The sequence below is a fragment of the Saccostrea echinata genome, unplaced genomic scaffold (assembly GCF_033153115.1).
Source record: "Saccostrea echinata isolate AGI-Se365-2 ecotype Australia unplaced genomic scaffold, CSIRO_AGI_Sech_v1 ptg000002l, whole genome shotgun sequence".
Classification (NCBI taxonomy): Eukaryota; Metazoa; Mollusca; class Bivalvia; order Ostreida; family Ostreidae; genus Saccostrea; species Saccostrea echinata.
Window position 1 is genome coordinate 12,178,072 of NW_026889751.1, and position 66,929 is coordinate 12,245,000.

The 66,929-nt window shown below is 33.3% G+C and overlaps 3 protein-coding genes across 5 annotated transcripts in view; 2 read left to right on the plus strand and 1 right to left on the minus strand.

The window, feature by feature from the left end:
- Positions 1-5,356, plus strand: part of LOC133172906 (aldehyde dehydrogenase 1A1-like) — an 8,704-nt gene extending 3,348 nt beyond the window's left edge. Inside the window, exons 3-14 of the mRNA XM_061307744.1 lie at positions 1-9; positions 105-231; positions 1,892-1,953; positions 2,182-2,310; positions 2,712-2,825; positions 3,263-3,365; positions 3,623-3,807; positions 3,904-4,068; positions 4,237-4,394; positions 4,562-4,636; positions 4,796-4,835; positions 5,017-5,356. The exon at positions 1-9 is cut by the window's left edge and continues 132 nt beyond it. Coding sequence (XP_061163728.1) covers positions 1-9; positions 105-231; positions 1,892-1,953; positions 2,182-2,310; positions 2,712-2,825; positions 3,263-3,365; positions 3,623-3,807; positions 3,904-4,068; positions 4,237-4,394; positions 4,562-4,636; positions 4,796-4,835; positions 5,017-5,049 — 1,200 coding nt within the window. The 3' untranslated portion in view covers positions 5,050-5,356. The remainder of the gene's footprint in view (positions 10-104; positions 232-1,891; positions 1,954-2,181; positions 2,311-2,711; positions 2,826-3,262; positions 3,366-3,622; positions 3,808-3,903; positions 4,069-4,236; positions 4,395-4,561; positions 4,637-4,795; positions 4,836-5,016) is intronic.
- A 4,204-nt stretch (positions 5,357-9,560) lies between these two features.
- On the plus strand, positions 9,561-13,123 carry LOC133200554 (uncharacterized). Its single transcript, XM_061336340.1, has 2 exons — positions 9,561-9,671; positions 10,359-13,123. The coding sequence occupies exon 2, from the start codon at positions 10,393-10,395 to the stop codon at positions 12,793-12,795; it is 2,403 nt and encodes an 800-aa protein (XP_061192324.1). The 5' UTR covers positions 9,561-9,671; positions 10,359-10,392; the 3' UTR covers positions 12,796-13,123.
- A 6,018-nt stretch (positions 13,124-19,141) lies between these two features.
- On the minus strand, positions 19,142-57,974 carry LOC133172915 (alpha-mannosidase 2x-like). Of its 3 annotated transcripts, none has more exons than XM_061307775.1 (4): positions 57,957-57,974; positions 35,727-35,831; positions 24,156-24,766; positions 19,142-22,884 (listed from the first exon to the last, which is right to left on the minus strand). In XM_061307775.1, the coding sequence occupies exons 3-4, from the start codon at positions 24,696-24,698 to the stop codon at positions 20,131-20,133; spliced, it is 3,297 nt and encodes a 1,098-aa protein (XP_061163759.1). In that variant the 5' UTR covers positions 24,699-24,766; positions 35,727-35,831; positions 57,957-57,974; the 3' UTR covers positions 19,142-20,130. The 3 variants fall into 3 exon arrangements, with proteins under 3 accessions (XP_061163759.1, XP_061163751.1, XP_061163741.1); XM_061307767.1 differs by lacking the exon at positions 57,957-57,974 and adding an exon at positions 38,506-38,648; XM_061307757.1 differs by lacking the exons at positions 35,727-35,831; positions 57,957-57,974 and adding an exon at positions 32,614-33,118.
- Positions 57,975-66,929: the final 8,955 nt, after the last annotated feature.

Here is a 66,929-nt window from a genome sequence, read left to right on the forward strand (position 1 = left end):
TATTTGGGGGCACGTTTTTTTTAATACATCCACAAAAGAGGTAACCTTCTTTTCTGTTAAAAAATATCCACGAAATGTACTATGATGTCTGTATTTGCTTACAGAGTCTTGAGACCTATGACAATGGAAAACCCTATATGAACGCCTACGTGGAGATGCTATTCTCAGCAAACATTTTGAAATATTTTGCCGGTTGCGCCGATAAAGTTGGTGGGAAAACAATACCTGTTGGTATGGATGGTCATCAGCTATTTATATTTTTGCTTATACACCCCTACTAATGTTATTGTGATTTAAATTCAAGACACGTGGTGTAGTTGACCCATTCAAAGTTATAGGGTAGGACCGGTTTTATAAATAAAATTGGCAGTAAACAGGAAATTGCTATAGTCTGTTTCTTATGAAAAATGTGTTTCCAGCTGACCTCTCTGAGAGATTTTCATGATTTTAAATAGATAGGGGCGGGGGTGGAGGTGGGGGAGGGGGTATTAAAATCACAATCTACTTAATCTTCGCTTTTGTGATAATTTACGGCGAAAATTGGAGCTCAGTAGTGACTTTTTTTTTTTTCTAAAATCGCCCAATAAGCTGTTAAAAAAATGTGTAATATCTTTTACAATGAACCTTTGTTTACCTTATATGGCTATTGTTATTAATGCGCATAGGGGATCTTACCACGAACAATTGACCAATCGTTGAATGAATAACAACGTTTACTGGACAACTCCATGTTTACATTTTACTTCGAACACGTGGTTCAGGTCAATCTACGATCGATATTAAATGGATTGTAAAAACCAATTAAAAAAAACTGTTTTTATGAGAAAAAAAAATACAATGATTAGAAACTATGAAAGATTTCACGGGCGTTTGCAATTTGTTGTTACGTTGTTAACTAGAAAATGTATATAATAAAATGTAGTCTGTGCCACGTTCAGAACACCTGCACTTCAAGGTTAAGGAAAACGAGCAGCATCTCTTAGGCATCTAAATAGTTAAATGGGCAACAAAGTTTTTTTTTACATTACAATACCCGTGATCACAGGGAACCCACCTGACAATTGCATTCACCGATAGTACAACAAAGGAATACAGACGCTTACAGTTTGGTTTTAAGAAAGCTAGAATTCCACGTTTATTTAACAAATGTTTGTAATTGTGAGCATGGAAATAATAGAATAAAAATGGACAGATTACTTTTCATCTACGAAATGCATGGAAATTTTTTTGTGTCTTTCCGATCGCCTGTAGATTTGGTTTTTTTCCCCAAGCGTAAAATTCCTGTTAGTATCCGTAGTAACCCACAATCCAATTCAACTCATTCAGTTGATTTTTCAGTTAAAGCCATGTTGGTACCTCATTTGTTAATCTGACGCCAAAAATATATAGTCCCAGTTTCCATGCAAGTATTTTTGTCCAAAAAGAAATTTTAATACATAACTGCAGAAAATAATTTCATGAGGAATACTTATTGAAGTGTGAATGCGTTCAAGAGAGACTGAAGTACATTTCTACAGATATTATACAGTGGTGAAAACTGAAACGCAACATAACTTTTCTGTTTACATGTCTCTATGTGGAAGTCACTTCCTAGCCACATTTCCGTGAATAATTTACCTCATCTCGCTGTAGTCTTGCTAAATCTCGCCAGAGCTACTTTCAGAGCTGCTCTGAACTCCTCGAGTTTTATAATTTGGAGAACATCGAAAAATAAAAGGTTCCGAACACATTAGTAGGGGTGTTATATTCTGCTTGGACTTTAAAAAATCGGCCGATGTTTAAAGGGAGCCGGTTTTCAGAGGACCGGTTTGGAGAAGTATCACCGTATCTTGATCTGATTGCGTATAGTCAGGATTTGTTTTTCCAAGTAAGGTTTCCTTTCTCTCTACAGATGGAGATTTCATGTGTTACACAAGACATGAACCTGTAGGCATCTGTGGAGCAGTTATTCCGGTATGAAAAGAACCATGCATAAGTGTAATTGATTACAGCACGACAAGAAGCAACATTACTTCAAGCTCATCTCATACATGGTCCAACTACTTTCATTATTTAAAAAAATGGAGAGAAACTAATTTAACACTGTCGGAAAGTCACAAGAATGTAAATACAAACTTTAAGACACACTGAACGAACGGTCTTTTAAGACATTAAAAAGACTAATACACAGTTTACTTACAGTGGAACTACCCTGTGGCCATGTTTTCTCTAAAACTGGCTCCTGCCTTGGCCTGTGGCAATGTGATCGTGTTCAAACCGGCAGAACAAACGCCACTGACGGCGCTCTACATGGCGTCCCTCTGTAAAGAGGTAGAGTTGAATATTCAAATGTATACAATTAATTCATATTTAACAGAAACAAAGACATAAATTGTTAAGACTGTATGCTTTGATTTCATGAGTGTTTGAAGCTCAAGTTGTACAAGTTGTACATTGTGATTCTAGCTTTGTTGAAAAAGAATATCTTGTTCGAAGTTTAAGGAGGCTGGGGGGTCAACAAATTAACCATCAGATTTAACTTAATTTTTTATATATGATATCTTAAGCTGTCAACTATCATTTGGCCAACAAAAAATTCATACATTTTAATTTTAAAATTTGGTCATTTTTGTATATCTTTTTTGGAGTTCTTCTTCTAAAGGAGATCAATATAGTCTGAAAATGGCCACAACCACCCAGCCCTCTTAATAAAACAAATTACAATGTTGTAGGCTGGAGTTCCTCCTGGCGTTGTTAATGTTGTTAATGGTTATGGTCCTACTGCTGGTGCCGCCATTACTGGTCACCCTGAGGTGGACAAGATCGCATTCACTGGATCAACAGAGGTGGGAACATCTGATACATCTTAAGTAGCTCTCAGTGTTTTGCATGGGGCAAAGGATTTTAACATTGTGATATAGACCTACATTTTTTCTGGCATTAATATTACAAACAAGCAGTACGTATACTTCCAGTATAAAGCATGTACTGAACCTCTTGTTACATCTAAAGAAATAAAAATTGGGTATACAAATAATACCCCTTCTCTCTCTCCCTCTCTCTCCACTGATACAATCTAACTCACCCGTTTACAGTCAAACCTCGTTATCTCGAACTCGATGGGACGAGGAAAAACTGTGATATATCCCAGGATTCGAGATATTAAGGTTAAAATACATAAAGAAAATGTGGCTGGGACTTCCAACCCACATATCTATGGTAATCGAGATATCGATGGCCAATTAAGATACCGAAGTTCAGTTCTTGTTTTTTCATCTTTTAGGTTGGGCAGATTATACTACAGGCGGCTGGCGCCACGAATATTAAACGCACGACTTTAGAGCTTGGAGGGAAAAGTCCAAACGTTATCATGGACGATGCTGATCGTTCGTACAAATTCTTATTACTTATAAAGTAACGATAATGACTCCGTGAAAATTAAGCACAAACACTTATAATGCACTGGTGTTTGTCTTTTGTAATCAATAACTAGTAAAATTTCTTTTCTAAAACCATTTAAAAAAGTTATATCGTATATATTAGTATATATAAAGATATTATTTACACGAAATAGAAGAGCTTATTCTTGGCAGATGTAGATATCTAAGTAACCGGTTATCATTTAATTTTTTTCCTTTCCTAGTTGAGTCGGCCGTAGCATGGTCCCATGAAGCCGTGATGACCAATATGGGACAGTGTTGTGTTGCTGGAAGCAGAACTTTCGTCCATGAGAAGATTTACGATCAGTTTGTGGCAAAAAGCAAAGAAATGGCAGAAAAGAGGACATACGGAGATCCTTTTGAGTTTTCTACAAAAAATGGACCACAGGTACGCTGTGAATCCTGTCTCTGATTATAACTTAAAGTCACGTGATATAAAACAAATACATATATAGCATATTTTATATGCATATCACTCCTGTAGGTTGATAAAGACCAGTACGAAAAGATTTTAGAGTTGATTGAGTCGGGTAAAAAGGAGGGAGCTAAAGTAGAATGCGGAGGAGAGGCTGCAGAGGGTAAAGGATTTTTCATCAAACCGACAGTCTTCTCAGGGGTTACCGACAACATGAGGATTGCCAGGGAAGAGGTATACTCATATTTTTTTTCTATTATAATATTACATTTGTATTGGAATGTTTTTTTTTTAAATAGTCTTGCTCCTTTATTTTTGTTACGGACAAATTTTGCTAATGATATTCAAAAGGACGTTCTTTTAGTAGTGAACACTTCATAGATTATCAATATGAATCTACAGATTTTTGGACCAGTTCAGCAAATCTTTAAGTTCAGTACACTAGATGAGGTGATTGAGCGAGCCAATGACACACAATATGGTCTGGGGGCCGCCATATTTACCAGAAGTATTGATACCGCCATGATGTTTGTACAGGGGGTCAGAGCAGGGACTGTTTGGTATGGACTGTAAATTATACAGATACATATTCCATGTTTATTGTCCAATCAAGTGTAGTTTTTCTAGAGGTGTATATTAACTTGTATATTAACTTGATAAAACATAATTTATTGTTACCAGTTTTATTTCATTTTTTATACATTTTTATTTATTTTTATGCTTACAGGGTAAACTGCTACAATGCACCAAATTACCACGCTCCATTTGGAGGATTCAAAATGTCTGGTATTGGAAGGGAAATGTGAGTTTGTCTCCAGAGTTTTTTATTCCTTAATAAAAACTTAATCCCTTTAATTTCCAAAGGAGACATTACGAATTATTAATAGACAAGTATACAGAGTACACGAATTGAAGGAGTCAGAGTGATGTTGAATCTCAATGCTATCTTCTTTATTTGCAGGGGTGAATACAACCTCAGTCAGTACCAGGAAGTCAAAACGGTAACAATGTCTCGTTTTCTTTTTTAATTAATTATTTCTATTTTTAAATAGTAATTTCATTTTTTATATATATATATATAGGGTCAAATTTCATGATTTTGTTGGTTATGTGTGAGAATTTAAAATAATATTATTCTGTAGTACCCCTTATTTGCTAAAATCGGACTCCTTTTTCTTTCAGGTCATGATAAAGATTCCCCAGAAGAATTCTTAAAAAAAGACAGTTTTCAACCCATAAACTCAAGTGATCAGAATCAATATATATTTATCCACATATAGGAGTAAATTTGTTTCTGTATAATTATGAAATCTGACTAATTAATTACAAGAACATCTTTTTTTCTGATTATTTTACAATAATGATACCATGATGTTATGATATGTATAAATCATTTGCTTTTTACACATTTTTTTTATTGTATAATTTACAAGTACATGCAACCTGCACTTTACAAAAAAAAATCGTGCCGTTTATATGGAGCATGATGTTGCATATTTAAATCAATAAAAGCGAAACATTCTTTTTTTCAGGGTTAGAAAATTATTTTGCCCTCATTTGAAGGGTCATTATGCTGAATTCTCTAAACAAAATATTTTAAACATTTTACTGAACATATTCAAGGTACACTGCAACATTAAAGATAAGATTCTTGTTATTTTTTAAAGAGAGAAAAAATTGCCACACAGTGAAATAATTTAAAAATGAATACACTCCTAATGTTTAAATTTATGTGTTTTAAATAATCCGTCTTTAACCAAAATCAAACCTTTTTTGCTCGCGTGATTGAACTTGAAGGGGGCTGGGGAGAGGGCCCCAACTTTTATTTATGATCTTTTGAAAAATAGCTGATTATATAATTAAAAGGAAAAAATCTTATGAGTTTCATAAAAATATTGGTATCATAAAGATCTACTAGTATTTGTCTTAGAAAATAAACAGAAAGTGTAATCTGTATACAAGTCATACATTTATATTAGAAATAGTTACTGGTGTTTAAACACTTGGTTCTTGGTTTCTTTGTTCAAGAAACATGCATCAAGGAACAAGGTTTGTTGATCATAGGCCTCTTAGTATCCAAGCTCAAAATAACTGACAATGAATAATGATAAAATGAAAAAAGTAAGTCATTGTGACCTATTTTTGAATTGACACATCCCAGGGCCCAATCAATTATTCATATTTGGTGACCCTACATGACATGCTTTGAAGCCCCATGACTCTTTAACTGACAAGATTTGATTATCTAAGATTTTACACTGTGCAAGATATTCAACTGAAAATGAATAGCTGCAAAGTTCAAAAACTAAGTCACAAGAGCTAAATATGAGAGCCCAATTTAAACAAGCAATATATTATCAAATTGACTTATATATTGACTTACATATTGACTTTTAGTGTTTTTTATTTATATCACAACAGCTAAACGAAAAATTTCAACGACATCAGAATTTAAATTTGTTTTAAGGGTTCAGAAAAAATATTTTGAACTTAAATCAAAGAAAACATCTTTATCCATCAAATGACAAAAATGAAGTTCATACACCTTTAGCTGGAAAGAGGACGAAAGTCCAACTTAGAAGTTGTATTTTGAACTTAAATCAAAGAAAACATCTTTATCCATCAAATGACAAAAATGAAGTTCATACACCTTTAGCTGGAAAGAGGACGAAAGTCCAACTTAGAAGTTGTATAATAAAATTCTATTTTATCTTACTCAATTTACTACATTTTTGGCATTTTAAAATTATTTTAATCGCTTTTAAAAAGATGAAGACTCGTATACGAAAAAATACTAAGTCATCCAAGATGGACAAAACAAAAGTACAAATCAAAGTTTAAGTTACTATGGTTACTTAAAGTAACTTCATGCATGGTTACTTTAAGTTACTTTAAGTTCAAAATGTGGTCTAAGAACTAATGACTTCACAAGTCGATCCTATTTTATCCCATCATACTTGATTGATTTTAAATTTTTTGTATAAAAAAAGCGCAGTTATTATGAAACCAGTGTTCAACACGAAGAAACTCACTATCAGAATGGCAGAGTCTATTTCTTTGGAAATAAAGGGATCCCTTGCAGTTTGTTGTTGGGACAACGACGTGCTTGCGTTTTTCGGAGACGAGGGAGATTGCTCCTGGATTTCTATCGAGGAAATATTTGACGTGAACTCTGTTCCTGTAGCGAAGCTTTGGGCCACGGAAAGGTGTATGCCTCCTAAAAGTAATCGAAAGAATATACATGTATACCTAACAAAATAAAGCGTTCTGGGGGAGATAACGTTAGATAAATTATCCTAGAATTGCAAAAATTAAAAAAAAAAAAGTTAAAGAATGTTTACCATAAAAAATATAGATAATAAAATTTTAATATGAGATCAATTTTATTGTCTTTTACTATTTTCCAGTCTAAAGTTGTAAATGATTACATGGCTTTTTGGACTGGAAATTAGTAAAAGACACTATTATTCGCATTACACATAAAAGTTAGTATATGAAATACATACCCAAAAACATAAAATATATTATAATAGAAATGTTTTGTAGTAGGATTCGGATGTTTATCTCCATAGTATTAATCCTTATTAATTTCTAATATCTAAGATGCTTCTTAACATGTTTCCTTCTTCATACAAAGAGAATTTATCGAGATAAGTCCGAAATAAAAGAAAATCTAATGTACTTTTAACGTACAGCAAAGTTCATTACATGGACCGTAGATTCATTGATGTGTGCATTTTTATGTCTGATTTTAAAAAAAAAACTTGAAAGAGATTGTTACAGTCTTATTATAGGTTTTTAAATGTAACAAGTTTATTATAAAATAATAAGTTTCACTTTCTCGCACTAAAAGTGCGACTATAGGCATATACATGTGCAAATTAATGTAACACATAAAGGACTTCGACAAGTTCAACATGACTAAACCATGCAGCGGTCACAATTTCAAAGATTTCAGAGGATTGATTTCAAATCCAATTAAAAACCGTCTCTGGAAAAAATTAATCTAATTTATTTCACAAAGAAGTGTCGCTGTCTAAAGTTTGGTTTAGCGAGGCATATAGCAAATATCAAAGCTGTCGATTTTGGCATTTATTTTTTAAAATCATTTTCTTTACCTTTCTTGCTGACAAAGACTTGAACATTTGCTTTCTTCGTTTTGTGTTGTAAAAGTTGCTACATTTGACAAAATAATATTACGGTAGAGTTCAGGAAGGGGAGACAAATATGAATTTATAGTCCCGAAATACTATGCTCTCACAGTGTCTGACGTCACATTATACATCTACAAATTAAGAAAGTGTAAAATATTGTTTTTCTCATTTTGAAGAGCATGCAAAAGGTTAAATATATTTAATTTCCTAATTAATAAATTTTACCTACTGCATGTTATGCGGGGTAAGAAAACTCAGGTCAACTTTAAAATAATGTTTGTTTGCCCTCTCCCGACTCAGGATGGAAAAATTGGGTCGGTAGGTAGATAAGAATTTTTTTTCACAGAAAATTTCAATTTCAATGCTGATTAAAAAAAAAATCCCAGAATGCATAAAAAATTATTGCTTCCTAGAGGTTAAAAAAAGTTTGAGTCGGTCCATTTTTAGCCAGTCGGTCGGGAGAGGGCAACCAAACAATTTCTTAAGGTAGAACCTATGTCGGAAAAGTCTTTGTCACAGGATTTTCAAACTTTTCAAAATGAGTAATTAGCACTTGCTTATTTATCAGTTAAAAATACATGGCGTGTTTCCTAGTTATTAAATGTAGTGCAGCCGGCGCAATTTAGAATGATTATTATACATTGCAATTATAATTTTTAGCCATTTTAGGGGTACATGGTTATAAGGAGAATATAGAAAATCACAAAAATACTTCTTCAAACACCTTTGTTTATAGACTTCATTAACCGAAGAATAGTTAGAAATATTATTAAAAATTAAATTCGTTTTTCTTCAATTGACATAAAAGATTAAATCCACATTTGAATAAATGTGCGCAAATGCGCAATATTTTTAAGAGGATTTTTTAGTCCATCTACAACCCTAAATTTGTAAATATTTACCAAAAGTCTCTGTGACAGTGTTTTCAATCCTAAATATGACGAAGAACATACCCATATGATTACGAAAAATGATTAAAATATATACCTTTCCCCGCAAACTAATGAGAGAGATGTTTTTTTTTATCAATACTAGTCATGTTGACCTTTTTGCACTTACACAGGATTTCATGATTAAATGAATGTTTTGGTGTTACTTTCAGATTTACAAAATGAATATTTATCAAAAAATGAAATTTCTATTTTAAAAAATTAATATTTAGCGAATTGTTTATATCATATACAAACCACTACAATTCCAAATGAATAATTAAGAAATAATTATAAAAATGATTACAAACATTTAACACAATCTTTAATAGATTTGAGACTCAGACGATATATTGTACTATTTCATAGTCGACTGAAGATTTCTTAGCAACTTTGCATTCCTTCAAAATAGGCCTAGTTGCATGTCATTCATTTATCACAGTTGTGTATTTTCATTAGCTGAGACAGTCATGTGCATTCGTTCACTTATAACTATGACGCCATACGACTGTGACGTCACAAGCTGTGACAGAATGCATTTAAGATTTAGATTACGTCATCGTTTTGTTTATTGTGACGACATAATTAAGATGTGAAACTTCGTGGAAACAATGTAGATTTATTCAGCGACTTTCTATGCAACAATGAAATTAATAATCAATCATTGTGAGTAGATTTGCCAAAGAAATTAGGCTCCAACCCAATTGAAGACTTGATCTTTGATTCTATACTCAAAGAAATTTAAAAAACTCAGGTAAGTACTATAGCTACTTTAAATCATTTTAAATGTTCATTGACCCATTTATAAGAGAGATAACTCTAACTGGGATAAATGACTACTGAGTATTATTGCTTTATAAAAGGTCAGGTAAAAAGGTTATTTTACCTGATTGTAGGTTTAAAAAAAATATTTTCACAATTTTTGCCTCGAAAGGTGTGCTGAAATCGTTTGCATTTTATTGTAAATTAGATTTCCTTAGGAAATAAATAAGTTTTAAAGCAAAATTTTATATGAGTGATTAGAGGGATGATGAACCTTACGTAACATAAATGCGTTTAATTTTTTTTTTTTTTTGGTTATGCATTGTGTTTTATGTAGAATTCAAGATATATACAAAGTAAGATCGAGTAACGAGTACTAGTATAACGTACTACATGGTAGCTAAATCTTTTTAAAAAATTAGTGATTTGATATGATTTCTCAGTGTATGCCATCGCCGAGTCAAAACATATTAATAGAATTTACCTGTGGACTTTAAATTTCAGTCTCTTCGTGTTATTTCATAGGATTTTGGAGAAATTTGCTCGATTGTAAAAAATACATATTGGGTAAAAAAAAATTGTGATGGATTCCATGAAAAACGTGGTATTAAACAGAATTTTGAGATATTTCTTTTGTTAGATTAATGTAAAATTATAATTTTTTTTACAATGTTTTCAGTGTTTTTGTCTATCAAGCTGTGTATTATTAAAGAATGGATTCACCAATGGGGGAGAAAAGTATTCCAAACTTGAGTGAATTTATATTTTCCTCCCTAAAATCAGTGAGTGATAAACCAAAGCAAATATCAAAATCCAAACCTTTCAATGATAGCAATTTACACGATAAAACCACAGCAGAAACCCCAAATCTTAGCGGTGTTCCATTAAGTTGCGAACCAGGGCCAGTCAGGGATGAAAATTGTTCATCTTTAAGAATGCTTTCAGACAAGCCAACGACTGAAATCATCCACTCTCACTGTAAGACCAGATATACTAATAACGATTCGAGATGGGAAATTCTTTTAAATCTTGGCTCGATGAAATATACAACCGGAAATGGGAATTCTCTGAAGTCGAGTTCAGGCTGCTGTTCAGCAGTAGACAAGATCGGAAGACCTGATACACCTCTGCAACCCAGACTGTTGAATGTTGTGTCTGTTAATTCAAAGAAAAGTAGATCTTTTCTGGACAAGAAGGCAGAAAGCAATCTAAGTGAAGGGATTAACGAAAGAGAATGTAATGATTGCCACACGATCCCTCAAAAAAACTATTTCACCTCGAGAAGTATCAAAAGTCAACCGGAAAGCTCCCACGAAATTCTGACGGATGAGATACCATTACATGATTGTTTGTCCGGGGCAGAAAATTTCGGCTTGAAATCCTCAAGTTCCGTGAGTCAAGATACTTTAAGCAGTCAACACAGCACGAGAGAAGAATACGGATGGCAGGGAGATTGTGCTCATTCTAGAAGCAAAGATCCTATATGTGCAATATCCACAGCAGCAACACTATCCTCCACGATTTACAGTAATACACGAGAATGTCTCTCCACTTCTTCAAATGATCACCGGTGTGTTAAAGCTTGTGATGGTCAGTTCAGCAAGAGTGAGGATTCACACGAAACCAGTTTTTGCAATAAGACACAACATGAACATAATGCCACAGGAGGCCCCGCAATAAGTAAAGTTTTGGAAAGTTCTTTCAACTCTGGTGTGTCGGACTATAAAGTTGATTATGAGAGAGATGAGGATGGAACTCCAGTAAACTGTAACAATATTCCCCAACATGAGAACCAAAATCAACACCAGTCTTATAATTACGCAGTCAAGAAAAACGTCACCAAAATATCATCTACTGAAGCGAAACCAGTAGTGACACGTCTTGAAAACATAGAAAAGAACACAACTCACTCGAAAATTTGCGAAGAACTACAAATACCCATGGTCAAAGAAATAAAGAGCGGCGAACAGACTGAGGCTGATCTTAAACAGGAAAATATTTTTTCATACCGTCCACGGACAAAATATCCCAAATCAAAGGAACGGAAGAAACTAAAGAGGAAGGCCGAGTCTCACAACTCATTGGAGCTGCGCAAAGCGTACGATGCAAAACAGAGAGCTGAAACCAAGAAACTTGATGGTCTGAAATTAAAGAAACCAGAAAATAAAATGGATATCAAACATAGAAAATTCATCTTAAAAGAGCTTCGTGATTATAAAAAGGGCATACCAACAGAGAATGATAAAATTAATTGCTCTGGAGAAGTAACCAATTGCAGGAAGAAAAACCTATTTGTTGTCGATTACACGAAAGAGAACCTTGCGATCTATAGCAGCCCTGGAAAGACCCTGTTTGTTAAACTGGAATCTGAAACAAATCACTATCGGAACAATTCCAAGAATTATGATTTGGAGAAGATTGATCAGACAAGAATTATATTACATCAGGGAGAAAATACCAGCCACGTTTATGAGGATGATTTTGAAAGTGACGAAGATGATTCACCTTCCAAGCCCGGTGCTGAGCTGTTCGATTTAAGAAACAGCATCAGTCTTTTAGATTCTAAGACTGCAAATCGGGAAGCAGGTCGGTTGATTGGTAACAAAAACGGATATGTTGAAATGGCTCGTCGGTTAAAAGCTTCATTGGGAATCGGAAAAGAACTTTCCGCTCAGACTATGGTTTTCAACGATGACCAGACAAGTTGCGAACAGTTACAATGTGCAACAGAAGCAAAAACGTACGCTTATTCCACAAATCCAGGCCAGTCTGCATCTTATGCAGGATACATGAATCTTCCACCAATAGAAATGAACAATTTCGTAGTCCAAAGACTCCCTAAACATTCATACTCACAAAACAAAACAGGTGGATTGGCGAAAGATGTCCTGCTGTCAGGGGATAAAGCAATGGAAATTTCTCGCAGAAATTTGAATCAGCGTTATTGGTTTGCTCAAAGCGAAATAAAGGGGATTCAGAAATCACCAAGATCTTTGTCCTGGGTAAAGAAGCCAACTCCCAAATACGACATCGACATCTTGGAGACCCGCGCCAGAGCCCCGTCCTTTGACACCCATATGGATTGCGAATTCCCGGGTAGATTTCAAAGTCAATAGTTATTGACTGTGGGTAGATCTTAACTTAAAGTCAGTAGTTATTATTGACTTTGTGGGTAGATTTCAAAGTCAGTAGTTATTATTTTGAGGAATTCTTAAAAGTTGATGATTGGATTCACACTGTAAAAAAAAAAAACAATTACCGCGGGTGGGGATTTAAAAATTAAAGAAAAAGTATTTCTGATTTGTCATAAAACACTTTTTTTTCATACACTGTAAGAAGTGATGTCATCAATTACAATTTCGACCCACAATTAAAATGTAAAAATCATGGAGTTTCATTAACTTTATCAAATTATTTCCTTCCTTACCTTACTAACATTAGTGATTTCTGATGCACAATTAAAATGTAATATCTACGCATGTACTGTTATATAACACGTCTTATTTGTTCAAGATAAAGGCATAGTTGTCGATTCTATTATAATCATATAGAAAATCTAGAACAAGGTTAGCTATTCGTAGGAAAGAGCAAAGGTAATGCTACAACTTGTATAAAATAACATTGATGTCAGAAGAACATAAACGTCCCGGACAGCAATGAAGTTGATATTTCAGCAGTTATTTTATTGGAAATCGTGTGTTGTTTTACAACCCGTTCGAGAATTTTTTACTCATATAGAGACGTCACCATATACCGGTGAAAGGCTTCAAATTTTGACCTATACTATTGAGCAGAGAGGGTTCTTTATCGTGCCAACGCCTACCGTGACACGGGGCTTCGGTTTTAAGGTCTCATCCTAAAGACTCACTCCAAAGTGCCGAGCGTTTGGCGAAGGAACAGTTGTTACATGTACCTATATATTTTTTTTTATCGACTTAGGTCAGTCGCGGCCGTGATTCGAACACACATGACCTTCCGATCACTGGGCGAGCGCTCTACCGACTGAGCTACTGTGACGGTTTATTTTATTAGATAAGAAATGTTAACTTCATGTATTAAGTATCAATAAAAAACTTCATTATATTCATTCATATTTCGACTCGATAATTTTCCAGTGAACTTGAAGTAAAAAAAATACCACAGAGTCTGACACATCTGTTTCATATTTGGCTATTTCTAGATAAAGACGTTAATGGTAACCTAACAACAAAACTTAATGATAAACATGATGACTTCAACTTTTCTATCATCAACTTCCTTTACTTATGAAGCAATATGAACTTATCATCTGCATATGGGGTTTACATTGTCCTGTTGATTCGATACGCAAGAGCATGCACCACGTACGAACAGTTTCTAAAATGAGGCAAGCTATTGAAAAACAAGATGATGAAATAAAGATATCAACAGTCTCGTTTAAAGTCATCATTTCGCAAGTTCTATCGTCGATACAATGACCTAGTCAGCAAATACAATCTGTCATTAATGCTGACTGACGTTTTTCATAGTAATTGTTAGGCCATTATTTAAACACTGAATTGTCAATGGCTTTTTCCGTTCATGATAATGAGCACACGGCGGATTTAACCGGTCGACAGGGATGCTTACTCCTTCGTGGCACCTGATCCCACCTCACAGGTCTGTGTTTGCTCTTTCATCCGATTTGTATTGTTCATCATTTAAGTACAAAGAGAGGAAACACAACTGAACTGCAGTTTCTGTAACACAGCTAAAACTTTATAAATACGGACAAGGAACAAAGCTAAAAAAAAAAACAAACAAACAAACAAACAAAAAACAAAACAAAAACAACAAACACCCCCCAAAAAACACTATATTATCGTATTACGCCTTTTCACTCCCTATAAGGGTATACACCATACTAGTACGAGGGTTGATCCAAAATGTCATATAAAATATAAAATACATATAATGGCATAAAAATTTTAACATTGGAAGTTATCAACAAAATTTTTAGACTAATACTTCTATTCATTTTGACTGTTGCCTGAATATTTCATTTAGATGCATACAATGCTTTTAAAAATATTTAAGGAATCACTGTCTAGTTAGTAGAGTATGCCAGGGCATCAACGATAGTTGGAAACGTGGGATAATTTGCATAACGGGCGAAGCCCGTTATGCATAAATTATGATAATAGGGAAAATTATGATAACAGGGTAATGGGGACCGTCCCGCCATTTTCGCGAGTATAATTACAAACAAACAAAAAAACAACCCCCCCCCAAAAAAAAACATTGTATTATCGTATTACCGTATTACGCCTTTTCACTCCCTATAAGGGTATACACCATACTAGTACGAGGGTTGATCCAAAATATTTCCATTTCTATTTGTTTTCTCTGTGATAACTCTTTGAAAGTAGGAGAGTTGATTTCTTGATCATGCTAACGGAATGCGAATTTCGCCAAGCGAAAGACCAGGAGCTGAGAAGGCCGAATATGCATGTAATTCTCGTGCGGCTGTCTTTGTGTTTGACGTCAGTGAGCGGGGACTATTGAAATTGCCATGTGAGGCCTCGTGTAATTTAAATCTATTAGTCTACATTTTTTTTTAAATCTAAATTTACAATTTTATTTCACAATGAAATGGAAATATAAGGAATCACTGTCTAGTTAATAGAGTATGCCAGGGACATCAACGATAGTTGGAAACGTGGGATAATTTATGCATAACGGGCTTCGCTCGTTGATGCCCTGGCATACTCTGCTAACTAAACAGTGATTCCTTAAATGTCATATAAAATATATAATACATATAATGGCATAAAAATTTTAACGTGGGAAGTTATCAACAAAATTTTTAGACTAATACTTCTATTCATTTTGACTGTTGCCTGAATATTTCATTTAGATGCATAAATGCTTTTAAAAATATAAACAGGTTAGGTTTCGTTTATCGCCGTAACAACGTTACCGTCGTCATTTCACGTTACTTTTCAGCACTCATATTCGGTTCATCCACAAATCCACAGGGGAATGGGGACCGTCCCGCCATTTTCGCGAGTATATACTTAACAAATACTTTACAATAGAAAAAAAGAGCCCCAAGGGTCTTAAGGGTCAACTGAGTATAATACAACACTGTAAAGAATCCGTAAATTGGAAGAATAAAACAAAAAGAAATAAATTGATTGCCCAAAAAGCAATAGAAATAAGATGCTCAGGGATCAACAAAATAGTTAGTCAAGTATTCAGTAACAAATCAAAAAGTAGATCTATTTACTTGCCTGTACTTGCCACTGATAATACACTCCATTTGTTACTATCAACTAAATAATTATGCTAATCTCACAACCTCTCAGATACTTACCATTAGTAAGTATAAATACCATTAAAAACTTGAAAGTACTTTAAGTATTATACATTAATTTTTTTCAGTAATTCTTTAATTCAATTGACCTACTTATCTCATTATTATCAGTGATTACCATAGGTGAAAAGCAAAAAGGAATAACTTCTCTCAGTACAATATAAATTTCACTACAAGATCAATAGCACCCTGCCAAGCAAAAGAACACTTGCCCTTGCTCATTACAACTTTGTACTCTGTTTGCCTCCTAGATTTTCAAAGATTTTTCACTATATAATCAATAGACTCTCATCCTAACACCATAAACCCTGACCCAGAGGTCCTTACTGTCATAGTTTGGAAGAAACACCCTTGCTCATAATAACCATGTACTTAAATTATCTGCTAAATACCCAGGAGCAAAGAAGATTTTCAAAGAATTGATGCATTTTCACTATATCATCAAGAGACTCACTCTAACATCAGAGACCTGACCCTGGGACCGTCAAATTCACAATTTCGAAAAAAGCACCCTTGCTTATCATAATCATGCACTTAGTATGTTTGCTAAATACCCAGGGAAAGAGAAGAAGATTTTCAAAGAAATAATGCATTTTCACTTTAAAATCAATATAGCCCCAACCTAATACCACAACCCCTCGCTCTTGGGTATTAATTCATATTTTTGGAAGAGGCATCCTTGCTCATAAAACCATGCACTTGTGTCTGCCAGATACTCAGGGACAGAGAGGAAGATTTTCAAAGAAATAATGAATTTTCACTTTATAATCAATACAGAAACACCCTTGCAACGGGGCACCTAATCATTTAACAATTTTGGAAGAGGCACCTTTGCTCATCATAACAATGTCTTAGTATATTTGCAAAATGCTCAGGGACAGAGAGGACAATTTACAAAGATATAATGCTATTTCATTATATAATCAATAGAGCCCCACCCTAACACCAGAACCCCTGACCCAGGGACCATGATATTTTCTATTTTGGAAGAGGCATCTTTACTCATCATAACCATGCACTTATATTCTTTGCTTAATATACAGGGGCAGAGAAGAAGCTTTTAAAAGAATTTATGCAATTTCACTATAAGATCAATAAAGCCGCACCCTAATTACAGAACAACTGAACCTGGGACCGACAGTTTCACAATTTTGGCAGAGGACTAATTGTGTTATAATCATGCCAATACTTGGACTGCTTAATGTCTGCGAGTAGATAATAAGATTTTTGAAAATTGCATTTATTTTGATGGTTTTGGTCCCATCCTTCAGGCCCAAGGGAGAAAGGTATCATGAAATTCACAATTATTGTTTCCCTTTGTCCATATATGCTCTGTACCAAAATTTGTTGAGATTGGTTTTGCAGTTTATGAGAAGAAGCTGAAAATGTTCAAAAGTTTACATTAGGCAGATGAAAACAGATTGCAATAGGTCACCTGAGTGACTCAAGTGACTATAAATGCTAATTAATTAACATTTGTGCCCCTCAATAATTTTGCCATATGTAGAAAATAAATGTAAGTTAGAATTTTGTCCCCTCAAAAATAATGTCTGATGAAGACTAGGTTGTATCCCCCCCCTCCAAAACTTGAATTCCCTCCTATGAGCAAGATAGATCTACATACCTATTTAATATACTGTGCTTAAAATATAAAAATACACATCTTGCAAGTGCATATTATATATTTCATTAATATACAATCTTTTTTATACAAAAAGTCAAGACTGTAAAAACAATGATTGGGTTTAAAAAAAGAACACATTTTCTTGATATCATTTGAAGGAATTTGACATTGTAATTTTTACTGACATTTCCTGCCTCTCAGTATAAATCACAGAAAATTTTGCTTTCAATGATAGATATATATCTTCATTCTAATATAAATAGAACAAGAGGCCCATGGGCCACAACACTCATCTGAGACATTTTGGCCCTGCTGTTCTGAAACAGCTTTTTTCCCCAATATACATGTACATGTATCCATTTCAAAATTTTGATCATCCTTTGTGGCCCCATCCTATACACAGGGGCCTTGATTTTACCAAAATGAATCTACACTACCAGAGAATGCTTACACCTTAATATGATTCATCATAGCTTTGCTGTTCTTGAGTAGAGGAGTTTTAAAGATTTTCCCCTATGTAATCCCTATTGTGGCCCTACCTTTCCCCCAGGGACAATGATTTGAACAAATAATAATCTACACTGCCTCAGGAAGCTTCCACATAAGATTCAGCTTTCCTGGTCCAGCAGTTCTAAAGAAGAAGATTTAAAAAAAAAATCCTAAATATTTCAATGTAAAACTTTGGTTTCCTATTGTGGCCCAACCTTACCCCCAGGGGACATGATTTAAACAAATAAGAAACTTCCACATAAGTTTCAGCTTTTCTGGACCACTGGTTCTTGAGATTTTTTTAATGACCCAACCCCATTTTTTCCATTTCTTGATTATCTTCCCTTGTAAGGGGGCTTGGTCCTTCCTTTTAACAATATAGAATCTCCTATGCTTTGTACCAACTTTGGTTAAAATTGACCCAGTGGTTCTTGAGAAGAAATTGAAAATGTGAAAAGTTTACAGGTTGTGGAACGACTGACACTGGGTGATCAGAAAAGCTCATTTGAGCTTTCAGCTCAGATGAGCTAAAAATTATTTAATACTTTTGATAAAAATTTTTTTGGGAGTGTTACTTTTAAGTTTCTGGGTATTCTGTTCTTCTAAAATTTATTTTTGAATTGGCTACATTTTTTTGAAATCTTTTGAAACAGATATTTTTCTGCATCAGATTGTCTGTTAAACAAAGACATTTAATGAATAACCAAAAACAATACAGATGAATATTGCACTCAAAGTGAGTTAACAATTTTGAAGTCGTACATTCCAAGCCATTTTGACAGTTGTTGGTTTGTTGCTGTAATGCAACTCCCAGGTTCGTTTTTGTATTAAGCTTTCCTATGTAGGTGTAACATGACAAAGCAACTGCAAGTATCAAGTGTTGTTGACTTGAATTAAAACATTTACATATTTTTGACTCCAGTAACTTTGAAATAATTTTATAATTATCCATAGGATTACAATACTTACTTAAGCAAGAGTTATGGAACTTTCCTTAGAAAACAAAAAAAGTAACTTCGTTTTCCAGATCATTTATTTTTATGTATCAGTTCAATGACAACCATACAAAGAATTATAAGAATATGAAATATGTAGCAATATCACACATGATTTCATTTGATATTTAATATAACACTGCAAACTTGCATACAATACCATGACCATGCAAGCTCCAAGATGGTATGAAAACTTAATTATGGGGTGGAATGTTTGAATCAAAGGGAAAAAAAATAGGATCAAAATGTGTATACACAATAAAATTTACACCGTTTTGTTTGTTGCAATTAAAAACACACACAGCAACAATAATGCAAAATATTTACTCTCATACATATACATATATATTGTACAATAATTATTCCTATTAAGTTCATATGCACCATAAATATTTTTAAAAATGAAAAAAAAAAATGAAAGGCCAAATATTTAAAACATTAAAATAGTTAAAAACTGGTCACTTTATTTCTGAATTTATGCTATGAATTAAAGGGTTGCTGGGACAGCAAGCATTATTTGGTTGTACAGATAGGTATACTTGCAGTGCAAAGAAATTTTCATATTTAGAATATACACATTAAATTTTTGCATTCTAACAGAAAATATAAAAAGAAAAAGAAAAAACCCACTAATAATATGATAATATGTCCACTTTCTGCCTTTGAGGCTATATCTAGATATGGCTGTCTTATCTTAATGAATATACATTTATGATTGACAGCTACAATCTAATTTATCACCATAGAAATGAATATGAAAATGAAAATATTGCATTATATTATATCTTTCATTTATATTTTAAGTGAAATGCTTGATTTTAAAATGAAATGTAAATTTCTATAGCTTCTGTTGCTATAACGACTTCATAGATTTACTTGTTTTACTGTTTAAAATAATCCTTAATAGATAATCCAATTAAATAAGTCACCAAGTACTATTAAATCATGATTCACAAGATATTTCATCAAAGTTAAAACATTTGCAATAATCTAGTTCAACATACAACTGCTACCTATAATTATCTAGTGAAAACTGTACAGTTGTGAGTTCCATGGGTGGAATGTTTAATTCTGAACTGGGTAAAAGTGTTTGCTTATCATACATGTGTGTCAGAGAAACCTCTTTAACACTGCTCACAGACAAGTCTTTGAAAATGGAAGTTAATGATACTGAGGAACCTAAAGTACATTGTACATCTAATGTCGGGAAGCCACACTTGTAACCCCTGCGATGCAACACTAAACTGGAATTAGTATAGTCTAGTTCTGAGTTGACCAAGTTTCTCAAATGCACTAGACTGATATCACAAGGCAGTGGGGAGGCCACCGGTAGGAATTCTTTCCTAAACATGTCTGTGGAGACAGACGTAAACAGTTTAATGATAGGTTTCTGTAATAAGTCATTAAGTTGCATACTTAGAATGGTTGGGAATGTAAATGATTCTAAACTGCTATGTTGATTTGAGATCTGCTGAGCATCTGTATCTGTTGCAATGTCTTCTCTGTATTCTATTTGTATTATAAAGTCAGTTTGTGTTGGTCGGTTGTCCTGTACACCTTCCCCGAGACCTCTGTCATCATCATACATTAATTTTCTGTCCAACATGACCTCAAACTGCCCAGGGTGAAGTCCAGCAACTCCATGTGACTGGGCACTATGGACAGTCAGTCTCCTATGGGCATCCTCTACAATGCCCATGTTGGTCACTGGGAAATAATTGGATTCAACATAACGATTAGGGTTATTTTTACGTGCAATCATCTGGAACCCATTTTGGTCAGTAAAAAAGACCGAATTTCTAATGTCAGTATTTAATCTCATGATAATTTCTGAGTCGTCAAGGTTTTTCATTATGTTACCATTCATGTCCAAGAAATTCTGCACATGGAGACCATGGGCCTGTTCAGCAGCTAGACTGAAGAGCTTCACACTGTGTCTCAGATTCGGATGAACAACTTCTATCTGAGACATAAAGGGGCCCTCCATTACATGGATAATGGGAATCCCTAAATGAAGAGGTTTGGCCTCTCCGCTTGGGTAGAACAAATATGCTCCACTTCCTTGAGATTTGTAGTGCATGAAAGACAAATCCATTTTGGTTATGTTTCCTGTCCTTTTATCTTTCAAGCTTGTCAGTAAACCTGTCTTAGGATCAAATTCTGCTCTCAGGTACTCATTTTCAAGAGGAATATTTGTCTGATAACTTCCAGAATATCTGGGCTTTTCTCTCTCAAACACCAATTCTGGAGCAATGTTAAACTCCATGGAATTGAAAATAGAAATTTTTGCTGGGTAAACAGACTTGATTTCTTCCTCAGCTTTAAATAAGTACACAACATCCAAAGATAAGGCAGCTAATTTTTTCAGAAAGATGATCTCAAATTCACTATGATGGACTGATGAACTAGTTTGCCAAACTGGATTGAGTTGATAGGGAATCTCTTCATGATCTCTTGTTTTGACAATAACTTTATCAGTGTCTACCAGTAGAGAAGTCAATTCTACCCTGGCTTTTGCCAGCGAGTTAAACAAAATGACAGGAACTCCTGTTTTAGTAACATGTATCACTCGTTTTTTAGTTACTGAGTCATATGATGTTTTTACTTCCTCTGGCTCCAGTATCATGGGCAGCTCCAGATCTCCTCCTGTCAGGAGAAACTGAGCTGAATTTGAAATAACTTTCTGGGTAGAATTGAAAGAGTGGAAAAGTTTATTTTCATAGTCCTGCATTACATACTCTTTTGCGGTTCCTGTGATAGCATCATGGTGCAAAAATAAAGCTAGGTTTCTCCGGGACTGTTGCAGGAAATTAGAGATATCATGATAAGTATGGTATTTTACATTCCATTTTTGACTATAGCCTGTTACTAATGTATTCAGGACATCGGCTGCATGTAAATTTCTTTCTACTTCTCGACTGAATTTCTTGGCATATGGTCTTGTGGTAAAATACCCACTCCAATAAGCATTGCTTTTGTCAGAATAAGGGAAAAAGTCACCAGAGACTGTTGGGAAATTTTTATCATTATGTTGTTTTGTTTTCTGCTTCTCAGATTTTCTGAGGATTTCAAAATAGTCTTTGAGTGTTCCAAACTGTACATCAATCCTCCAGTCTTCTCTGGCATTCATGTACTGTATAAGCATGTTATAATTCTGATATTGCTGGTCCCATTCCTGAGCTGAATCATATCTGAAGTCATCACCTAACGGAACTAGAATTGTGTCATAGTTGTAAAGACTGGCTTTTCTGCGATATTGCTCATAAAGCTGCCTTGCTTGCTCTTGAACATTTTTCAATGAAATTGGTTCTGCAAAAGTTTTCCTGTATTTTCTTTTATGAACTTGAAAGTCAAACATCATGCAGATATAGGGGTTTGGCCCACATGTGTGTTTAACTGTATACAGCATGTAGGGCATCACATGACAAAGAATATCCAATGATCCCTTGATGTCCCAAGGTTGTCGCCATAAAAACTCCAAGCTCTTTTTCTGAGCCAGGGAGCCTTTTGTAGCTTGGTGTATCCGCTGAATGACCATATTCTCTAGTCCTGCTTTTTTCCACAAGTATGGTACGGTGCCTGAGTGGCCAAATGGATCAATGGCCCAGCTATTTTTGGGTTTGACCTGTAGATTTTCCATAATCCACTGGTGGCCTTCCATCAATTGGTCTATGATTGAGTAGTAGGATGTTGAAGCTTCATCAGGCATCACCCATCCCCCACTAACAATCTCTAACTGTCCGTTCTTTATCAATCTTCTTACCTGAAAATAAATTATATATGTATATGCATTTACCATTAACATTTTATCTTTGCTTTTGTATTTCAATTAAAATTGTTTCTAAATCTTTTTGTTTTCAAATAGCAAGAATTTCATTTTTTTTCTTCAACATTCTTTAACAGGAGACCTATAGGCCACAATGTTGACAAGAGTCACCTTGGCTCTGCTTTCTTCAAGAGATTATTTTCAAAGAGTTTCTTTTTTAATATTCAAATTTGAATTCTTGATCCCCCTTCTGTGTCCTCATGCTAGCCCCAAGGGGCCAAAACTTTTAAATTAAACTGAATCCACAAACATGGGAGTGCTGAATATTAAAAATGTTCATGTTGCCCTGCTGTTCTGAAGAGAATTTTTGTAAGATTTTTTTCTTTATATTTCATGTAGTAAATATTTAATCCACTATTGTGACCCCATGCACCCTAACCAAAAAATTCATGATTCGAACATACTTGAGTCTAACCTACATGGGGATACTTGCATAATAATATGACTAACTATAGCCCTTCTTTTTCTTAATATAATTAAAAAATATATTTTTCCTTATATATTTTTTTATTTCAAAATTTGGTCCCCTATTGTGGCCATATCCTTGCTCTGGAGGCCAATATAAGAATAAATTTGAATCTTAAATACATGAAGATAATTTATTTTAATATCACTACCTGCAGCAATACTCTTTAGAAAAGACTTATAATAAATATTTTTTCCTATATTTTTCTATTTAAAAACTTTGATCTCTTGCTGGCCCCACCTAGCCCTGGTTGTCATCATGTGAACAAATATGAATCTTCAACAATGAAGAAGCAAACAAACAAGTTTTCTATTTTCTGTCCAAGTGCATGGTTCTTCTTCAGATTTTTTTTAAATGTTAAATATGTCTTAATTATCTCCCTTTGAAAGAGGTTATGGCTCTTTGTTCGAAAATATTTAATTCCCTTCACCCTAGGAAGACTTAATTGTAGAAAGCTTAGTTAGAATTGGCCAAGCAGGTTCTGAAGAAGTTGAAAACATAAAATACAAATGACACATAGCAGACAAATGCCAGACACTCTATGATTAGAAAAGCTAATAATATCTTAGTTGAGCTATCAAACATGTATGAAGCATCTCACTTTGGAACAAATTTGCTTAAATAATGAAGTTCAAATATTTAAGAAAACTGTATTAATGTTGAATCATGCTACCACTGCTTACTAAATTTCATTCTTCTGACTGTTAAATACCACAGGAAAGTTTAATATTGTATACTGCACCTGAACTTTCATGTCATCTTCCAGATCATTCCACCAAATATTGAGAAACACTGCCTCCGCCCACACAAACGTCATGTTGGGGTACAACCTTAATTTATCTACCATGTTGTTCAGGATATTTTTGGTAGTGTACACATAATACTCTTCCAAAGTCCGCAGCCATCCTGCATCATTATGAGAATGTGGCATCACAATGACCTTCAAGGGTTGAAGTTTTGAACCATATTCTCTTCCTGGGGTCAAGGTTGGTAGGATATAGTCACCTCCTGCTCCTAAATCATAGTTGTTCTTCAATCGCAAATCCACCAGAGAAATATTAGATTCTGCATTCAAGTGTTCATACAGGGAGCATTTTTTATTGTTAATACTTAAGTGGTCATTGCTAACATATTTAAGTCCCCTCAGAGGAGATTCTCGATATGTCAAATGATGGATGCCTTGGTTGCCCTGGATGGTTTTAGGTACATCTCCCAAGAACAAAAGGCATGTAGCTACCAGGAATAGAAAAGCACTAATGGCAACCAGTCTTTGGTGAAATTTCATCCTGTCATCATTTTCTTTCCCAAGAAACCAAGGGACAATTGCTGTTCTGTCATCGGACAATTCTGGTTCTGGAATGAAAGACAAAATGAGATGAATTTATATCAGTGCGCTTAAATACGTAAAACAATTTACCCAAATCAATATTTCTAACATTTATACACTGCTAGACAAAAAAGTCAACATTTTTTAAAGCTATAAAACCATTTGGGAAATTTAGAGCAGTTCCAAAGCTACCAAAAAATTGAATGATATAATTAACACAAATGCTTTATCTTACCAATTAAAAGTGAGCATATTTCAAGATAGTGGCTAGAAAGTATATTGGGTTTTCTTGCAAATTTAGTTTCTATTCTTTATCATTTGGAGAAAAACCATCTGTTGAGTGGTGACACAATGTTATAAAAGACTCCATAAACCAGAAATTTCAACATTTAGATCCACGAAATAAACCCCGTGTAACACTTTCATATTAGATAAAAAGACTCAACACAAAGCGGGCATCAGAGAATGAGCAAAAATATCTCCTGTTTCTTATTTCAAATGTAATCTTTGATGGAACCCAAACCTTAAATATTTCATGGAACTAAGAGATTACAAAAGAAATATAGCTATTATACATACTCCAAATTGGAATCAAGCACTGATGTTCAAGATTTGAAGTCAATATTTAATCTAAATTTTATAGATTTTATACAGTTTATACTCAAAGAAACAAGTAAATTTTGATTTGCGATTTAAAAATAAGATACAATTGACATTAAGTGTGCATTTGTGAGAGAAACATTTTAATGTCAAGGGAATTCCAAGAACATAAATTTTATTATTTCAAGTGGCAAAGATAACCAAAATAGATATAGGCCGTCGTAACCAACCTTCTAACCTGTAAGAATTCATCAATCTTATGTCATTATGTCATTTTAAAAACCATCTCCATATCTATGTCAACTCATAGCAGATAAAGTTGTTAATATAATTTACTTAGTTTCATATTGGTGTCAAAATATCTATCTCTATTATATATATATATATATATATATATATATATATATATATATATATATATATATATATATATATATATATATATATATATATATATGTGTAAACATGTAAAAGATTCATACTTCTTCTGATTTAGAGAGGGTATGGAGATTTATGTTTGTGAAGTTGTATTTAAATTCTAAAAGTTAAAGACCTGGTAACTTTGCATGAGAGGGTCCTTCCTGAATCATGGCTTTCATTGAAATGGATTTTTCAAGATAAAAATGATTTGTTGATTGCATGTTGTTTTACTTCTTATTCAGCCTTATAGAGATGTCACCTGCTTAAGGTGAAGTGCAACAAATTTTGACCTATGCATAGTTTTATATGGCCACAGCAGCCAGGAATCTTTATTTTGCCAATCATTTTAAATGTTATACTACCTGTGACTTTCAATTCAAATGACAGGCAGTCGGCAAAGGAAGTTACTTCCTTATTCTCTTCAAAGAAAAGTACAGGCTTTCACCTTCATCCACTTCTCTTTGCAAACCTTCATGTTTTGATTCTGGATGAAGGCAAAAGCTTGTCCACTTCTCTAAAGAGAATAGTTCCTACCTATGTTAAATGCCTAATGTGTGAATTGGCACCAAGATCATGAATCATGCACTCAACCACTAGGCTATCACAACCAGTATAAATGATTGGTGTAATCAGAACTGATTCCTAACTTCTATCTGTATTAAAGCCATAACCTCTTTTTTACTCAGAGATCATGAGAGTGATCTCATAAAATGACACCCCTGCTACACAGTTCCTTCTAGTGACCTTGATCTCAGGTCAGACATAACCTTGATTTCATGTCAGGCATGACCTAGATATAACCTTGATTTTATGAAAGGCATGACCTTGATCTCAAGTCAGGCATGACCTTGATCTCATGTCAGGCATGACCTTGATCTCATGTGCTTTCAATATGACTGAAACAAAGTTCCACCTCTATTGCTGGTGATCTTAAACATGCCCAAATGACCTCGAGTCAGGGTCCCAATACATTAATTTAAAGTCGAAGAGAATCTTTTGCAAGCCTGAGCCTTCAACATATTTCTCTTCCAAAACTACAACCCAGACATGATAGCACAGACAGATGAGGTCGTTTCCATCTAACCTCTTCTCAATTATGTTTTTGTGTAAATTTTATCATACAACATTGTCTATTTATAGAACAATTTGTTCCAAAGGACAGTGTCTGTTAGATGTCGTTCTCCTCAACTGGTAGAGACCAGGACAGTCTAGCAGTTCTTATTTTACATGATAGGAATACATCTGCTCAAAATTTCAATGAAAATGAAATAATGAGATAGAATTTGTATAAGTTGTGAAGATCTACTGCAGAGTGTTTGGATGATGGTCCTCCACTAAGTATTCCTGTAGGACAATTACAGAGCATTAGGTTTATGTAGCAAATAATTGTACACACACCATTAATTGTTCATAAAGCATACTATTGTTGTAATTTTGCAATTTGTGTATTTTTTCTACCATCACGTCATGCAAAAGAGACATTTGGTTTATAATGTGTCTTGATGTTTGTTATCTTCATCAAACCTTTGACTTGGAAAGCTAAAAAAAAATGACAACAGACCCATCACAGACCTTGCTTAATTTGCCAGCTCAGTCCAGAAAATGACAATTTGACACCAGCCAAGAAAAAGTGTGTCATTTCAGGAACTAACAAGGGGGCAATCTCTGTGATGGCTATAGAAGAAATAGCAACTTCACAAATTTGGGTGATCAATTATTAGCCAAGTACGGTATGACCCGAAAAATCTTGCAGACTGGGAATATTCCTGTCTGAAAGACGTGCGACTAAAAAAAATTCTTTTGGAAGTGGCCAAAGATTTCTGTGAAACAAACCTCATCTTCTGCAGCTAAAAATGAGCTTCCTTTTGTTTATGAATATGAAAATAATTGACCATTCAGGCAGACATAATAATTCTGTAGAACAATGGGAATGAATAATACAATAATTGGAAAATCCTCTTTTCAGTTCCAAAGAATATAAATGCAAACTAAATTGTCCTCCTAGGAACATTGCTTTCAATAAGCTTACAGGAGAAATCAATCAATGCATTAAAATTTATCAGCTTATTATTGTAATGTCATTTTTCAGTTCTTATGACTAAAGTGTGAAGAGTTTAATTACAAGTTACTATCATGACTATGGTATAAACAGTAAATAATTCAGGAATGCTTTATGAGATTATGAGTTGGGAATGTACTTTGGATCCTTGTGAGCAATAGACAACCTCGATATATCCAAGGTCATCAGTAGTTTAGTTTCCACTGATTAATAGCTCAGATGAGATCACTGTAAGGAACAGCTTATAAGCAGCTAACCTTGTGTAAAACTTCATTTAATTGACATAAAAGATACCAAAGTTACATCCGGTTGTACAAAACTCAGTAAGCCCTCTATAAATCATCAAGCTTGGCCATTATATAAACAGTCATGTCTCTGAGAACTTATCTAAGAAGAAAATCTTTACATCTGAGCCTGCTGGCATAATGGTAAGGAACAGTGCCATTAAAACCTTCAGATACCTGGGGCTTCTTCTCTCTTGGCAGTCTCTAGTCATTCACACATCTTTCTTTCTTCCCTCCAAATTTTGTTCTCTCTTTTCTTTTCATTTTTAAACTTAAAAAAGAAGATTTTTTAAAACAGAGACTGTTCTTCCTCAGCATTACTGATGGTTGAGAGAAACTCCTGTGAAATATTGGGCACAAAAATATCAGAAAAATCAGCACAAGGTGAAATATCAGTGAAATTCTTCTAGCGACTGTTTATAGTTTTTATACAATGCAAACTATGACTATAGCCAAAATGTCCTGACTATGCAGCTTCACGCTATATCCTAGATTTATACAATTGTTTATCAGCTTATAATATCACAGACTACTTACATGGACAAGTATGAAATAGGCAGATATTAACGCTTTTTTGCACGTCTTTTGTGACCAATAATGCTTTAAGCTGTCTTGATAGTTTTTGCAACTGTGTGTATACTGTTATTGTAGAATACAATGGAGAAATGGCCAGTCTGCAGTTGAGTCCCTCTGTTAGCAATATTTGAAACCAAATATAGAAAACCCTCATTAAAAACACATAATTTTAGTTCTTGATGATTTGAAACTGACCAAAATATCACCTATTCAAAATGCATTAAAATCATATCCTAAGATTCATTTCTTTAAAAACTTAGTGTTAAACCTGTTTATCAGAAAGTATGAATTAAACACAAATAAAAATGAAAAAAGTCTTGGGGCCCCCTGTGCCCTTTCTGTTGGATTCCTTGAGGGTAATTGCTATTTCCTAATATCCACTGTCAAAATAAGTAGGAAGTGAAATTCCCAAGAAACTAGACTTTAAATGAACTTAATAAAATACTTAAGCATTGATTCACATCGTTTCAGGTTGAAATGATGCATATCGTATAAAGATAAAATGGCTTGCCCCTAAAATACAGATCACTGCTGTTTGTATGGGTGAACATGTGTGTTATTTTTATCTCAGGCAAAGGGAAAAAATTGGTATGAAAATTTTCTGATACCAATGCTGAACTCTAAAAGCCTGATTTTTAAAACATAATCAGATAAATGCTGCAGTGATCTGCTGAGTGTGATTATTTCATGGGTTATCTAGATAATTCCGTGCTTCAGGTGGTCCCTGCTCTTAAAATTAGTATAATGATATTAATTAAGCAATTTCTTATGATGTTTATGAAATTATAATCTTTGTAAAATCTTTAACACAGTAAATGCTGGGATATGATCGGATTAAAAGGATATGCACCCATTTCTTTCTGCAAAACATGAAAAGAAGTGAAAGAAACGTGTCTACTGATAATAATCATACACATGTATTTCTGTAGACAATTTGAGTTTGAAAAATGAGGACTTCATCAATGCATTTGTTTCTTCCTCTACACTGAAACATTTTTCTAGCTTTTTTCTATTCAAAAGAAGGGGGGGGGTTAAAGAATAAATGATCTAAAAATGAAAGCAGGTTAAGTTTTAAGTAAATACAACATTACGGATAACCTGGCTAATACAATGCAATAAATATTCTTCTGATTATTTTTCAGGTGACATACCAGGGCATTTCATTATAGTATAGTCATCATTCAATGCATACTGAACCTGCACTTGAGTTTTTAAAAAATTATTTAATGTTTGAGATATAAGGAACATCTTGAATGAAAACTACATAGAGCTTGCTCTTCAATCAGAAACAACTGCTTCTGTACCAATGCAACACAGCAACTTTACAAGATCCACTAATTAATTTACTTCTTAATCCCAGTGACATTTAGCTTAATCTAGGATAAGCCAGAGTCTTAAAAACTACAAGAGCAAACCCAGGGCAGTAAGAAAATGGGAGACATAAAATAATTCTAAAATACCTCTTTGGCAGGCTATATTTTTACAGATAAGACTATACACATAGAATACAGTCAATAAAGTTCAAGGTAATATTGGGACTGGACAGTTGCTTTATTTTTTAAAACCCATACGGGAGCTATTTCCTGCCTGGTAATATCATCCATATGTATAACTACAAATAATTCATACAATCTTTAGTGCCTACAGTGCATCGATCATACTTCCATTGTATCATTAATGACACAGAGTTCCTTTGAGAAAAAGATAGAAAAAATTCTTTCATTCCATTAACTAGTTTAATTAAGGTCACTAAAACTAGTTAATTAATTCTTATGTATTTACTATCCCATACTTTTCACAGAGGCACTGCTCTTGCAGCATACCAGAGGTAATTACACCAGATCTTGACATGCAAATACTATCTCCATTCTTTCACTGCATCATTAATATTGCACCCAGATTCTGATACAGCACCAACTCTCTGATACAAGCCATCTTTTCATCAAATTAATTAACTTTTGCCACCACTAAGAAGGACAAAAAAGGGGGGTTATTGCATTCAAATATAAGTGTGTGAAGAACATTGGTTTAAACCTTAAACCATCCTCAGAAACCCCAGCAGACTAACAAAAATGTTGCTGTTCAATCCTCAGCTAAAAATCTTTAAAAGTCTTCTGTGCACTATGCCTCTTGAATTACTCATACTTTAACTTAATGCAATAAGCATGATTTAATAGAATATGCTAAAAAGATCTTGATAAGGTATAGTTGTATGAATGAAGCCAGTGTTATACCTTCAATATTTTTACATAATGTGCATGTTTAGATTCAATGTTCAGTTGTTAGCTCAGCAGGAAACAGGCACGTGAGTTTCCAAATATAAATCAAGTTTTGAAATCTTTGGAAAAAAGATAGATATTGAAGGTGAATGAGACTTTAAATATGAAATTATACCAGACATATGTGAGAAGAAGATACAGAGATATTATGCAAGCATGCATACTGGGCCTTATTGTGAGATTAGGGAGAAGGATGGGCCCTTCCATTAGAAACAGTACCCCCTGAGGATAAGGTGATAAACACAAGCCCTGATAAAAAGTTATATAAATAGGAGATAACTCGTGGGAGATAGGAGTACAGATAATTTCTGAGAATGAACATGTTTTCCTGGCAACAATCAAGGGCCGAAAAACTGACAAGTGGATCATTTAAAATTTTCAACATTAAAAAAAAAAAATTCCAAAGATTTTCCAAATTTAAGCATTTTTTAATATCCATCCTCATTGGGGCTGTTTATCTACTTGTTAGCAGGTCATCAGTGGATTTTTTTTTAGAATAATTTTCAAATGGTGCATCCCATAATGAGAAAGAAGTGATCACATTTTCAGTGATCAAAATCTTCAGTCACAATTTCACATTGGGATAGGAAAGAGTAGGCAGGATTGTTCAACCTTGATAATGGGCTTAGAGCCTCCAAAACTTGTATTTTAATCAAAATAGATGATGTCAACCTTAGAATAAATACAATAAATCAGAATTTGTGAGGGCGATACATTACATCTCTTCACATTCAATAAATCTAACATTTTTATTCATTATTTATTTTTGTCAGAACAAAGTGAACCATTTGAAAATGATTCAATTGTATTTCCTAGAAAAAAGACAGAATACTAGATAAGACTTTTTTTCTACGGATCCCAAATAGATTAGCTTGAACACAGAATTTGATAGAGACACAGCATAGGGAATTACTGATAGTTCCCTCCATTACTAAAATAAATAGAATATGTGTTCCTTTCTTCACGGACTAGATTAAACAAACATTGAAAATAAAAAACAATATTTTATCAGTTTAATCTTTTGATCTTGGGATTTTTTTTAACCTATTTTCCTGATTTTCTTTTTAATTTGACAGAAAAAAGTTCTGTTGCTAAAAAGTTAATGAAGTTACTTGTTGGAAGTCTGCAAGACTCTACTTATACAATCACCAATGATGAATGTAAAGTGAAGTTTACAAGACTGCTTCATTGTGAATCCAATTCATCCCTACATGATAACTGTGGATCAATTACTTAAAAACATCATCTCAAGTGAGATTTATTTAAAGGCTGGTGACCCCCATCTCCAAACTGAAGTACCAGTAGCTAGATCACAATATGAGAATGTAATCTATTAATATTGAAAATAAAGTGTCAATATTTTATAGCTTTTCCAATTTCAAAACCAATATCTATTATAATGAAATTACTTTTTGTTTTGCAACACACATTTCAAGTAGTAAGCAAATATTTATCTGAATCAGAATAATTTAAAACAAAGTACCAATCAGAAAGCAATTTATAAGCACTAGCTATATACCAATATAAGCTTATTTTTAACTAATAAATTAGCCACCAAAAAAGAAAATCGATTTTGTTTAAATCCATCAATAAAATACAGATGAATAATTAAGTGCTCAAGAAAGGATGATAAAAAAAAATTGTCAAAAACCAACCTGATAATTTCATGGTGTCTGAAGCCATCCCTTTTAACAAAATTCCTTGAAGTTTCTTATCATTTTCTTCACACATGTCATTCTCAAGGGATACAACAAAAAAAGCAACTTGGGATCTTCAAAAGTAAATCAAAGTAGACGTAAAAAGATATTCCACACAAACTTTATTCTTTAATCACAGTGGCCCTCAGAGTCATTTTCTTCACATGAAATGCCATTACAGATTCAACAACTAGAGCGGAGTGTCCTGATTCAACCTCAGAAGTAAGCTGGCCAATGAGATCAGATATTCCCCACTCCCCAATATATGTATTCCCTTTTCTTGTTCTTATTTATTTGACCAGGATAGAGTTACAAACAGACCCACTTCTAGAGGAGAGAAAACAATAACACGCTAGGAACTGATATCATCTGGAAAGTTGTATTTTCCCTACAAATGCACATCTGTTCTATGTTGGAAAATACATATTTCCCTCCTAAAAATCTTCAAGTGAGGATATTTTTCTTTCAGAAAAAATCTCAATATTTATATCTCTGGCTCTCTAGGATTGGAAGGAGAGATAAGCCTGTTGCCATGTCAGATTTCTGATTGGCCCTCTCTGATTTTCAGTCTGGAAATGAGGCTTTACATGTGTTTTAACTCTGATATAATCATTGTGATGCAACTATTCTCACCATGAGCTAATTTACTTGCATTATCATATATTGTTTGGTACAAAAAATTAAAATAATAATACAACTTCTTGTATTAGCAGAATGATAAATTTAGGCTAAAATTTTGGAGAGGAAAAAACTCAAATTAAAAAAAAATAGAAAAGAGGATAACTGCCAATAAAAGAACAAAAAATAAAATGAAAGCATCTGATAAAATTCATAATATAACCCAGAACTCATGCATTGTTCTTGAAAACAACAAGGTGTCTACCATCTTGAAGCTCAGAAACCATCTGTTAAATTTACAGGATATATAACATCGCTAAAAAAGATTCCTAATAGAAATTACCTGAATTTTTGTAAATACATTGTCATGCTTTTGTACTTTTCAATGTGAACAGATTATAAAAATTTTAATCACTTTCTCAAAACACTTTAAAAACCTGCAAGAAAAAGAGAACTTTTCTATATAAAACTCTAGCACACTGCTCATTTTTTGAAGCCAGAAGATTGCACCAGATTGTTTTTGTGCATGTCTTTCTTCATCAATGTGACAACAGTATCAATAATGGATGAAAAACCAAATCCTCCAGCAACCAATACACAGGACAGAACTTACTTATTATAACTATAAGGTACCCTTCACTGACATTAATTCTGACAAGTTTGGCACCTAAAGAGAAATAAAGCTACTAAGCAGCAATAAATGAAACAAAACAAAATGAATAAAAAAGACAACAAACCACCATATCAGCTGACAAAATCATTCATCACTGCAGATCAAAAGGAAGTCGGCCATCTTAACATTTTATGCTGTATTCAATAGGCTTTACAATGCTGCCGATTCACATGTCTGAGTGTAATATGTTCTTAATACCTACGATGGAAATAATAAAAGAGAGCACATTTCCTAATGCACTCACAATACCATCTAATTTTGTTGCTCCTGCCGGAAAGATCATAAAAATTTTATGACCAACAATATTGTCAAACATAGAATACACTCCGTGTTGTTCTTTCTATATTTTTTTTTATATCTTGCATGTTCAAGGAATAGTTCAATGTGGGTTAAGTTTTTTTGTTTTTTAAAATCCTTATGAAGCATTTATTTTTGTAGATACACATGTATTGGGTACAGAATTAATAATTGTAGTCAGTGATCAATAAAGTTGAAGAAATGTTTTCAACTTCTATAAAAATTGCAAATCTGTACACCAAAACTGCATTTCGTTGGCATCGAGGCAAACAAAAAAAAACAACAACAACAAAAAAACAGAGTTCTGTATTGCTTTGTCTGAAGTTTGTAACTTTCATTAATAACATAGCTATAATATATATATATATATATATATATATACATGTATATATATATATTTAAAACATTGCTGTGACGTCATGCCTTTGTTCTTCCAGTCTAAAAATTTACCTGTAGCCGTCCGATAATAATAATTAACAGTCCAATAATATATTATCGGACGGCAGTGATAACAAAATCAGACAGTAGTTAAAAAACAACAACTAGAGTGAAATCAAGGTTTAATATGTCCAGAAACCAAAAAAAAATTAGGGAGAAAAAATTCAGGGAAAGTGAACGCGATGAAATTCAGTTGTTAAAAATAGCAAATCCAAGAAGAAGAAACTGGAGTTTTAACCTTCCTCAAAAGTAACACTTTCCATTCAGTTTTTTTGCAAAGCGTTTTCTATACAGCACTGTGAATAAGCCAGTTTAAATCCATTTCTGATAAAGAACCAGTCTGCGAATCTCTTCATTTAACGAGGTTTGTTCGCCAATGACCGCACTTTTAAAACACAAGATTTTCATTATATCATCCAATCAAAATTTTAGATAAAAATCCGCGTTTTTACTTTAAATGCATTTTGAAGATATCATCCAACACTGTATTTGTATCAATGTCAAACGCACTTAATAAAAAATATTCCGAATCATAAAAAAAATCCTTCATCACCTGACCACTGTGCATAGTTCCTGCTAAGCGAAACGACTGCCATTGAATGAATGAATGAAACAAAAAAGTTCACTCACTGGTTTTACTGTCTAAAGAAAAAAAACTTTCTCTTTTCTTTTGTCTACTAATTAGATGGTTTCAGGTAGAAAACTATTGATGGCTGAACTCCTATTGTGTAATTATCGGACTCCTCCAGGTAACTTTTGGACATTTAAATAGCAATGTTTTAAGTAAGATATATGCCTCATACAATTCTGTATGTAAAATTATCAGACTGTTTTCGGCCCTAACGGGCCTCAAACAGTCTGATAATTTTTCATATAGAACAGTATTCGACATATATCCATTACATATATAGGAGACCATTTATTTCCCACTTCTTAAATCATAGTCTTATAGTCTTAGTTGGGTTTGGTTTTCAAGTGTCTGTACCATACATGCAATAAGAATCTTCCTTGGTTGCTCAAGTAGCATTGACCTCGAGACTCTTACCAATATCATCCTAAGCCTCAGCTGATGGACTCCTAACTGACCATATATCACCCAGGGCAGCCATGAACCTTACAGTCACCTTACTGCCTGCTGTTATTATATTGTCTAAAAAAGAAAATAAACATCTCCACCAAAAGTGTATCAAACAATATGCTAGGCATGTGGTTATCATCAGAACCAAAGTGTAAACTGGCTTTTATGATTTAATGAGTAAATGGCTGAAATAAACACATCTACGGCCATTACTGTTCTCCGACCAGCCGAGTTCTGCAATGGGAAGTGTCAGATTGACATGGGAAAACATGCTTTAACCAAAAAATGGTTCTTAAACAGACAGAAATGACATCAAACAAACAGCTCTTTCTTTGTTCATTAATTCTGTTGGCAGGGGCTGAAGTTCAGGAAAAGTGACATTTTATTACCTAAAAAACATGTTAATTTGTGCAGTATCTATGTTACTTATTAGATTCCCCTAAATCTAGGAAATATTTGGCATTACACTCTAAACCTTTAGAGATAAACCTGGCTTGTACTCTAATTTTACATCTGCCCAATTGGCTATATTTTCTGTGGCTTAGAAAAACATAACCATGACTCTCAAAATGACAGTTTCTTTGATATATATGCTGATCGACATTTTTCATATTTGTTCCATGATCCATTTTTACTCGACAGAAGCTGTTTTTCTTTCTTTGAGAATCCTGCCAGTGCATCTGTTATTCTAACTTAGGACCACCCTTTAATTACTTCTTACACCTTGGCGTCAAGAGAAATACATGTTGTAAACCAGCGTAAAATTATGTTTTTTTCTTGTTTGGCTGCCATGTCATCTTCCAACTGATCTAACTTCTTTTACATCTATCCATCTCTGCTAAGAAAAATAAACTTGTTTTTTTTCCATGTCTAAGAGCTACACTATAAGCACGCTGAAACAAAGAAAATATATCTTTTGCTACACCATTTCTATCTCTGATTACATACATCAACACTTCGTAATTCTACAAAAAAAAAAAAACCAAAAAAAAAAAAAAACCATAGACTGTGTCAGAAGAGCGATATTCTGTGATGATCAATGTGGGTTATTGTTGTCAGTTCTGATTGAAAATTCTAAAAATAAAGTTCTTGAAACTTAATTCTTTTTCTTGCTTCACACTAAATGAATTAACAGTTTTGTAGCTGTCATCCAGTGGGACTCCAATTAATTCCTAAGTAAATTGCTTGCATGGTGTCACTGTCTTCCACAACTTTACGAGGTAAACAGTCTGGCCTTAAACTAAGGCTACAATGGGATCATCAGATAGCAGTTAAATATTTTTGTTGCTTTGGGGAAGAAATCCTTTTAATATATACTTAATGAAATTGGAAGCCCCTGGACTAGACAATATGGCCTCATGTAAATAAATAGATATAAAAATGACAACAGAGAATAGCTGTTATATTCATCAAAAAAGTCTTATATTATGAAATTAATGATGACATGCAAGGTTCGTCTGAAAATCCCCACGGATTACTGAGAATGTATAGCAACAGAGGGAAGAAAAAAAGGATAAATCAATGAAATGGTCTTTTGAATCATTTGTAATCTTTGTGGTACAGGCTGTAACTAATGCCCTACCAAAAGATGAATAAAAAAATGTTGAGGGCAATTCTTAAGCCTAATTAGTAATGGTAATTAGGTGTAATAATCTGGTCTTAACAGGAATAGCTTGTGTGAGGAAAAAAGGACCAACCTAATTGATAATAATTGGGATGATATGATTTAATAACTTCCAATAGTTAAGTTACAGCTGTGTAAAAAAAAAAAAAAAAAAAAAAAAAAAAAAAAAAAAAAAAATCTTCAGGCTTATAGTACAGGTGAGATTCCATTATTTGGCACCTATCAACACTGGAGAACATCCTGCAACATCCTCCTAAATATGTATTTTTTCTTATCTTTTTGGTGTATACTCCTTAGAACTTCATTTAAATCACACATTTGTCTTAAGCAACTGGTGGGGGATATTAAAATTTTCATGAAATTGGAATATTTAATACCGAATAATGAAATACATGTATTAAAAGTAAAGGAATCAAAATGTTTAAGTTCCTTTACTCAAAAGTTTCATAAAATTATAAATTACAAAATTGTGAGAAAAAAAATGAAATGTCAGTTTACAGAATTTAATGAGCAACAGCTATAGAAATAGCTGATTTCTACCAATTTGGATGACCACTTTCCATTTTGAGCTTATATTACTTTGCACTTTTGAGAAAAAAACACATTGCTGACAAGTTGCTAGAATTACTGTTTTCACAAAGGTTTGGGGAAATTTAGAGCATATTACAAACACATTAGATAAGATCTGAGTCAAGTAGCTGGCTACTGAAGAAAACTTGAAAGTTGTGTGAGAAATAACAACCCACAACATCTGCTTCCACTCGCCTTTATAGTGTACAGAATCAAACAAATTTTTAGTATGTCTTAATTGCAAATAGATTTGATATTTTAACTGACTTCAGGGGGAAAAAACCTTTAAATTTGTGCCAGTATTTAATTATTATGCTCATCATGAACATCTGCTTGCATAAAAATGACAGTTTCTTTACTATTCCATGATCCTTTCATTTAGATTAGCAGGATATTATGGCTCTATTCCTGTGAAAAACTAGCATTCAGATGTGCATAACTACCCCATAAATTTCTAAACTTCAACAACTGCATGCAACAGAACAAATTAATGCCTTACTTGAATATAGCACCAAGATCTTCAAGATTCCACAAAATGTATTTATTTCTTACCTGCTAAAAGCAATGGACAACACTACAAGAGAGTCCTTCATCCTAATTAATTACTCATATTCTTGTATAAAGTCATCAAGAACAGCTACAAATGACAGTTACTTCATCAATAATTGAAATGCATGGGATACCCCAAAGGTGATCAAAGTCACTGTTTCATGTCTCCTATCCCTGTGCCATTGTAGAGAACAAGAATTAGTGACTGGCGACTCATTATTGGAAAAATAATGTGTTACGCCTCTAGATCCTTGTCTTTCAGCCTTTTGATATTTTAGGGAGCAAAAGAGCCTATATTGTGTGGACAATTGAAAGATCTCTTTATTTTTCCCTCTCATTTGCAATTTACTCTTTTTAAAAAACATTCAGAAAGATACGAAGAGAAATCATGCAACAGTTTAAATGTCAATCAAAAATTAACTGACTACATGCATTACTCATTTTCAGATCAAGATTATGAATGTAAGATGTCTATATTTTATATGAGAATGTCGTTTTGAATTTACTCAAATTAAACATGGAGGCAAGGTTTATCAATCTGTATGCATGTCATTATCCTTACAATGATAACTTTGTAAGGGAAAAGAATTCCTGAGATTTTTCACAAGATTCAATGACACAATTGTTTGTTGTTACATAAACAAATGGGCATGTAAATCTGAAGAAGGAAATCTTTGGATCCAAAAACTATGCAACATTACATATGGCTGCTTCTTTTTAAAATCACCATGAATCATAAGAAAACGCAAGGTGCTGAAATAATTGTATAAAAATACCAACGAAACTGAGGGAAAACAACTGCCTAGTTTATAAAAAAGACAGTATATCTGGTTTTATTTAAAACTGTGTACATCTGAGAAATTATGTTTGTTTTGGTTTCACGTCTGGTATTTCAAGATGTTATAAAATTTACTGCAAAGCTAAAATGTAAATATTAGCATCTGCAGTAAAATTTTCCCTCAACATTCAAAGTTTTTAAGCATATATTTTTGAAATTATATAAAGAAAAAAATCTTTTGAGTTCTTATTTCTCATCTTCATTTTTTATACTAAATTATACAGTATGATAAATTAATAAAAGTCAGTTAACTCTTGAAAATGTACTAATGATTTATATTTTAAAGTAAAAGTATTTTATGTTGTAGACAGATTGCATATTGCGAAAAATTTGCACGGAAAATCAGCAGTGCTGTGATCAAACAAATCTAAGGTTCTAAAATAAGATTGTTCTGGAAATAAAACCCATTTAGCAGTTCCTGCCAATATCAATTTCAACAGCTTTTTCAAATCTTTAGGGGGAGGTACACTACAAAAATACCATAATCATAAACTTGCATTAAAAAAAGAGAGAAAATATTAATATTGCAAACCACAGCATTTTACTCCAGTCTCTGGATAATTCTTAATTAATGCTGTATGCTTCTGATAAAAAAGGCCACTTTATAGAAAATTTAAACTTGGAGCACAAGTTCCTGGGATGAATAAAACACATAAAGATTACTCTGAAATGCCACGATTCTTGATTCTCACTCATCTCATTCAATTAGGCTTATTACACATCAAACACAGCCAAAAAATAAGGCAGTTTTTATCTCTGCAACGGATTTAATAAAATGCTTTAATTAAGACAAGTTTCACATACCAACATGTGAGAGGTTTTGAAGAGTTTTTGATTATTGAGGTCAACATTTTAAATTTATTAGAGAAGATGATCTATTTTTTTTTTTTTTTTTGTAATGCTTTTTGTTTTTTTTTACTGGTAGATTTTTGATATACTACATTTTACTTGTGAAAAAAAAAACATAAATATGTCAATGCCAAGCATAACACCAGAGCAGAATCTTTGTGAAATTCTACATATATCACAAATGCTGGTGGCTCACTGCTCTATAATGATACATTCTTCTTGGAAAAGGTTTCAGTATCATATTTGTCATGCAGTGAATTATTTACAAAATAATGATCATGGTATTGTCTCTTCAGAGCAATTTTTAGGTGCCATATCTATTCTAACTCTATACAGACTATTGTTGCTGTTAATAGATCAAGCAAGCAATGCTTCAGAAAGTCTTCTTTGAAGAATTTAATTTTTCTTTTCTTTAAATATATTTCATATCAAATTACAATCAGGATGTGCAACATCATTTGTTTTCTGAGTTTATCAATAATTTATGTATAATGTACCAGTAAAGTAACTTCACTGGTGATCCACAAAATACATAGAAGGCTATAGAATATTTTAAAATTGACCTTTCACCTAAATATTTAATTTACAATTTTAGATACTGTACTCAAATATCATGGATAATTATTCAAAATGCCAAAACTACTATACTTATTGCCTTCTTGTTTTGAAAAAAAGTCTTTTAAATATGCAACAGCAGATCTATTTCTTTTTTTACAGTTCAGTTTTACAGCCTCATGGAATGGAGGTGACTGTTGTTTCAGACAGTCTGTTTCTGAGGCAGCATTTGTTCATGTTTGTGTCCCTTCAACTAGAAATAATGTAAGGTGTGTTTTTACATGTATTTTTTAATCATAATTCTGTGTGATACATGTACTTTTTGTTAAGTAAGTAATATTATGTTTTAGTCAATTAGCCCCCTCCAAAACTTTAACCAAAATTTAACCAAAAACAATTTAAGAGGTACTATAAAATCATTTATTTTTCATGGAGTTAAACTTTCATGATTTGAGGAAAGAATATTGGGTTTGTGGGAATTTGATTTCATGGTTGAAGAATAAACCTGATATTGTATTTTGAAATATTAACATATCGTTGAGGACATGAAGTTTTGGGTCTCTACAACAAAAATTTAACCCCCATAAAAACTAGTGCTTTTACGGTATATCTTGGCACTCTTTTGGATGGGACTCCAATGCCACTTTATGTTAACACAATTAAACAAATATGTTAATGTTGAATACTTCAGATGTGTCTAAGTTATAAGGTGGTCCCAACTTGATCATGAATTTGACATTAAATATCTTGAATTTTCAGATATCTACAAGTTTTTTGAACTGCCACTGGCTATTAATATGTGACTGTATTTAAACATGTGCGGCATGTAATGACTGGAATTGATACTTGTACCTTGGTAGCAGACAGGAACATAAACTAGTAATAATTAATACTCATATTTATTTTTAAATCCATCATGTGTAACTCAAGGAAGACAGAAATTCAAACTGATGACTGATGAGTTAAGACAAAAACAACAACAACAACATTATATCAGGTCACATCCTACAAGGACTTAACAGCTAATACCAACATTGCCAAAAATGGGAAGAAAAAAAAACATTGATTCCTCAATACTACAAAATAGCTTATGTATAAGAAACCAATGATAATATTTTCTTGGCTCTCTACAACAACTCTTGACCCAAAAGCTCAAGAAAAAAATCACTTAGCCTTGTTTTACAAATGACTTAATTTCCAAGGCTAAATCTCTTAAAATGGTCAATTGACATTTCCCATTATGTTTTTGCAAACAAGAGAAGATAAATAGTTCTTAAAGGAAGATAACCTTTCACATCAAAGGGTACAGAGATGGAATAATTGCCTACTTGGAAATCTAAGTTCTGTCAATTTCAGAACCAAGTGAATGTGATCTGATGCCTTAAAATCATGATATGATGTAGGCTTATCATACATAGGTACCGGTATTAAAAAGGTATTTACTTAATACTGAACACTGATGCTTGGGTGGTGGTATTCTGGAATAAAATTATCATGTCGTATCACAATACAGGGTTTGTGATCATTTTACAAAATTATAATTTTACAATTATTCAGCCTCTTTGCCAAAAAAGAGTATTTTAATGTCAAATAATGAAGATACATGCATTTTTATTTTTGATCTTTACTTCACTAGAAAAACAATTATTATGTAGGTAAGGGAACTTAGCAATTTATAAACCCAGGTATTTGATTGAATTATATATTGTTTTAAAATATTGCTATCCTTGCAGCACTATACAATTTAAATACTGAAACATTGTCTGTGGTCTATTTTGGACCAAGTTTTTTTTATTTGCAAATTTCTGTGATGCTTGACTGACTTATACAGTACTTGTTGCTGCAAATCAGTCATTTATTGTATAACATTCAGCTACAAGACAATGTTTGTATAAAATATCCCATCAAATAAACAAACTTGAATGAAAAATTACAAGAAAAACAAATTAATAAGCCACATTTTTAAGTTGCAAAGTTAACTTTGGTGATCTAGATGTTTGGTGAATTCTTTTTGAGGACAATATGCAAAATTGAAAGGATCTGAAAAAGACATTGAAACAACAACCAGAAACAGTCAATTTCCATGATCAAGGTGAACTAATCAATGAGCATACTGAGTAAGGGGATCTATCTCCATCATAATGAATCAGCAGATTGATAATGCCCCAGCAGGCTTCATCAGTGAGTGCAATTAAGAGCTGCAAAAATGCAATTGGTTCCACAAGGGGGAGGCATAACAGTTTTATTGATGCATTTACCATTATAGTGTATGGATGATTGTTACTGAGCACACCTAATCCCCAGTCTCTTGGTTATAGTTCATTTACAGTGATTAAAGCACTATCAGTTCACAGAGGACGGCTACCACAAGGCCATCTGTGTGATTCGTTCTGATCCCCCCTGCCAGGAACATCTGTATTGCTTTGCATGATATCACACAACCTTATGTGCAGTATTGAAATTTGCATTGCCCATCCATTGGTAATGCTCAGCTGTGTGCAGTATTGGATTATATTTTGTCTGCAGGTAGTTCACAGCTGCATATAGAGGCAAATAGTTGTCTGGTACCATGTGTGGCAATATATCTTGTTTTTCTCTTGATATTTTGTAAATTAAATGGGAAAACATCAGAAACAAACACATCACTTAATTTTTCAATCACTTGCAATCAAAGATACACAATAGTTTGTCTCCAGGCTGGCTGTTTGACAATAACAGATAAATGAAGCAAATATTCCTCAGTCACTGCAAGCAATTATTAGGTACACAAAGAAATGAAAGACACATTAACTATAAATCAGGATCGAAGTTTACTGGGGACAAATGAAATTGCAGAAGTTGAAACAACATAGTTTTGCAATATTAACTGAAAAGTGTTATAGCCAGATTATGCATGGTCACCATTTTACCATTGTGCAAAGTGAGGCACATAAAGCAGGTAAAAAAAAAGAAAGACATAAAACCTCATATTTAAAATTACCCTCTTTCAAATGCAAAATTTTCCATCCACTAATTTTGATTAATAGGAGACATTTATTATCTAGGATTGTGAAACAATTTAGACTTAAATCAGAATTTTTTGCCCTCAAATGGTGTAGAGGCCAAGTAGTCAAAAGCAAAAATGTTTATAAAGATGGCATCACTAAAGTGCTTTTATTTGCAAATTTTGAGTTTCAGCTCCTCAGAAAATGAGCTTTTTACTGATGATTGAAATTTTGATTTCAGTCTGTTTCATTAACCTGAGGCCTGGTATATCTTCTATAAGCATTTCATCAATTGCATTCAAATGTACCCTAGTTGAACTTCAGAGGAGCACCAGGATATTAGCAGGAGGTATGAAGAATTTCTAGAAATTTATGAAATTAAAGAGGTAGGTTTTACCGTAAAACACTGTTTTAGTGTTAATATAGTCACAGGGACCTGGGAATTTACTTCACTATATCTATAATTCATTACATCTGTATAACAAATTGGTTAAGTATATATAGTGAATACACACTATACATGTTTTACTTCAAGTATGATTACCGAACATGTTCAGAGAAAAATACAAAACTTACTTTGGTACTAAAGTTTACTAATGAATTTCAAATATCAATACTTATGAAAAATAATGTCATTTCATTATACATGTATTAAATTTTCAGATCTTTAAAATTTGTTATAAAAGAAAAAAATGCACAGTTTGTTATTTTAAACTTTTACAGGACACAGAATCAGTTTGTTATATGAAAATTTGTTATAATCGTAAAATTTTAAAATGTTAAAAAATTTGATGCTGATCCCAAAAAACTTTGCTATACCCATAAATTTACTAAATCCATGTTCATACTAAGTGAGTTTTACTGTACTTATCTCACATTTGTAAACATTACAAATCTATTTCTTCACCCAAGTCTGTTTTGTTTCTTTTTTTTTAAATATAAATTAAGGCAAACCAATCTTAAAAGATCAATAACAACACAATGCTTTAAACAGAGGCCCACTGGTAACCATGCTCACCTGAGTCACCCTGCCCATGCTGTTCTTCAGAATATTTTTTCCACTTTATCCCTATGAAAAGTTTTGATTCAGTACTGTGGCCCCATCATACCTCCAGAAACCTGAATCAGACTTTCTTCATCTGCACTTCCTGAGGATGCTGGCATATTAATATAACCAGCCATTACACTGCTGTTCTTTAAATTTAAAGAAGATTTTTAATGATTTTCTTTTACTTACAGATACCTGTATATTACCATGTAAAATTAATTTGCATTTTTTATTGGGGTTATGATTTGAATCAACGAACTCTAATCTAAACTCAGGAAGAAAGTTTTCTCATAAGTTTTATACTTTCTGGCCTTAGCTGTTCTTTTCTAAGATTTTAAATGATGTCAACAATTTTCACTCTTAATTATCTCTCCTTTGAACAAACCTGAAACTTCCTACACCAAAGGGTGCTTTATGCCAAGACTGAAGGAAACTGGCACAGTGGTTTAGGATAAGAAGATGAAAATGTGAAATGTTTGTAATTATGATGCCAACACCACCAACTTAAGCCTTTAATTTATTTGGCTCAGGTGAGCTAAAAACTTGCATGAAATAGCCCTATTTAATTCCATCTCTTAAACTTCCTTTGGCAAAGACGAAAGCAACTCTCAGAATTTGTCTGTAAATCTTGAAAAACATCAGAAAATGCCTGCTTTGCATGCACATGTATATATTTCTATGCCTGAATGCTGTCATAGACGTGTCATTATCTAGAAACTTGGTGTTGTGGATATTATCTTACAAAAGCAAAATAGATTTCTTGTTCTTTTTTCTCTCCTTTCTTCTGAAATATACATGAAATATGCACATCAATCATACAACAATATAATTCTTTCATTAACTGTCATTGCACAAAATATCAATAAGTCAAGGGAAGTTGCAAATCAGCCAAAAATTAAGTTTTCCTTCCTTTTGCAATATTCAATTGAAGCTCCTCAACAATGACAATGGGAAAAAATCCCTTAATGGTCATTAAACGATAACATCACTTACAAAAGTAAAATTATACCCCAACCCCTCAAGCAAACTTGAAAATGTTAGTTATGAGTCTTGATATTTGTGTCTCTCTGCGGGTGCATAAATACCAAACAGTAGCAGATAGATCATAATTAAACAATTTGATTCTGCCAATTTTTTTCTGTCTCTCTCATGACCAAAAAAAAAAGCCTCTTCTCAAAGCTGACTGCAGTGATCAGTTTAAGGACAATAAATCTAAGCCCTGTTAAGGGGGTTGCCACCTTTGCTTATAATAAAATCAATACCCTGTCACAATGTACCATTTGTGCAAGGATATTGCCTTTTTCCTGCAAGGAAGACTGTCTGGCGGAGGAATTAATGTCCTTCTCAATTATCAAAATTTTCATTTTTCAACTCTAGCTCTTTTACTTTCTCTCTCTCCCAAAGTTTCTATTGAGCTAAAAACATGAATACTGCATTTCCAGTAAACAATTAATTTGGCTGTGTATTCTTTTTAGCCCCTTAGGGGGAAAACAGATTCTGCTAAATCAAGTACACCACTAAATGTCATCATTACACATCTACATAAATACATACATTCAGAAATGTGCTAAAGTAAAATATGCGCTAACTTGTTGAAAATTCAATTTCCACCAAATATCATACATGCTAAATATAATACATTTACAGTATTTTGATGGTTATGCCCTACTCCTCATGTTTTGGTTTTTTTTTTCCTGGGGGGGGGGGGTAGGGAGAATGGGGGTTGCATGAAATTCTGTTTTTCTTCCATTTCATTCATTAGATGCAGTGTACAAATTGGCTGAATCTATGATTGTTTGAAAGAAGATTCAACCATTTCAGAAATAAGAAGCTTAAAATGTTCAAAAATTCAAGAATCACACTAAAAATTCTTCAACACGAGGCCCATGGGCCATAATGCTCACCTATGTAACCATAGTCCTTGCAGTTCTATGAGAAATTGTGAGACTTTATTTTGGCCCCATACTAAATCTAAGGGGTTCTGAATCCACACAATATGGAGATGCTTCTGAATCAATATCAATGATTAACATGGCCTTGTTGAAGAAATATTTCTCCTGCATACTAAGCATTTAGAAATTTTATCTCTGATTTAAGCTCAATCCTTATCCTAGGGTCAATAATTAAAAAAAAAAACAGTTAATCAAAGATTACAAAGCTCACCTTGAGAAATGATATCTATAAGTAAGACAAAGTCTAAAACCAAATAAATATCATGGAAATGCGCATCCCCAGATACAAAATCCATACAAGATTGGTCCAGGTAATATTTGTAGCTAATTGAAAATGGATCTGCACCAAAAACTGTTCAATCGCCCTGTAAATGTAGGTAAGATCAGCTTCCATATCTGGTAGTGTGCATCCCTGGTAACATGCATCATTAATGCAAGTTCAGTTACCAAAGGGCATATAGTTACCTGGAAATGGATCAGCACTAAAACTGTGTTCTGTTTATTTACCTGGATTCAAATGTAGGTCAGATCCAGCATCCCAAACAGGCATTCCTAGATGCATCATCTGTGCATGTTGGTCCAGGTAGGGCTTACAGTTGTGAATGAACAACTCTAAAATCTTTAAACTGTTCACTTCTGGAAAATGTAAATCAGATCCAGCATCCAAAGCAAGTCTAGAAGTTTGCATCCCGAGATGCCTCATCCGGTTCATACTTCCTGGGAATGAACCTGCTCTAAATACATTTAACCTGTTCACTCATCCCTAAGCAGTAGGTCAGATCCCACATACACAGCCAGTGTGGTAGAGTGTATCCCTAAATGCATCATCAATGCAGATTTGGTTCCTATAGGGCTTTTACAGTCAAACCTGGTTATCTTGAACTCATTGGAACCAAGAAAAAACTTCCGAGATATCAGAGAATTTGAGATATTGAGGGTAAAATACTTAAAGAATATGTGGTTGGGACTTCCAAATCACTCGACATATCCACAGTATTCAAGATATCGGTGTGAGATACTGAAGTTCAACTGTAGTAACTTGGGGATGAACCTTCTCCAAAAAACCTTAACCTGGTCACTCATCCAGAAAAGGGAGATTCGAAGCCATTCTAGTGTGCATTCCCAGACGCATCAACCATGCAAGTTTAGTCCACATAGGGCTTACAGTTACTTGGGAATGAACCTGCTTCAAAAACTTTAACCTATTCATACTCATCCAGAAAATGTAGGTCAGATCCAGTTTCCAAAGCTGCATCTGAAGCAGTCAAGTAGAGTTTATCCCATGATGCATGATCAATGCAAGTTTGTTACATGTACTTGGGGCCTTTATTTGAAAATTTTGAATCTCCTTTACCCAAGGATGCTTTAGGCCATATTTAGTGAAAATTGGCCCAGTGGTTGGCGAGAAGTTAAAAATGTTTCTATTTTACAGAAGGGCAGATGAAGAGCTTTCACAGATGGATGGATGCTGCAGACAGAAATGGGTGATCAGAAAAGCTCACTTGAGCTTAAAGCTTAATAGGTGATCTAAAAAAAAGAGTCAACTTAGTTGCTACAATCCACCTGCAGAAATCTGTTCTTAGATCTTTTAACAATTATTTAAAACTTTCAAAGAAACAAAATCCATAAAAAGGATGATCAGTTTTTCAGAGGAAAGTGAACAATTGTTTTTAACAAAGCAGCTTCATGTCCCTTAAGACACTTAGTTTCATTTTCAGAATATCATGACCATTATGAACAAAACTTTATAATTTATTTACATAGATGTCAATTAGTGAAACAGTAATGAGTTTTCTCATTCTAAGGAACTGATTTATGAGGTGTAAAATCTTCTGTTGCAGAAAACCAAAGGGACTTCATAATTATTAGCCATACATTTACGGTACCTTGAGCTGATACTGCTATTAAAGAAAATAATGAACAATTCCATTTTGTAAAAAATTATTTTACTTTGTTTGTTTTCTAAAGGCACCTAATTTGAAAGTAGTGTAACATATGGAGTTGAATGCATCAAGTATTTTAAAACTTCAAGCATGTGAAACAAATTGGGGCTAACTATATAAAAAATTCTTCAGAATTGTTATGCCATGATTTTGACACTTCCTTCCTATGTGTTTATTTTAGTGTTGAAGGAGAAATCAATGAAAGTGGGGAGACTATTAAATAGCTTTATTTTCCTCCTTAATTTTGACTATATGCAAGCCAAAAACTTTTAATAAAAATCCTCCAAAGTGTCAAAAGCATGGTGTACAAATCATATCTCACCATGAAAACTGGAAAATTGTTTACATCTCTTAACATCTGGAATTCTGTAGATAGACATATAAATGTAAACATACATGGCTAATGTGATAGACCAACTATCAATCAAGCAAATCACTTTAGCAGAACAAATCAGCTCGTCAAGTGAGTGTTGCTGAAGGCAGACATCAGGAATGGCTGGTGTTGACGTCTAACGGTATCAGCTGTGCAACGGAAGGGTGTCGATGGTAATTGCCAAATCAGACTGCTGTTGACATAGCTATCAGTGGTGAAAGGATGGTGACATATTAAAACATGTAGCTCATGGACAAAATGTTCAGTAACTTTTGCCTTTGAATAAAGAAAATCAGAAATATATTGCAAAAGTTTATAAACTGGGATTATAAATCCTCGACAGTACGTAGGGCTCAGGGTGGATGTGACAGGTCAACAGGGGATGCTTACTCCTCCCAGGCACCTGACCCCTTCTCTGGTGTTTCCAGGGGTCTGTGTTTTAGCCCTATTCATGATTCATTTTGTTACTGGATTTATAAGATTGATCACTTCCATTATCTTCACCTTTTATGACACTTCGATATTTAACCATCAAGCCAGTAGTATGGCAATTCAAATTAAAAAAAAAAATATTACACTCACTAATAATGGCATAGACTGACTTGTTAGTTTTATAAATACATACTGATCATCTAAAAGGATTTTAAATGAATAAATCAAAGTAACATTGTACATGAATAAGTTATCTAGACCACATTGTGTAAGGCTCAAAAAAGAAAATGTCCCAAAACTGAAAATTGCTGCACTTGTCAGAGTCATAAAAGGGCAGTAAATTTAAATGCATTCACACTGAGTTAAGATGTTGGTTTTATGTCTAGTAAAATACAGACTTTCATAGTTTCACATACTTCAGAAATTAATTAACATTTATGTCTGTAACAAATGAAAAAATATCAGAAATCAGAATCCATTAATCTAATTTAATGAAACAAGTGTTGTTTCTTTCTAGGGAAACAATGTTATTAAAATACTGTCAGTGAAATACCACCAAGAAAGATGATTACACACATTTTAAAACAAGCCATAATATGAAATTTTAAGACTCAAATAGAAAACAATAGAAAATGTAAAAAAAAAAAAAAAATAAATAAATAAATAATATTAATAACATTTACAGAAGAACCATATGGTTACTTAAAACAATTCTAACTTTTGCTTCCAAACTGCAGATCAGAAGTCCCTGATGAGAATGTAGCTCTATTGGTCTGACCTAAATAAAAATCAAGGTACAGAATGTACTCTTGGGAATTGAACTTTTCTAAAATTTCAACAACAAAAAATCATTCAATTATTAAAGCTTAAATTTTCCTGCTTTTTCATATCTTTTTCTTTAAAAAATAAAAATGTCACAGAACAACCACACATAGTTCCTAGCAGGCAAACAAAATGTCATAGAACAACTACACACAAATCAGACAAACAAAATGTCACAAAACACCAAGACATAGTATCAGACAAAGAAAATGTCACAGAACAACCATACATAATATCTGACAAACAACAATGTCACGGAACAACTACACACAGTTCCAGACAAAGAAAATGTCACAGAACAACCAGACCTAGTACCAAATAAGCAAAATTTCACACAACAACCATAGTACCAAATAAACAAAATGTCTTAGAATAGCCAGACAATACCAGACAAACAAAATGTCACAGAACAACCACACACAGTTCCAGACAAATAAAATGTCACAGAACAGCTACCGGTAGATATAGTTTAAGACAAACAAAATGTCATGGAACAACCACCCAGGCATAGTACCAAACAAAAATAATCACAGATCAACCAGACATAGTACCAAACAAACAAAATGTCTTAGAATAGCCAGACTTAATATCAGGCAAACAAAATTTCATAGAAAAACCAGGCATAGTACCTGACAAACAAAATTTTACAGAACAACCAGATACAGTACCAGACAAAACTTTGTCACAGATCAACCAGACATATTACCAGACAAACAAAATGTCAATGAACAATTAGACATAGTACCAGACAAACAAAATGTCACAGAACAACCAGACACAGAACCACACAAATATTTGTCACAGATCAACCAGGCGCAGTACCGGACAAACAAAATGTCAATGAACAACCACACACAGACCAGACAAACAAAATGTCAATGAACAACCATGCATAGTACCTGACAAATAAAATTTTATTTTAAAAATGGTACAAAACAACCAAATGTACTACTTTAGACTTTTTTCAGTTCAGGGGAACCTTTTGGCAAATCAGTAAAACATTATTGGTATTAAATTCTCTAATAAGTTTTAAATAATTAAATGTCACTTCCAATATTCAGAGCTTAAACTTTAAGCTTAAAACTGAAATTCAATCACATTAAGAGAAAAAAATCACTTTAAAAAAAAAGAGCAATTGCTTTTTAAAAACAATGGAAAGATTGATTATACAGAGAGCTAGCAATTTAAATTTTTTTAATCCCATTATTATTGTTAGTGCAAACCAAGACCTTTAACAAAGTGGGTGCACTCAGTTAATTACAATACTCTAGCTTTTGCTTTAATTAGAAAATGTAATCTAAAACAAATGATGGAAAACCAGATTCTTCTATATTACTGAAATGTCGACAACTGGAGTAGTATTTGTGAACAATACAATATACAAAAGTTGCAAAGTAACTAAGAACTAAATGCACTCTACAAATAACAAAAAAGAAAACCACAATCATTTGAATAAAACATATGTGATAAAATTTTTAATCCATTGTGAGGCACAAGACTGAAAGAGGTACAACTGTGCATGTAGTGGGGGGTGGGGAGGGGGTGTAAAAACACTGAACAATATAATTTTTTCTTTTGGTTATCTGGTAAATTTCTGCACATTTCAGAAGGTACAATACACCTAGGAAAAACATAATAATAGACTGGCATGATAAAACTGTAACATCAAATCTTCAAAATATTTTTTGATTATATTTAGGATTGAACTCACAATAAATCACTAGCCTACTCAAATAGTACTGGGTAATAATAAAGAATGACATAGCATTAAACTGATACATAGTTCAATAATTGTATACTTTCAATTAGAATAATACTTTATCTCCTTAACACAGCTATATGGTTTATAACCCCAGGCACATATGCTTATATAGTAGGTATAACTAATTAGAGATGCTTAAATCTATTCTAAGGAATTTTGAGTAAGTTGTCTTTATACCCATTAGTAGTACATCAAACTACATGTATCTTTGCCTCCTTCATTTTTTGTAGGTAGCCACAAATCCTGATTGACCAGGTCCTGTAGATGTGCTATAAGGTTTTTATCCCAGGATTCCCATGACTGACCAGGTCCTGTAGATGTGCTATAAGGTTTTTATCCCAGGATTCCCATAACTGACCAGGTCCTGTAGATGTGCAATGAAGTTTTTATCTCAGGACTCCCATGATTGACCAGGTCCTGTAGATGTGCAATAAGGTTTTTATCCCAGGATTCCCATAATTGACCAGGTCCTGTAGATGTGCAATGAAGTTTTTATCTTAGGACTCCCAGATTGACCAGGTCCTGTAGATGTGCTATAAGGTTTTTATCCCAGGATTCCCATAATTGACCAGGTCCTGTAGATGTGCAATGAAGTTTTTATCTCAGGACTCCCAGATTGACCAGGTCCTGTAGATGTGCTATAAGGTTTTTATCCCAGGATTCCCATAATTGACCAGGTCCTGTAGATGTGCAATGAAGTTTTTATCTCAGGACTCCCATGATTGACCAAGTCCTGTAGATGTGCTATAATGTTTTTATCCCAGGATTCCCATAATTGACCAGGTCCTGTAGATGTGCAATGAAGTTTTTATCTCAGGACTCCCAGATTGACCAGGTCCTGTAGATGTGCAATAAGGTTTTTATCTCAGAACTCCCATGATTGACCAGGTCCTGTAGATGTGCAATAAGGTTTTTATCTCAGGACTCCCAGATTGACCAGGTCCTGTAGATGTGCAATAAGGTTTTTATCTCAGGACTCCCAGATTGACCAGGTCCTGTAGATGTGCAATGAAGTTTTTATCTCAGGACTTCCATGATTGACCAGGTCCTGTAGATGTGCAATAAGGTTTTTATCCCAGGATTCCCATAATTGACCAGGTCCTGTAGATGTGCAATAAGGTTTTTATCTCAGGACTCCCAGATTGACCAGGTCCTGTAGATGTGCTATAAGGTTTTTATCCCAGGATTCCCATAATTGACCAGGTCCTGTAGATGTGCAATAAGGTTTTTATCTAAGGACTCCCATGATTGACCAAGTCCTGTAGATGTGCAATAAGGTTTTTGTCCCAGGACTCCCATGACTGACCAGGTCCTGTAGATTTTGCTATAAGGTTTTTATCCCAGGGGATCAAGGTTCTTAAAATGATTTGATTCAGAATTTAAATTACATTAGAAATCTTCCTACATCTTAATTCATTGTGTATATAGCATACATGTATATGATAACATGTTTTCTAAATGAATGATCAGAAAGTTTTTCCATTCCATTCCCAAATAACTATAAGTCCCTACTTTTGATGACCTTGCACACTTGTTGCATCTTTGAGACCCAAACTTTCATTTTCACATATATTACATGTGACCTACATTTTTGTACAAGTGGTCAGTAAGATATTTTTAGTGCAGGTCCATTTCCAATTAAAAGTCTTTTCACTTTGATTAATCTTGGAAAGGTGTTGCATTTTGCAATGAATATTAGATGTTTTGGGAACATGTATATAAATCTTTCCATGTATATATTTGCTTAGATGTTACATCTATAGATTCATACTACCAATCATGATTTGGATGCTGTATTTTCAAGTGAGTAACTATATCAAATTTTTGAGAGCACTTCCAATTTTTGAAGCACCTGATCTCTGTTGTTTTATAAAAAAAACAAGATAGTACTAGTAAGAATACATTACATTTCACCTGCTCCAGGGGCTGCATGGAACTTTTATTTACCAAATGAATTATGAAGTTAAAACTGTTAAAGCAGGCCATTTTCCAAAGTCTTACAATAACCAAATGTGCATGGATGGTATTGTTAACTCCACTTGTTTTAAATTTGCATTGCATTCACTTGAATTCTCTTTAAATTAACTTTAAATTCTCACATATAATAAGCCCTACATTGACCAAACTTGCAAAGATATTGTGTCTAGGAATTCGAATAAATGATGTTTCAGATGCCGTATGTGTGCATATAATTTCCAGATATGTGATCGGTTAATATTTCTAAATGCAAACAAAGAGGTCTAGATATTTTTTCACTTCAAAATACAGTTTTGTTCATTCTTTTTTTTTCACAGTAGAAATTTGAGAAACCCTCATTCATCATCATTATATACTGTTAAGCAATTGCAACCATATATTTTTCAGAATTGACTTCCGTGTTATACATGTACTAACAGATAAAATTAATAAAAGGGAATTTAAATGTGTTTACTTGGAAATATAGGTATCAGAATTTTTTAACTTGCTCATCCCTTGTAATTTTTCATTAAAAAAACTTTTATTCATATACCATAACATCATTCCATTAGGAGATGCCAGAGTTCCAATAGAACTAATGCTTGCATAAATATTTTTTTTTCAAAGACATGAACCTCTTTAAGTTACCAGTACCCCACTGGTTCACATCTTCAAATTACAATGTACATAAAATCACATTGTACATTAAGCACTATTTATGAAACAGAAAAGTAATAAATTGATGTCTCATTCTTTCCTGCAACCTGGGAATAAATGAATTATCTGTTTCACTCTAACTAGAATAACCTTGCATAAAAGTTGCCTTCTGAAAAAAAAAATTAAAAACATCTTATTTTTTAGTTCTAATGCATCATAGAGGTTAGTGTATACTCTGATTGATGGGACAAATGATTTAATTTGAACATATTTTATTGCCTTTAAATTTTACAAATGGGATCGGGCAAAAGTTCCAGAAACTTAATAAATACACCCTTTCCCTACTTGTGAATTATATCAAATATTTTTACAAATATAGGTCAAAGTTTAAAATGGGCCAAAAGAGCCTAAGTTTCCAATTAAAACCATTTATCTTATCCTTGTGTATATGACTTATACTGGTTTTCCCAAATCTAAATTATTTATCAATACATACAGATATAGTTTTCAGAATTCAGGTGAAAATGTTACTTCTAAACATAGACTCTTTGCAGATAAACTTTATCCACATATCGCAAAAGGCCTGCAAAAATAAAATACTTCCATCATCAAAATTTGATAGCTGACTTAAAAATCTTTAAAGCTTACAACTGCTGAGAATAAATCTTCTAAGAAATTTTGCTTAATGGCCATTGATTCTCATATAGCAACTTTTTTCTGAATCTGTTGCTATCAGTTTCAATTAAACTAATGCTGCACTGAGATTTAATGGCTGGTCTTATCACACAGAGGCAAGAGAGGTGACCAGTGGCTTATCTCCCTTGACCACACTTCTCCCGACAAGATTTGGAGGCAGATCAGCTTGAAGTTAATTTGCCCAACAGGATAGATCAAAGGAATGGGGAGGATAAAATGGCTGTAGTCAGAATGAAAGGAAAACAGTTGTTTGCAGGCTCTCTGGAATCAGAACAAATTAGATGAGATCCAAGGGAACAGAAATGTCTGAAAGGGATATTATAGTAATTATATAAGTTCTTTGAATAGTTCATAAAAAATTCTTATTTGCTTATCTAATTTGATTTAATGTAGTTGAAGGGGTTATATATATTTGATGTGCATGTCTATATGAATTCTGCTAATCAAAAAAGATCCTAGTGCATCAACTACACACAGACTCGCATAAAAAATTGACAATCATATCAATTAATCTATTTCCTGAGCATTAAGAAGATAAAATCGCTGGCCTTTGTTATGGTAGGCAGTATTCAGTCTATACGAGAGAGCATCACAATTAAATACACTTTGCCAAAAAAATCATCTGGCAAGAAAAGATTGAAGATTTATGATCAAATTCTGACAGAAATAAAAAAAAAATTTCAAGCACTTAACTTGTCCAGAAACCCCCCTTTTTCAATATCTTTGTATCATCATTTCATTCAGCACTTGAAAAAAGATCACTGACATTTAGATAATGAAAACAAAAAAATGGAACATCTCAAACCTGAGTATTACAATATATCATATACACATGCAAGCACCATACTTCAATTATCTAGATGTTCTTATCAATGCAGACTAAAATATTCTCACAAAATTGATAGAAATACCAACCATTTACAGTTAGACTTTTAGATTCTATAGATTTTATATTACATATAAATCAGCATTTTAAAATACATTATTTATGCAAAAACAAGAGACCTTTTAATTCCTCTCATTACCAGGGGACATGATATATCTATGTGAAACAAAACAGCTGAGTGTGATAATACAATGCTCTTGACATTATAATGATTAGCATGGAACTGATATGTATGGTAGTACAGTGGCTTTTTGATTTTTGAAAATGGTTGTATACTTTTTCCTCCCTCACTCAAAAATTTCAAGTTTACACTTACAATGTTAACAAATGTATGGAAATTAGTTCTTTTTCAAAATCTTTCTATGCATACAGTTTTAAAGTCAGAATAATTCAATTTCATGAAGAGAGATCTGCATATGATGCATAAACTTAAATATTAATCCAATCTATCTTCAAATAAATGTACCTAAAAGTTAGCAACAACCTTAATGTGATTTGCTGATTCTTTGAAATGCACAAAGAGCTTACTTGATTTTATTAGCTTTTCCTGAATTGATAAAAAAACAAATTCTTGATCCTAGCTTCATGCATTCTTAATCAAGATACTTCCTTTGAAAAGTCTTCAAATCTATTCCAGTTTTTCAGAGTTTTTTCTTAGAAGGTTACTTGAATGCAGAATTGAAATGTTTTACAAAAGTATATAAACACTCAGATGTACATTACATATACATAGCTGAAGTACATCGCTATCCAGAAGTCTCTGACAGGGCTATAGCTCTACTGGTTTGTACATGAAACAGTGGAAGGGAAAAGGTGCATCTGAACTTGTAGCACTTTTTAATATTGTTTTTTTCATTTACAGAATAATGTATATTGATGGTTTCTAAACTTTGTTTATGGTTTTATTGATATCAAACTAGAAATGAAGGAATGTAGCATTTTGAAAGAATTTTACAAAAATTTCTATTGTTAGTATATAAATGTAGCAATCAAGTTCATAAAAAAAGAAAACATTTCACAGGATTATGTATCTTTAAGTAATAAGGTAAAGTTTTATACTAAATTTTATTGAAATAGGAAAAGCATTTTAAAAAAAATGTTCAAGACACACAGACAGACAAGGAAGACAGACTATCATCTTAATAAAATGGATAAGCTCTTCTGATCTTCTATCAGTAGAGCTAAAATTGTCAAATTGAACTTAGGAAATATGATTGTGCTAAACTGGACAAGGCTTGCACATAGCTATTGGCTGTAAATATTACAACTTAGTTCTCTCTATAGAATAGAGAACAAAAAATATAAGAGTCTAAATTGGTATTCTAATTAGGATTATTCCACACAAAAATCAATTACAGAAAGTAAAATATAGATACAAAGGACCTCTAGAGAATATGTACAAATAAATTAAGATAGTTTGTTCCTCCACAAAAATGGGTTAATAAATAGAAGGTCAGTCACAAACTTGAGGAAAATTTGATCAGCGAGTCCAAGTAAATTCTCACAGGATCTAAAGGCAAATCTATAACTTCATGATTTCTCATAAATGGATAAATGTAGTAATATCTCAAACGTGACTAAACTTTATAACATGCAATTACATATGAATTCCACATGTGAAACTTGAAGTTTTGAATTCAAGGATTTCTCCAGTCTTACCTACAGAACATATTTTTCAATAACCAGTTATAACCACCTTACCTTATGACTGAAGTTGATCAGTATATCCTAGTGAAGTTCTGTATAGATCCTGTTTAGGATTCCCCCAATCTTGGATACCACTACTTATCTATGGCAGGAAAATGTTCCATAAGGAAATCCTCAGTCATCTGCAGAATATCCAAAACATAATCAATGCATTTTTAACCACTCCATAAAACTGCATTAATGTAGATTTTAAAAAAAATCATCAATGTTCAGTACTTTTATCAATTTTTAAAAAAAATCATTAATGGTCAGTTACAAGTTAGTTACAATTAAGTTACACCATTCAAAGGTTTTTCTTGAGACAGATTGAAAGAAACCTGTATTGATTCAGTTTTTATGACAAGCAGATTACAAGGCACAACAAGAGGTCCATGGGCCACATTGCTCACCTGAGCACTGTGGCTAGGAAAAAAGCAAAAATCAGTTCAGTATTGAAAAGCTTTAATGCACAAGTGGTCCCGACCTACCCCTAAAAGGGGAGGGGGGGGGTTATGATTTAAACAAAATTGAATCTACACTAACTAAAGATGCTTACACATGTACATATTTCTTTGACTACACTAGGAAGAAGCCACAGTAATTCCATAATTTACACAAATATAAATGTATGTATGATATACATAAGGCAGGTGTGACCGGTCGACAGGGGATGCTTACTCTTCCTAGGCACCTGATCCCAACTCTGGAATATCCAAGGTCTATGTTTTATGCCCTGTTCACATATTTGTATTGACTGTTTGTTTGTTATTTTAAGATTGATCACTGTTCAATATATTCTTCTTTTTCACAAGTTAAATGCTCAAGTGAGCCTGTGGCCTATGGGCCTCTTATATGAGTATTTTATATAATAAATTCATACTAGCCTGAAATTACAGACTTTGATGAAGCAAATTCTGTTTAAAAGGGAGTTTTCAAAAGGTCTTTGTATAAAAAAAAAAATTGGGGGGTGGGGGGTGGGGGGTAATTTTCGGCCCATAATTGGAACTTATTGTTGTCGACACAATGAAAATAATTATTTTAGTGCATAGTGATTTTTAGGAACTTTAAAATTTTAGATACCAAAATGACAGCTTTCAAAAATGATATCAGTATTTAGATGGGGAAAACACTTATGTGTATTTCCAAATCCATGCACACCCAATCAACTTTGCCCAAATCAACCCCCATCCCAAGTTCACTTGTTTTTCTGCCAAATGTGGAATAGATAGCACAAAGTTATACCAAAAAAATGTATGTTATTGTAATATAAATACATGTACACCTCTCTGGAAAATTTCTAGACCTTCATCTCATGTTCATCCAATCTGATTAAAATAAGATCTTTGTTAAGCTTCGAAATTCTGATGGTCGTTGTACACTGACCATTGGAATTTCGGAGCATAACAAAGATCTGATTTTAATCAGATTGATGTACATCAGCCTGACCAGTACTACTTTTACTGTACTCATTGGATTGTTCATGGTGTACTGGACATGTATATAGTGATCAGTCTGGATTATTTTTTTTTGTGATGTTTGATCAGTAGGAATTCATAGCATGTTTTAAGTGGATTATCACTATGATGTTAAAGAGTAGGATTTCAACCTATGGGTAGAGGAAATCTCAAACTAGAGCCAAATTTCCCTATTTTTCTTTCTCGGAGTAGGATTTCCCCTCTTTTATCAATGCTTAAATCATATTGACAATATTTTGGCTAAAAGTTTATATGAAAGTCAACTAATTTTTTAATGGAAATATGAGTGTTTTTTACTCGAAAGCAAAATTGTCAAATTTAATATGAAATCTTAAATATTTAATTCAAATCACTGAGTCTCAACCTCGAATTTTAACTCACAGGAAATTGTAAAATTAGTCACTCGAAAATCATAAGATTCAATGTTTCAACATCCTCTGTCGACACCGGTGTACGTTTGTTCACAAATTTTAAAATGTATATCTAGTCACCTTTAGTGAATTGATAATTTGTTTGCCCTCTAAATGGCCAGTGTTTATCTATGAATCGATCCTTTTTACTAAGAGTGTGTGAGAAAATTCCAAAATTTATGTTATTGATAGGTTCCACATACTATTTTGTGAGCATTTGAGTCCAATACTCCTTCAAAGGGAAAAAAGAAAAAAAAAAGCCAAAACAAAAAACAATACAAGAAACACTGCTTTTGCAAGCCAAAGCATGAGTATGTCCCCTCAACCCCATCAGTGTAATATTGAATTTGAAAATAAAATTCCTTTTTGTTTCCATAACTGTTTTACAGTTAAAAATTTGTCCAACCAATTACAATTATTGTGCCAATTTTTTTTTCAGAAAACAGTTTGACCAAATGAAAAGAATAAGATTTTAATGCTTCAAAAGAATTGGTTGGAGAGTTACTGAGAAAAAAAATGACTTAAAATTTTCAGTTTTCATACTTCGTATGTTTTAATAAAACTGGTCACCATTTTGAGGAAGAGACACATGTAACAATGTGTTGCCCCCTCCCCTTATATACATGTAAGTAAAGCCATCATATTTTACTGGGGGGCAGGGGTTGCTCTGGAGAAATTGCACTCAATAACTATTACACAGAGTAGGATTTCCCCACTGGAAAAATTGAATCTGGCATGGGATTTCAGTAGGGGAAATCCTACTCTAGAGTCTTTTTTCGAGCAGGAAATCCTACTCTAGAGCCTATTTACCTGGGAAAATCTTATTCGAGAGCCAGTTTTCTTGGGGGGGGGGGGGATTTTAGAGGGGAAAGCCTACTCTACAAAACTGGTAACTGGCAATAAGTACTAAGTTCATCAACTGGTATTTTATGCATAAATCATCAAAAATAAAAATTCAAGTACCATGCACATCTCTAATACATTATGCACAATTGATCTGCAAAGTAAAAACATCTTATTTTGAAAACTGTAGGAGGAATTATCCACATGAATGATGTACCCTATAACTATATACTGCTGTTTTACTAATTTTGGCAGTTAAACGGGTTCGATCATGGCTGGCCAGATAGCTTAGTTGGTAGAGCACCTAACTAGAGATTCAGGGGGCCTGGGTTTGAATCCTGGTCTGGTCCACTGCATTTTCTCCATTCCCGTTACATTTGGTGCTGTGCCAGGCCCTGAAAAAGACAGGTGAAAGTCCTGCCAGGGAAGAGCCTGGGTTGGTGTCTTCAGGGGCAAAGACCTTTAAGGAAGGAAGAATGTGGTGGTCAGATGGGTTCGATCACGGCTGGCCAGATAGCTCAGTTGGTAGAGCACCTAACTAGAGATTCAAGGGGCCCAAGTCCAAATCGCAGTCTGGTCCGCTGCATTTTTGTCCTCTCCCATTACACTACCGGTAATTAATTATCAAATATCAAAATCCAAGTTCCATGCACATCTCTGAGATATGTGCAAATAAAATGCAAAACAAAAACTTCTCATCTTGAAAAATGTAGGAGGAGTTACCTTGACAAATGATGTACCTGGCAGCTGCCCACCTGCCTGTCCCCCAGCCATTTTCACCATTTTAATAACTAGAATTTTCTAATGGAAAACCCATTTAAAAAAAGGATAAAGCTGAGCCTTGATAACATTATTCAAAAAGCTTCCATGATGTGAAAAAACATGTGAAAATATTACTCACACATTAACAATGTAATAGCAAAGTTATTTTGGCGAACTTAATGATAGGAGATGGAGTGCTTATAATAGCCAGGGCACCTACCAGCTTTACAAAGACATAGCATTATGTTTCCCAGCCCTGAGATCACTATGGATTTAAAGAAAACATGAATTTAGGAAAATATATTTATTACTAATCAAAATGTTTTAATTCTTTAAATAACATTTTTGGAGAGCTACAGAATTTTACTGAGGCAAGAAGTTAGAGAATATAACAGGATCAGGGCTCCTCATGCTGAGAATCTAATTGGGTGTACAGAAAACAGTAATGATTTGTGTTGTTACAATTCTGCTGGTAAATAATCAACTAATACCCCAGCCATCATCCTCAATCTACTGAAATAATGAATTTGATAGGTTTTCTTTCTCTATTATCCATGCCAATATTTGCAGTCTATCTGTTCTATTTATGCCAAACTTGCAAAGCTTTATAAGAATAACTCCACAGTCTTCTCGGGATGATTTAGTGCAACAGTATCTTGGGTGAATGATACAACAAAAATACAATTTTTTCCCTTCTCCACTGGATAAAAAAAATATCTTATTTATGATGGATCATACATTATCTGATGTAAAAATGGGGAATGATTGATACGAAATTGTGTGCTGGTTTGAAATCGTGTGTAATAATGATCCTTGTTCTTACTAATGGCAGATCTATAGCGTAGATATTAAGCTATATAGTGTAGATATTTAGCTATAGTGTGAAATGTATATTTCCTGATTCCCTGTCAAATTTTTTTTCTTAAATTAAATTTATGTATTTCTAATTATAGGTTTAAAAAATGCCCAATTACAAGTGATTATTTTTTATATTTTGTCTAGTAATATATAAAACTATATTTCTTCAAACTTAAAAAAAATCTCTTGTTAAGTTTTATTACCCATAAATCTGTAACAGCAAGTCTGTACTCATCAGAATGGGTGTAAAGAAAAGATTTATAGTACATTTAAGAACAGGTGTGAATATTAGAAATCTAAAATCAAAAGTGTATTTACGCAAGCTTTCCCATTGAGTTAATAGAAACAACTAGAATCATTATGTGGCATATAGCACTTTAATAATTTTATATTTGTTTTCTGAACTGTAAATTATCTGCAAGAATCTTTGTTTCAAATCATACATCTAGAAATGTGAATGATTGATAAATATTATGCCCACCTCATCCAGTGCTTGCCTTCTGAAAATGCCACCGCCCATGCAAAATGCACTTTTCACTTTTTTTTTTAACAAAATGGTGGTTATCATAACTATACGTAACAAAAATATTTTGTAATGAACGATGACACTGAAATGGAATTGTTATAAATTGAAAATGACAAGCTCTTCATTTTCCAAATTCTAATGCCTTTCAGATATTTCTAGGCATGCTTTTTACTTACTAACAGATAGAGTGTTCTGCCTTCTTGAAAATGGAACATTTAATAAGCAGTATTATCGCATTAATGTTAATGTTTCATCACTGGACACTCATAAATTTTAAAGATACACTGAATATTGAAATATCAGATAATATAATTTCTCAGTCTTTTGGGGTTGCTAATTAAATATTCACTCTTTGCTGTCTTCGTGAAATAAAAACTTTTTAATAAAAGAGCAAAGGTTAAAATAACTTAAAAGATAATTAATAAACATTTGATGATGGAACAGATTCATGGGATGCCTTGTGGTGTGATGTGTGCTCAAAGGGAAGTAACTTGGAGAACTTGAGAGAGTTTTGATGAACAATAGTTTAGTTGTTTTAAAATATTATACAGACTATGAATAACTTTACGCTGGTAAATCCTTATAATTGTGAAACAAAAAGAAAACAAACTTGGACAAATGTTTTATGCAAGCATTAGATAAACAAATTATTTGGAATATATTCTAGTTTTATCAGTGTTTATCATGTTTATAGTTCTTGGTCAGGCTGCTGGCCACGGCTATGACTTCAAAAACCTTTATATTTCATTTAATACAACTTTTGTCTACCATCAACTGGGTAAAAGTTCAGAGACTTTTTTTATTGTGATTTTTTTATTTTAACAGTTTTAAATTTGAAACACCTGTGCTATTTAAATTCTAAAATTGTTATATACGCAAGTAAATGGAAACTAATTGACGCCACACAGATCAGAGCAGAGTTCCATTAACGTTCCATTCAATATTTTAAAGACGATTCGTCTATCTGTAAATGAGAAGAATATATATTTATAAATATTTCACCTGTCTGAGTGTCTCACCTGTGGCATTTGCGGAATGAAAACAAAATGGAATGTCAAGCCCGATCTGAATTCTCGAACGTCACACTCGGCTGTCCCCGTCGAAGTTTACGAAGACAGTCGAGCGTCTGGATGATCTTACACAAAAGGCCTAAGGGCTTTAACGGTCACCTGAGTATAATTCAACACTGTAAATGATCCATGGAAGTATAAAATGACACCAAATAAACTGATACAGGGTTGTCCCTCCTATAATAACATAATCCCTTGGTTACTCTGGTATTCCCTCTCATCCCCATGTTAAGTGAGGAACCCAAGATCCCCTTCTACTATAATGCCCCCTTCTAAATTAATTCTTATGGACAACCCTGTGATAGATGAAGCTTAGTAATGTTGCCCAAAAGCAAGAGAAATAGGATGATCAAGGATGAACAAAATATGTAATATATAGTCTAGTACTCAGCAGCAAATCAAAAAGTATAGACCTATTTACTTGCCCCATTTGTCACTATCACCTTGTGCACTATAAACAAATCAGTATTGCTTGAGCTCCATTAGTAAACTCATCGCAGTTATGTTAAAGGGTTTTTATCACGTATCTAAATTTCTTAAAAATGAAATGCTATTGTATTCTTGAAACATATAACTATCATTTAATTCTGAAATAATGTTGAAAACGGCCGTAATTAGACAATAAAACGCCCATAATATAGGGTCCTCGAAGTAAAAAATCTCCACTAATTAGATAGGGGTCACGTGGTACTGAAACGTCATAGGTGTCAATGGTCAATAGAACTCGTAAAGCTTATCGTAAGAAAAAATATATTGAATAGATTTTTACGCTAAATAAATAGAATACGCAATATGAACGGTTGAAATTTTGACATCGACTATATTTCTTTGGTTGTGGGTGGTCAATCTTTTTTGTATGAACGTCTAGCTGAGAGAAATAATCAGAAAATATGCCGACAATTGGAGAGGTCACCAAAAACAAAGCCGTTGACAACTTGGGACTTCGAATAAATAGAACAAATTACTAAAGTTTAACTTCGTAAACATTTATAAATATGGGAATTTTAAATTCTCCTTCATTATTATTTTAATTAATTATATATAAATCAATCCTGTATATCTTCTATCTGTTCTAGCAGTGAATATCATGTACTAGAAATTACACTTCTTCAATGGCGCCATACACCATTACGAAGTTCAAAACAGTCCTACTAGATTCTGTGCGACTTTTAAAAATGCGTGTTTGTCATTTATTATTCTTTTAAAAGGTATCTTTCCTTAAAATATTTTATAGGACAGGATAGGACAGGAAAAAAATCGTGATCGATCGGGCATAAACAATTGTTCTGAATGGAGATACACACCATCGCATTTGCAGAACATCTCTCGACCAAGTCCAGGAAATGTGGAAAAAAAATTTCTTCCGAAAACTTTTCTTGTGCACATTTGTGCATCTTAAAGCCATAAATTATACCTTATTAGTTGTCAATTATCCAATTATCTCTTAATTATTTTCTAACAGGTTTAATAGACACAACAAATGAGCCCTTTTGTATACACAATAAATACTTCGCTTGACCAGGATTGACACCTATGACGTCGGAGCAATGGCGTGTAACATCTAATTTTCTAGCAAAGATTTTTAAATATATGATTTTAATAGCACGTAGACTTTGTCATCTCAAAAACTGTTGAGACGTGATGAAAACCCTTTAAGACTACCTGAAGCATTAAATTGCATTCAAAACATATCATTGCATTTCCAGCTCAGTTTTGATGTCTATATGTAGGCTATTATGAACATAAATACAGACAATTAGCACAAAGGGAAGTCTCAACTATATATTGACACATTTATTGCGATATCACATAACCTGACTGATGTTTATATTTTTTAAGTTGTAAACTTGTATCCTAGTGTACCTGAAAAGTGCTTGGGACGAGCCATAGTATTATAAGTGTACAAAATATTTCATGAGAATTTCAACTTACCCATACACTTGATGGTATTTTCCACTCTTGATCATAAATTATAACTTACACAAACAAGATTCATTTAGAAAACATTCTTCTCTTATGAATTTTCACAAAATATTCAAAGTTAATCCTAATTAATCACTTGTATAAGCCTATTTTATACACAAAAATAAATTCTACCTCTAAATGATCCTGTAGCTATATAATCAATAGAGCTTGGGTGCCACCTTAACCCCAGACCAAAGGACCACGAACTTCACAATTTTGGAAGAAGCACTCTTGTTCATCATAACCACAGGGGCCGGTAACATACTATGTTTGATTTAATGTAATCCCAAGATATACAATTTTTGTATATATAGCAAGTAAAATCAAACAAAGTACGTTATTGACCTATGTGATCATAACTATACACTTGGTTTGTTTGCTTAAAACCCAGGAGCAGAGAAAAAGATTTTCAAAGAAATAATGCATTTTCATTATATAATCAATAGATCCCTGTCCTAACTCCAGAACCCTGCCCAGGGGCCATGAATTGTGTAATTTTAAAAGAGGAACCCTTGCTCATCATAACTTTGCACTTAGTTTGTTTGCTTAATACCTTGAAAAAGAAAAAAGCCCCCTCCCCCACCAGAATCCTGACCCTGGGGTCACAAATTTCACAATCTTGGAAGAGGCACCCTTGCTCATCATAACCATGCACCTAGTTTATCTGCTAAATATATGGGGGAGAAGAATTGTAAAGGATTTTTGCATGTCCACTGCATGATCATTAGAGCCCAACCAAAACTTTAGACCCGGATCCTGGGGCTATGAATTTCACACTTTTGGTAGAGCGCTCAATACTTGATACGATCATGACAACAGTTTATCTGCTTTATGTCCAGGAGTAAAGAAGATTTTAAAGATTCCAATAATTTTGATGATTAAGCCCTAAGCTACCTCTCAGGCCCCAGGAGGCAGGGACCACACCCCCTGGTACAATAGTTCAGTGATCTACAAGGTAATTCATAGTAGTTGCAAATAGGATGTTACAATTTACAATGCAACATAACTGAAATAATCAGAAGCATGACAACAAAAAGAAAATCTTTTATTCAAGCCAAAACATATTTGCATGATATTGT

Coding starts and splice junctions, on each gene's coding strand:
- LOC133200554 (XM_061336340.1), top strand. CDS start 10,393: ATGGATTCACCAATGGGGGAGAAAAGTATTCCAAACTTGAGTGAATTT.
- LOC133172915 (XM_061307757.1), bottom strand. CDS start 32,689: ATGTGTGAAGAAAATGATAAGAAACTTCAAGGAATTTTGTTAAAAGGG. Junction 24,767..32,613: donor AGACACCATGAAATTATCAG/GTTGGTTTTTGA, acceptor CTTTCATTCCAG/AACCAGAATTGTCCGATGAC. Junction 22,885..24,155: donor AAGATGACATGAAAGTTCAG/GTGCAGTATACA, acceptor ATTTATTTTCAG/GTAAGAAGATTGATAAAGAA.